Source organism: Phascolarctos cinereus, unplaced genomic scaffold (assembly GCF_003287225.1).
Source record: "Phascolarctos cinereus isolate Bilbo 61053 unplaced genomic scaffold, phaCin_HiC Scaffold_726;HRSCAF=1367, whole genome shotgun sequence".
NCBI lineage: Eukaryota > Metazoa > Chordata > Mammalia > Diprotodontia > Phascolarctidae > Phascolarctos > Phascolarctos cinereus.
In genome coordinates, this window is record NW_027556098.1 from 242,660,932 (window position 1) to 242,733,020 (window position 72,089).

The window sequence follows — 72,089 nt, forward strand, 5'->3', positions numbered from 1 at the left end:
AAACACTTTGAAATCACTCTCTGGCACGCCAATGGATTGGTGATATCATCAAAATGGACATTCCCTCCAAGTATGCAGACAGCAATCCATCCATGCCTGCTCGTCCTTTGTGATTTTCATTCATGTCTTTCCCTAAGTTGGAGTCCAGCCAATGCACTCAGGGTCTTCCTTCATTTGATCCTTAGTAGGGGAGCAAAAACAGGTGGCTTTGGTAATATTCCAAGTTTTCATTTTTAGGATCTAAGAACTGCAGGTAGCTTCAGCAGAGATGTGTATTTCCTTTTAGAAGTCATTATGGCATTTTGAACAGGACGGTAATAGAAACTCACTTCTTAAACACCAAAAAAACTCAAAGAACTTTTGAGTAGTTGTGCTAATATTAAATTTTGACCACAGTAAAAGTTTAAAACAAAGAGCTTCTACTAAGACAACACTATCCCAAGGAATCAGAGAACAAGGGTTCAGAACTCACCTTTCATGCTTGTTTACTATCTGTGTGACTTTGGACAAGTCAATTTGCCTCTCTGAGTCTCAGTTTCCTTCTCTGTAAAGTGAGGGAGTATGACTAGTTGCTCTCTGAGATCTTTAATTTTAGACCCATGAGCCTAGGAGAGTGACTTTCAGATCTAATTACTTGTTATTTTTCAGTTGCTATGATAAATTCTCTTCACACTTAAAATTCCACTGGAAAACATAAGAGGAAAAACAAAAGGTTTATGAAAGGAAATGTTTTATTACTTTTCCGTGTTGTCAAGAATTGTAATGAAGTAAAAAACAAAACAGGAAAGATACATGCACAGAAGAAAACTATTTATCTGTGTCCTCTGAAGATAAACCGAAGATCTGTTTGTTCTCTGTCTAGCATCCAAGCTAGATCCTGTATTAGGAGGCAGCATGGGCCCATGTTAGGAGATGGCTTACACAGCTCCAAAAAGCAATCATATGTTGAGAAAGTTGAGATTGTTTATTTCCATATTTATAAGCACCTGGCTTGGCCTTGAAGATTATGGATATGGCAAATATGTCCATTGCTAAGAAATATATGAGGCACACTTAATCTACAAGAAAAATTCCCTAATTGTGTTTCTATGGGGTCATGAAAGGTGCAGCAGAGTCCTGCTAAGTCAAGAGCTTTAGGGATTGGTATCAGTAATATAAAAATCCATCAATACAAACATAAGGGTCACACAAAAGAAAGAAAGTAGAAAGTAGCATGGCTTTGCTAGGAGGAGGAAAAGCTATAAGTCAAAGGATATGGAATTATAATTACAAAATACTCTGATTAAATCTCCCATAAAATAAGATGTATGGTAAAGGTCACCAAACCTTAACCAGGGCTATAATTTAGAACTGTCAAAACACCTGGAATTATTCCTAGGGGAAATTAGAGTTTTCCAGGTACTTAGCAAGCCTGGCTGTCTGTGCAGCAGAATAGGATTTCAAGAACTACAGTGGGGAAGAAATTTTATTTTGTGGGTAACTTCAAATGCTTCCTCTGATCAAAAAAGTCTTCTTCAATGGCTAATGTTAATTATCCTCTTTGCTCTTCTCTCAAGAACCTCCCTTGTATTCCAGGATGAAGTTGAAATGCTAGCCCCTGACCTTAAAAGTTTCCACCCTTTCCCCTTAGCTTCCTCTTTTTTTCATGTCCTTCATTATCTTCTCAGAGAATAGTTAAGGAAGCTGGTTTTTTTTTCCCCCTCCTGGAGTCAGAGTACTCTAAATCCTCTCTACCACTGATTTCCTGAACAACTTTTAAGTATCTTGGGTGGGAAGAGATTGGAGATTGGTGGCAGTAGGGAGCAGGGAGAAAATGGGATGGTTTACCAACAGAAGGGAAACTTTCTGTGGCAAATCTGATAGTGAGGGACTCAAGGTGCAGAATTAGATATATATTGTTGGATATGATTAATGTGGGAATTCATTTTCTTTGACAATGCATAGTTGTTATAATGGTTAGGTAATTCTTTCTTCCCCCCCCCCCCAGTAGGGATGAGGGTGGTTGTTCTTGTTCAGTCGTTTCAGTTATATCTGATTCTTTGAGACTATTTGGGGTTTTCTCGGCAAAGATACTGTAGTGGTTTGCCATTTCCTTCTCTAGCTCATTTTACAGATGAGAAACTGAGGCAAATAGGGTTAAGTTACTTATCTAGGGCCACACAGCTGGTAAGCTGGATTTGAACTCAAGAAGATGAGTCTTCTTCACTCTAGGCTGGGTGCTCTGTCTGCTGCACCACCTAGCCGCCCAAAAATAAATATTTGCTAATTGCATGTGTGTGTGTCTATCTATAGATAGTTATCTGTGTATATTTGTACTTATATTTGTGTCTGTCTGCCTATCTATCTTTTCCTCTTTCTCTATCATTTTTTTAAGTAGTGAGAGAGTTCCAGACTCTTCCCAGGAAGTATAGTCAAAATCTCTCTTGCTTTGATTTTGATATCTCTTCGCAAACCTGGAGACCTTTGTCAATCATGACTTGCTGCTTCTTCTATCCTGATTAGCCTGATCCTTTCCTTTGAAACTAGGTGGGAGAAGAGTAGTCCTACAGCACTCAATTTAGATGAGAAGGTCCGATTAGGCATGATTTCCTTTTATCAAAAGAGGTGTCTTATTAGTATGCTCCAGTTTTGAATGTTTAATGTCCACTCCAACCATTTCCCAATCCTATAAAAAAAATCTCTCTTGTGTTTTAGTGTGTTTTCTATTTCAGAAGGAAAGAGCACCAAGCCAAATGGAAGCTTCTTTTCTAAACTTAAGCCTTAGGAGGATCTTTTTAAAAATGCAGTCATGAATCTCATGTGACATTTGTTTTGCCTTTCTTTACATGACCTTGACTCATATGCATTCACATTATCCAAATAGTATAAGAAATGAGGAAGGAAGAAAAGTTGAAAGGAAGGAAAGGAGGGAGGAAGGAAGGAAGGAAAGAAGGAAGGAAGGAAGGAAGGAAGGAAGGAAGGAAGGAAGGAAGGAAGGAAGGAAGGAAGGAAGGAAGGAAGGAAGGAAGGAAGGAAGGAAAAAGAAGGGAGGAAGGGAGGAAGGGAGGAAGGAAGGAAATAAGCACTTCATTAAGTACCTATGTGACAGGTACTGTGCTAAGCACTTTAAAATATTTTCTCATTTCACTTACCCAGGGTCACAGATCTGGTAAGAATCCAAAGCCAGATTTGAACTCAGATTTCATAATTCCTAATTCTATTGACTGAATCATTTGGCTGTATAAAGATGGTTAACATGTACACTGTTGTAAAGACAAGAGTCCTGGGTGGAGAGTCAGAAGTAGCTTTGCAACTGACTAGCTACCTGAACCTGGATAAACCACTCAGTTTACTTCCACAGGCTTCACTTTTATTTCTTGTAAAGTGAAGGGTTGGACTGGATGGACTCCAAATTCATTGCAAGTTCTGATTCCCTTATTCTCTGTCCATCCATATGATCTGCTTCCAGAAAAAGTACTCTAAGGACACTCCAAGATTGAGAATTGAATTACCAGGCCTTTATCAATCAGAAATGGATTGTAAATCTATTACTGAACAGAATTAGAAGAGTATGCATCTAAGAATAAGAGTTAAAAATATGCCAGAATTTTCTGCTACCCTAATGTCTACAAATGTACTCCAAGATATGTGGAATATGGAGAGGGCCCCTGGTAGTCCATTTTGGTTTATTGACATACCCTCCCATACTAAATAGCCATCATTGTCAGCAAGGAACATCATCTTAAAACATGTAGGACTGCAGTTTCTATATTCATTCATTCATTCATTCAACAAACACTTATTAAGTGACAATGTACAAGAGATGGGTAGGAGTGGGGATATAAAGACAAAAATGAAAATTTCCATCCTTCAATGAGCTTATTTTCTAAAAGGAAGAAGTCAAAAAGTCTTATTAAGTGCCTACCATGTGATAGACATTGTGCTAAGCACTGTAGTACAGGAGGTACAACATACACAAAAGTAAATACAAATTAATTTATGTGTGTATGTATGTGTGTATGTAAAGTCCTGAGCTTAACAAAGATCAAATGAAATGATCAGATCCACAAACATTGGACATTAATAGGAGAGGACTGCATGCGAAACTGAATTTCTATTATGTAGAACTTGCTTTTCTTTTGAAGTATGTCATAAATTCAACATGACAATTTCAATGCTGAACTGATTATCTGCAATTCCTTCTTGTCTTGCTTCTGTTCTCTTCTTATTTTGGGAGACAGAATTGTGAGGACTGGGCAATTGTTAGGTCCCAGCTATCAGAAGTGACTCCATGTTTGACCACTGATTGACCACCTACGCACTGGAAAGTTTCTATATACCCAATATAATTCATTTAGTTGGCTTCATTTCGGCAAGGAATACAAGACTTTCTTGATCATAATCAGTTCAGCAAACTTTATCTAGCCAAGTATGCACTGTTAGCAATCTTTCCTAATCACGATACCCTTGTGATCAGATAGGGCTTGGGGCAGGGGAACTGGGGGTGAGTGGGAGTTGAGAGAGAGGCTTGAGGGAGCATGTCACAGTCCAGGTCACCTTCTGATTGACTAAGATCTTCTCCCATTGAGACTCTGTGACTCTGCCAGCAATAACAATAAGATATAAGTGCAGAGACCCAGAGCTCTGGACTGTTTATCAGGGTATGCATTTTACTGTACAACTGTGTACTTTCCCATGGGACTGAAGGACTGAGAGAATGTATGCTTGCATCTCTTGGGTAATGAACTGCCTGGATTCTGATCCTTTGAACATTTGTGTTCCTTTTCAGTACCTCTCTTCATAGGAAACTTATCCATAATCCTACTCTGTCTCCCACCTTCCCTCCTTCAAATGACAAACTAATTTTATTTTTTTATTTTTTGGCGAGGCAATGGATTAAGTGACTTGCCCAGGGTCACACAGTTAGTAAATGTTATGTGTCTGAGACCGAACTTGAACTCAGGTCCTCCTGAATCCAGGACTGGTGCTCTATCCATTGCGCCACTTTGCTGCCCTGACAAACTAATTTTAATAGGAGGAGAGTGCTAACAATTGGAGGATCAGGAAAAAGCCTCACAAAGGAGATGGCAGCTGAACTGTGCTTAGAGAAGCAGATTCTATGAGGAGGAGGTAAGGAGAGAGTACATTACAGTCTTGGGGGACCACTTCTATAATCATATGGGGGAAGCTGAAATATGAAATATGGTATACAGGCCAATTTTACTTGAACAGAGTGTGTATGAAGGGGGAAAGATGAAATAAAGAAATAATATGAAAGGCAGTAATATGAAATAAGATGGAAAGGTTGGTGGAAACCAGATTGTGAAGAACTTCAAATGCTAAGCTATAATGGTATATGTAAATATACCTTCTCTGTTGTAGTTCTCTGGGTTATAAATGTCAAACTACTGGTATAAGGCTTAAAGAAATAATTTATTGAAGATGAATTCATTCCCGTCTCATTTTCCTGTCTTAAAAGTCATCTCTTCTATGGTGTTCTACCCAGATATATGAAAAGCAAAGAAAGCTCATGCCATTGTCTGTATTTCAAATTGTTAATAAAGAGTGTTGAATATATTCAAGGGGAAACCTTTGGGATTGGAAAGTGGGAGAGAGTTAGGGAGAAGACACTATCTATGCCACTAAACATTGGTTCCTGAGACTGCTTAACTCTCATTTCCTTAAGGCCGCGATGGTGTCTGGTTGCCATACTTTGGAATTCTCCATTTTCTATTTGAAGATGTTCATTTGTGAGGGGAATTCAGCACTTACCTATCTATATATATTACATTCCACTTCTGGACAACTCTAATTATTAGGAAGTGTTTCCTTATACTAACCTGTGACTGGGCTGGCTACATCTTCCCATTATGGGAGATGTAGCCCCATAGAGGGGAAAAGGCCCAAGGCATCTCCCAGTATAGCACTATCTCTTACCAGACTCTCAGTGAAGGAGTCAAATAAAAAATAGATATCAGCAAAAGCATGAAGAGTATCTCCAAGGATGTGATTGGCTAGTACTTTAAAAAGGCACCCACACATAACCAGTCAAAGAGATTTCTCTTAACCACAGAAACAATTACAGAATGTCTATATATACTCCAATGTCTCTTCAAGGTATTTCCATTACATATCACCTCAATGCCCATGGAATCTCACCCCCCCAACTTCCTCCAAGTGGGAAAATACCATTAGAGGGGCTCCGTGCATCAGCCAGTCCCCTACCCCCTTTCAAAACTTAATTTCTTTTCTACATGACAATCCTTTAAATAGTTGGAAAGCAGTAATCATGTCCATTCTTCCAAGGTACCTTTTTTTTTTCCCAGCAAGATACAAATGACATGAATCTTTCACTTTCTCTCTTTATATAAATTATATGGCAACGTTATCATATACATTATTATTGATTTTTGAATAATTCTAAGAACTCATTTCATCAGGAAATTAGCATGTGAAGATAAAAGAAAATCAGATGTGAATCCTGCTTAGCTTTTCCCAATATAGTTGTGGGAAATTATTTTGAATTAAAAATTACTTATCAGTTGTTTTTTTCTTTTACCAGGACAAGTCAAAATTCTCATTGGCAGTCTTCTTTTATTTTTAGTGTTTTCTCCACCAAGATGACTTTTCCTGTTTTTTGGGTTTTACTAATCCAAATTTTCTTTCCTTGTCAGCAGAAGTTACAGATAAGTGACTTTAAACATCATTCTTACATGTTAGGAAATTTAGACTCTCAGAAGAACAGCCAACAAGCTCACTGTTCTCTTCCTTCAAGTTTTCAGTTAAAACAGCAACAAAAACAAACACCAACATTTTAAATAATGATGCTGCTGTAAACGGCTTTGGAAGAGGAAGCTGACAGCTGCAGCATGGGATTATGGTCAGTTACCCAGACCAACTGTAACTGATGCTTTTCCAAGCTCTTGAGTAGAACTGGGAGTCTAGGGCTCAGGGAATCTGGGGCTCAGTATTTAAGTCCCAGATTTGTCACTCTCTAGCTTTGCTACCTTGGGTAACTCATGCCACTTCTCTGGGTCTCTTTTCCTTGACTTCTGAGGCATACAGGTTAGTTGATTTCTAAAATTCTAACAATCTGTGAAGTCTGTCCATCTTGAAACACCATGCCTATGAAACCACAACTCAACGGTTCAAGGAAATTGCAACTTGTTTATTTAAATTCTTTTGCTACTCTCCCTCATTCTCATCCAAGTGTTATTATGTGGTTTCTCTGGGAAAAAAAAATGTTTTTTACCCAAAAGGATAGTTAAGATGTTTCAAAAAAAACTTCCAGGAAGGGTTTATTATTTTTTCCTGCAACTATCCAGGTATTTATTTCCAAATACATATCCCATAAGCATCTCAAACTTAACATGCCCAAAATAGAACTCATTATCTTTGTCCCAGAACCTACTTCTTTTCTAATTTCCCTTTTTTTTTATCCTGGGGACCAGTTTGTGTATTTTCAGTTGCCCAAGTTTACAGACTGAGTCATTCACGAGTCTTCACTTTCACTCCCTTTCAATATTATTTCTTCCTCCTCGTCTCTCACATCCATTGTCATCACTGCACTCATAGAACCAGCATCTTGGTTCAGGTCCTTAGCACTTCTCTTCTGGACTATTTCAATGGTTTCTCTGACTCAAGTCTCTCCTCTCTTCAATCCATTAACCACTCAGCTGCCATAGTGATATTACTAAGGCACATGTCTGACCATGTCACTTTCCTATTCAAAAAGTTCAGATGGCTCCCTATAAAACACAAACTCTTCTATTTGACGTTTAAAATCCTTTCTAATCTGGCTACATTTTACCTTTTCAAGTTTATCACACATTACTGTGAACTCTACATTCTAGTCAAACTGGCTTGCTTGCTATTTCTTGTACATGACATTCTATTTCTCATTCTTGTTCTTTTCTGCAGGCTCTCCCCTAGGCCTAGAATGCACTCCTCCTCACCTCTGCCTTGGAATGTCTAGCTTCCTTCACATTTCAGTTACTGTGCCATTGTGTAATACCTTTCCTGATCACTTTAGCTGCTCCTGCCCCCACTAACTGCTTTTTATTTACTTTGTGCATATTTTACATTTAATTATGTGTGTACATGTGATTCCCTTATTGGAACCTATGTTCTTTGAGAGCAATAATCACTTTATTTATTTATTCATTCATGCATTGGTACATCTATCTGTCTGTCTATCTATCTGTGTCTATCTGTATCTGTATCTATCTATATCTGTACCTATCTTTTATCTATCTATCTATCTATCTATCTATCTATCTACCTATCTATCTATCTGTCTATCTATCTATTTATGTCTTTGAATTCCCAGGGCTTAGTACAGTGTTTGAAATATAGTAGGCAATTAGTTAATACATGCTTGTTGATTTATTGATGATTGATTATTGGGTATGTTAGAAAGAGGAATGGACTTGGAATCAGAGCTGGGCTCTACTACCTGGGGCAGTCAGTCAATAAACATTTATTAAGCACCCATTACATTTCAGACACTGTGATAAGCAATGAGGATAAAAAGAAAGGTAAAAGATAGTCCCTATTTTGAAGCAGCTCACAATCTAATGGAGGAGACAACATGAAAATAACTGTGTACATACAATCTATCTATCTATATACACTCATATATACATATATATACACACACATGTATATATGTATATATACACAGATATGTATATATGTATACACACATATATGTGTAAATATATGTGTGTGTGTGTGTATATATATATATATATATATGTCTAAAATAATCAAAGAGGGAAAGAAGGCATTAGAATTTAGAAGGATTGGGAAAGTTTTCCTGTAGAAGGTAGGATTTTAGCTGGAACTTGAAGGAAGCCAGGGAATCCAAGTGGTAGGGGTGAGGAGGGAGAGTATTTCATGAATGAAGGACAGCCAGTGAAAATGCCCAAAGTCAGAAGATAGAATGACTTATGCAAGAAACAGCAAGGAGGCCCATGTTACTAGATCAAAGAGTAGCTGGGGCTACTTTGTTTTCAAAGAAGACCTGTGATATCACAGTCTTGACTGGTGTGTGAGTTGGATTTCAGTGAGGCAGAGTTGCACAAAGTCATCAGAGTCTCTTCCAAAGTTATAGAAGTCCAGTGGCAAGACAAAAGTCAAGACAACTGGTGATGGCCCAGGATACAGTGGATGAACTTGCCACCTCTTATGTCTAACTAAGGGCCAAGTGCTCCACTGCCACAGTGCCTTGCTTCAGCTGCCTTCATGGCCATTGGAACAAATTATTCTTATCTGCCCATTCTGTTGGGGGGAAGTCTTCCCACAATTGGGGTAGACAACCTTCTAATTCATCAATGGGTTTGATTACCCTTAATCTAGGTTAGCTGTCTGCCAAGACAGCTTCCTGAAATTGGCCCCTGCACATGCTTCAACTATTTGGAGCCGTAGGTGAGAGCTGAGTTCTAAGTAGACACCAAAAGTGGATGTTATTATTGTGTTCAGTCATTTTCTTCTCTTTGTGACCCCATTTGGGGTTTTCTTGGCAAAGATTCAGGAGTGGCTTGCCATTTCCTTCTCCAGCTCATTTTACAGATCAGGAAATTTAGGCAAACAGGGTTAAGTGATTTGCCCAGCGTCACACAGCAAGCAAGTGTACAACGCCAGATTTGAATTCATGAAGATGAGTCTTTCTGATTCCAAACCCAGTACTCTATACACTCTTCTACGTAAGTGTGAGAAACAAGCAAAGGGGGTAGATATAATGTTTAAGAATCCTGGAAATGTGGAAAGGAGTGGGGTATATGAAGGGCTTTGAAGCCAAACAGAGCATTTTTTATTTTATCTTAGAGGTGATAGATAGCCACTGGAGTTTATTGAGTCGGGGGATGAAGTGATCAGACCTATACTTTAAGAAGATCACTTTGACAATTGAGCGGAGAATAGACTAGAGGGAGGAGACCATCAGTGACCAGCAGCAGGACTTTAAAATAATCCAGGGGTGAGGCGATGAAGCTCTGCACTACAGTTTTGGCAGTGTAAAGAAGAGAAGGGGGCATATGTGACAGATGTTATGAAGATAAAATTGACAAGTCTTGGCAATAGATTGGATATTGGGTATGAGAGAGAGAAAATGAAGAGTTGAATATGACACCTAGGTTGTGAGCCTGGGGAACTGAGAGGAGGGTGATGGATTCAGATGGAATAGAGAAGTTTGGAAGGGGGAGGGTTTGAGGGTGTGAGAAATGAATATTTCTCTCTAATATTTAATTAATTATTGTATCAGGACCAAGGTTTTTCCCCTTTCCTACTTACTCATCCAGAAATCAACCAGTGTGGGAAATCTCTCTTAAAGATTTTACACAGGCCAAGACCTAATCAGACAGTGAAAGAAATTGTAAGTCTTGGACAATGGGTGTATCCTGCTGACTGTGTTTGCTCAGACAGGTCCCTATTATGAAGACAGGTGATATGGACATTGATGTCTCTTTGACCAAGATTTGAGTGACCTAAGTCACTTACCCCAAGATAACCCACCTCCCATTGTGTTAACCTATCAGAATTGAGTGGGTAACCCTTGGGAACACCTCCTCTTTGACCTCCATTAGGAGTCTTTGGTTTAAGAGAGATGGCCAAATGACCATCCTTTTATGAATAACCTGCCGGCCTTATTAATAAAATGATTAAATTACCTAGAAACAACATCTCTTGAACCTTTTTAATCGTCACAAGGGAGAAGATGAATTCAGTTTTGGGCATGTTGAATTTACAATACCTACAAGGCATCCAGTTCAAGATGTCTAATAGATATTTGGAGATGCAAGCCCAGAGGTCAGCAAAGAGATTAGGACTGGGTAAATAGATTTTAAAAAACATCAGCTGGATAAATAGACTTTTTTTAAAAACATCAGCATAGAGATGACAATTGAATCTATGGGAGCAGACGAGATCACTAAACAAAATAGCATAGACTTGAGGAAGAAGAGAAGAGAGCTCAAGACTGAATCCATCAAACATCTACAGTTAGAGAGAGAGACACCTGGATGAAAATCCAGCAAAGAGGACTAAGAAAGAAGGTTGAGATGGGTAGGAGAATTAGGAGAGAGTAGTGTCATAAAATCTGGAGAGAGGAGAGTGTCAGGGAGAAAAGTAATCAACAACGTCAAAGGCTTCAGTAAGATCAAGAAGGAAGAGGAAAAAGCCATTGGATTTGACAATTAAGAGATCATTGATAACTTTGGGGGGGTAGTTTTTGTTGAACGATGAGGTCAGAAGTCAGACTCAAGAGAGTTAACAAGAGAATGAGAGGAAAAGCAGTGGAGGCACCAAATGTAGATGGCCTTTTTAATGAGTTTAACCACAAAAGGGAGGGGAGATATATGGGACGCTAGACCACAGAGATGGATGGATTGAGTGAAGGTTTTTGAGGACAGGGAAGACACAGGCACATTTGTAGGCAACAGGGAACATGAATTTGGAACTGGAATAGATTTTACGTATTTCAACTGCTCATTTTACAGATGAGGAAATTGAGACTCGACAAAGTGAAATGACTTACTTTAAGTGATACAGATAATAAGTGATGATGTTCACTTATTATCAACACAGGTCTTTTGACTTCAAATCGAAGGCTCTTTCCATGGCATTAAATTACTTCATATCCTTTTCTGTGCTGTAGGTTCCTCATCTATAAAAATGGGAGCAATGCCTTCCTTTTGGGATTGTCATGAGGATCAAAGCAAATTTTCACTTGTATACGAATGTCCTTTGTAAATTACTGATTCTACACCATTGTAAGACATTGTTATTCAAAAGTTTCTTGGTTCAACTTTTATATAGAACTATAAAGAAACAAATTAATTTTAGGGAGAATGGATTAAAAAAAAGGACAGAAAACTCAAGGTTCTTTAATGTATATAGGCTACCGGGGGAGGGGGAATGAAAATTATTTTAAAAATTCAATAGTTAAAAGCCATGTTTCAAGGTAATCCTATGATTTGGGGACCTATTTTGTAGTTCATGCCAAAGAGCTGGTAAGTAAAGCACACATGTCCATTCCCAAGTTCCTCTTTCTATAGAGATGTCATGGTTTCCAAATGTTGAAAGGCATCATCAGATGATAGATTCAGAGCTGGAAGAAACCTTAGAGATCATATAGCCCAACTTCCTCATTTTGTAGATGAGGAAACTCATGCCCATAGAGGGGAAGCAACTAGCTAAAGTCTCCCAAGTAGTATCAGGGCCAGGATTTGAACCCAGGTCCACTCACTCTCTTTTTTTTCCTTTTTTCTTTCTTTTTTTTTTTTGGCTAGGCAATGGGGTTAAGTGATTTGCCCAGGGTCACACTGCTAGGAAGTGTTATATGTCTGAGGCCGAATTTGAACTCAGGTCCTCCTGAATCCAGGGCTGGTGCTCTATCCATTATGCCACCTAGCTGCCCCAGGTCCACTCATTCTCAATCCAGTGTTGTATGCACTGTAACCAAGTTGCCTGGAACATTAATAACTGAGCACCATCCCTGACACTCCCTTCCCCCTACCCTGCACCTTCTTTCTAGAAGCTGTACTATATTTATTATATTTAAAAGTGGAAAATTCATCTGAAAAGAGAAAACTACTCCAAGCTGGGGGTAGGAGAGGAATTTAGGGTGGAGAATGAATTTTTTTTTTTTTGGAAATGGTTCTATTCGAGGTCTAATAGTTTCTTTGAGGGACTAAGTTGCTGCATTTTTGTCATTGTGTTCCCATCCGTACTATTTTCTCTGGTAATTTACTTGTCAGAAAGATCACAGGAAACTGGTAATTTACTTTGTGCAAAAGGCATTGTGCAGGCTGCGGCTGCCTTTTCTTATAGGGCTGTAATCTTTCATTTGTCTAAATGGAATGATGGATGAGCAGAAATCATCCCCTGGCATGCCCGGGCTGCTGTTGGCTATGTCCCTTGTGTGGCACATCCCACTAGACTGAAACAACACCCCAGAAAGGGTGCTGTGCCACTGAAATGAGACCCAAAGAAGTGAGGAATTCTGGTACAGGCCCATAACCAATATGGCTTGAGAGGAACTCAAGAAAAAAAAAATGCAAACATTCCCTTGTGTCTCAGTTTCACTCCACTAAAAAAAGGAGAGAGAAAGAAATGAAATGTAACCCCCTCACTCCCTGGCCCCAGACCCCCTACACATGTGTGCACAGGCACATGCATGCACACACACGCACTTAGCCCACATAAAAAGGTAACAGACACGTCGGGCTTTTAAAAGTCATTCCCCACAGATAATAAACTACACACATATACTCTAGATGTATACATACACATATACCAATATATGTGTATATATATATATATATATATATATATATATATATATATACACACACACAGACATGCACATATACATGCACACATACTTAACACTCATAAAAAGGTTAATAGACACATCAGGTCCTTTAAAGTCATTCTTCACAAGATAATAATATGCACATGCGCATGTGTATAAATATACATACACACATATATGTACACACATTTATGCAAATGTATATATACATATGTGCACACAGTTATGCAAATGTATATACACATGCATACATACATATGTATATGTATTTATCCTCTCATATATAATGTATGTATGTATGCACATATGCACACACGTGTGTGAGTTTTGAAAGCGGTTTAGAAAAATCAACAGATAAATAAATGTGAGTGCATGTTACCTTTTCTAAACCACTACCTTAGCTCCTAATAAAAATAAAACAAACCTCAGTGCAGTATGGTTAGGAGCTTGTTAATGACTATCTGATCTAGTTCCCAAAGATGCCCCAACCTCTTTTCTAAAGTCATGAACTTTGTGAAGGGGAACAGGATCAACAACTTCATGGTTTTCCCAGGCTTCCCTCCCATCCATCCAGTCATTTCATGTAAATGACAATAACCCAAATCAAATGAGTTTCAAATTTAATAAGATGGTTTCACTGAGATAATTATAGAGTTTTCATGGAGTTTCAGGAACCAATTTTCCTTTCCTCACACAGTTGTGAGTTTTTGACGTTGCTTTTGCCTATATGATTTGCAGTATTCCTCCACTGCAACCCTACTCTGATTCCTCCTCATGACAAGGTGACCCTAGAATATCCAAAGGCTAGGCTAGCAGAGCCCGGGTTTTAGAAGGCTTTCCCTATGGAACTGGAAAGATACGGAGTAATTCTGGGCAGAGAAAAAAGAGCTCTGGCTTTGAAGTCAAGAAGATTTGGATTTAAATCTCTGCTATATGCCAAATATACGACTATAAGCAAGTGACTTTACCTCTCATGGCCTAATTTTTTATTCTCAGTGCCCAGTACAGTGCCTTTCATACAGTAAGCACTTAATAAATGCAGGTTAAATTGGGTTTTATTGTGTTCTATTGGCTGGATTAAAGGGTCAAGGAAGATTGCTTCTACTTCTAAGATGGCAAAGGTTTCGCTTTCTCCTTCACAGTGAATAAAGCAGAGAGGAGACTTTTGGATAAGTCAATCATGTCTTTTGTGGGTATGTTTATCATAGTCACTTGATGAGGGACCAGGTAACCCAGTATTCTTAGGAGACCCCTGGCATTTAAGAATATTTCCTGGTTCCATTAGGACAGCTAAGTGGTGCAGTGGATAGAATGTTGGCCTTGAGTCAAAAAGACTCATCTTTGTGAGTTCAGTTCTGGCCTCTGACACTTACTAGCTGTGTGACCCTACACAAGTCATCAACCCTGTTTGCCTCAGTTTCCTCATCTGTAAAATGAGCTGGAGAAGGAAATGGCAAACCACTCCAGCATCTTTGCCAAGAAAACCCCAAATGGGGTCACAAAGAGTCAGACACGACTGAAATGACTCAACAACAATAACAACTGTTTCTCTTACTCTGTCTGGATTACAAAAGTGTTGCTGTTCCTTCCAGCTCTAAACCTGTGATCTTAGATTGCTGGACCTGAGGTCAGGAAGACCTGGATCCAAACCCATTCTTAGATAATTAACCAGCTGTGTGATCCTGCACAAGTCACTTGCCCTTTTTCCACCTCAGTTTCCTCAACTGTAAGATGAGGATAATAACTGCTCTTACCTCATGAGGTAAGACCTACTATGCCATTCTGTATTAGTTAGTTGGAAATATGGTGTCTTTATGCATAAAACATAATCATTGCCAGCCCAGATGCATAGGGAAGATTAATACATACCTAGGCTTTGGAGTCAAATGAGTTAACAATCCCGCTTGGGTTTAAGTCCCAACTCTTCCATTTAATAGCTATGTGATCTTGGACTGGTCACTTTTCACTCACTGGATCATCATCATAAAAACTCACATCTATATAGCTCCTACCATGTAGCAGGCACTGTACTAAATGCTTTACAAATATGATTTCATTTGATCCTCACAGCAACCTCATGAGGTAAGAGCAGTTATTATCCTTATCTTACAGTTGAGGAAACTGAGGTGGAAAAAGGGCAAGTGACTTGTGCAGGATCACACAGCTGGTTAATTATCTAAGAATGGGTTTGGACCCAGGTCTTCCTGACCTCAGGTCCAGCAATCTAATATCACAGGTTTAGAGCTGGAAGGAACAGCAACACTTTTGTAATCCAACCTGCTCATTTAAAAAGTAAAGCAGCCAATGCCAGTGGTGGCAGGGTGACTTTCCCAAAGACACAGAGATAATAAATAAGAGGCAGGATGGCCTCATGGTCAGGGAATTGGTCTTGGAGTCAGAGAGATCTGGTTTTGAAACACACCTCAGATATTTCCCAGCTGTGATGATCTTGGACAAGTCACTTAACATTTTCCTCATCTATAAAATAAGGAAGATTTTTCTGCATCTCATTTTCCTCATCTGTAAACTAAGGGGGATTTCTCCATATTTCCCTTTTATCATCTGGAAAATAAGGCAGGTGTTTTTTTTTCTGCATCTTACTTTCCTCATCTGTAAAATAAGTGAGGTTTGTGTGTACCTCCCTTTTCTCATCGGTAAAATAAGGGGGATTTATCTATATGTCACTTTCCTCATGTATAAGTTAAAGGTTTCTCTGTGCCTCATTTTCCTCACTGCAAAATAAAAGGGTTAGATCTGATGACCAAAAAGGTGTCTTCTAGCTCTAAGCCTGTGATAGTGTCAACCTATGAATCCAGATCTTCTGACTCAAATTCAGTGGTCTTCCTACCATAACAAACAACCTTGGTATCTCAGTTTCCATATATGTAAAACTAGGGTATTGGACTAGTTGACCTCTTAGATCCCTCCCAGCTTTCATATTCTGCGACTGCATGAACATTCTGAAATCTCTTCATGATGAATACTACATGCCAAATATTAGCTGTGTTATTAGCTGGTTCATATACCACACCACCTTAATTGTTTGCAGTAAGGGTAACCCCTTAATACTTCCTAAAGTAGAAGAACTGGAAAGCTCATTTAAAGAAAAATAAGTTACTCTGAAAATGTCCTGTAGCACTGAAAATCTTTTCTGAAGAGGTTAGCTTTTTAACTATCAGTGCATTTTGGACTGGGCTCAAGCTCTTTCCTTATCTCTGGCCCCCCATGGGCTGGTCCAGGCATTGCCACCAATCTTTTGTCAGAATGGACACCCTGGATAAGTGGAATCATTTCTCATTGATCTCGTCCTCTGACAATGTCTTTTGTCACTTTTAGAGTTGTGGGGGGAAAGGTGGTGCTGAGGTTTGCGGATTGTGAAGAAATGAAGGATTATAACTGATAGGGGCCCTTCGCCACACCACAATGCTAAACAAGGGAAATGCTGTCTAGAAGTCATTGAATTCCTCTCTTTCATTTGAATTAGTGCACTTGGTGGGAAGGAACATGATGTGATGCTGTAATTCAAGCTGGGTTGCTCAATCGACTTTGTTGGTTTGATTTGGAGGATCTAGGGGGTACTAGGGCACATACCACAGCCCTGCTGTTCAAATTGACAAGACAGAAATTTTGTTTCCCTCAGAAGGGCTTTTGTTCCAGTTCTGCTTTTTACTGCCTGAGTGATATCAGGAAAGTAACTTTTCAGGATCTCAATTCTGTCATATGAAAAATGAGGAAGTTTGGTTAGATGAGAGGCAATGTGGGATAATAACTAAAAAGCTTCCCTCCAAGCCACAAAGGCCCTGTGTTCAGGTTCTTTCTCTGACGCTTACTGGTTCTGTGGCCCTGGGTAGATCATTTAACTTCTCAGTGTTGGTGGGTGGGATTGGGTGGCAGAAAGTGGGAACTCTCTAATTGTAGAAAAAGGTCCCAACCTGCGTGGTTGGAGGGAGCTTCCTCACCTGGACATTCCTTATAAAAATGAAATCACTTTTCCAGACCTTATCTCTAGATCTCCAAGTTCCCTTTCAGCTTCCTATTTGGTAATGAACTAAACATAACTTATTTAAACCCAGAACACGATGCATGCTGTCAGAATCTGGTGCTGCTGGTTACTTTTGCTGGACTGATTTTTTTCCCTCTTTTTAAAAAAATTTCTTCTTTGTTACAAGGCATGGCCAGCTGGGTGAGGGAGAGGGGGTTGAAATATATTTGCAAATGAAGGCAATGTAAAAACAAAAGACATCAATGAATTTAAAAATAATTTTAAACCGACAATAGAATCATGAAGCATAGATTTTGAACTGAAAGAAATAGGAGAGACCACGTGGTTTATCCTCTTTACTTTACTCATAAGAAAACCAAGGTCCAGACTGGCTAAGTAAAATGCATAAAAGTCATACAGGCATTAGCTGGTAGAGTCAGGATTTGAATCCAGGTCCTCTGTCTCCAAATCCAGTTCTCTTTCCACTGAACCAAATTGCTGTCATGTGGAATGACACAATTCCTCATTGGTACCTAGAATGTGGAAAGAAAAGCTCCCCCACCAAAAAAAAAAAGAAAAGAAAAGAAAAGAAAAGAAAAGAAAAGAAAAGAAACTCATTTCTGTGGACATCCAGAGGCTGACCTTTATGGAATCCCAGTCATCACCAAGGCAGCTGAATGTCAAAAGGTACATTCCACACCATCTGATCTTCGCACTTACTCTGAGGGGGGTATATTTAGGGCCCAGAAGGCCCAGGTTTCATCAAGCTGCAGAGAATGTGCCTGCCTTGATGTACAGGTGGCTCCTGCTTTTTAAATATGCAGAACTTCAATTTGTTTATGCAGATTTGGTAATTGTCTATTTAATCACCTATTTGCATGCACGATTACTCAGTCTGGGCACCCAGTGCTTATTTGCATATATAAATCCCAGTTTAGGCTCCTGTGAAATAACTGCACCTGCAGGTGCAGTGGGCCCAGTTTAGAAGCTCCCAGAGAAACTGGCCCAGGCTCTTAGACATCATGCAGAGATTCCAGGGAAAATATTGTCAAATGACTTAGAAATAAAAAATATTGGCCATTAATTTTATTTGTAGCTGAGCTGATTGATTTTATTCATTGAAAGCCCAAGAGAGAAAGAGGTTAGAAAGTGCATCCATTACTTCCTGACAGGGAAGGGCATTAAGATTGAGAGGTTTAATTGGGAAATAAGAAGGAAAGGAAAAGAAGGTATGGAAGAAAGGCAAGCTAATATCGGGGTAAAATACCCCTAGACAGTTCACTCTATATCAACAAAAGCCCCTTTGTACTTTCAGTGAAAAGAGAAAAACATAGTAAAGGAGAAAGAAGAGACTGGACAGTGGAAATGATGATAGAAATATCATCTCTTCTTCAATAGAAGATGGAGCAGGAGACACAAATACATCAGAGTTTTATCAAGCATCCTCAAAGGCTGCTTTCTTCCCGCTAATTACAGCCTTCAGGGACATAGCAGCTAATCTTATTTTTTTTTTCCTGCCCCTAGGTCCATATCTTCCCTACCTCCTTCCCTATTTCATACAAATGCATTCACACAGAGAGATCCTACTTAAAACCAGGAATCCAGCATCCTTAGAAAGGCTTCTTTTTTTTTCTGTTGCTGAATGGCAAACATAAATTATCCATGGAAGTCAGTGATAGGCAGTCAGTCCATCAACCAACCAGCTGAGCCCCAATATTGTTACCACTGAAGTGCTCTAAGGTTGACTAGCAGGATCATGAGTGAGAGTGCCACCGACATAGATTGAGGATGGGGCCAGGATGGTGAAAAGACAAAGGGTCTGAGGAGCCAATGTTTATTTAGGTCTAGTGGAGAACAGTTACTTCCATAGCAATCCTGAAAGGCTGAATCCAAGGTATTTGTAGGTGGTCAAAGCCCCAATTAAGCGCGAGGCATTATGTGGTTTGCTCAAATTTTTTTTTCTTAACTTAATATGAGACAGCAGTACAACTAAATAAGCATGATTTGTAATGATTCACATTCAGATAAATTAACTTGAATTCATAAAGGGTCAAAACAACTTTTTAGTTCCCTTCCTGTAAGTTTTCATTAGGATTTTTTGTTCATATAGTCTTTACCTACCCCACCCCCACAATTGTTAGTATATACTCTGTTCTGATTTTTTTCTTTCTCCCTTGCTTTCCTTCCTTCCTTCCTTTATTTTTCTTTCTTCTTTTTGTTCCTTCCTTCTTTTTTCTTTCTTTCTTTCCTTCTTTCTTTCGTTCCATCCTCCCTCCCTCTCTCTCTTCTTTCTTTCTTTATTTCCTTCCTTCTTTCCTTCCTTCCTCCCTTCCTTCTCAGTTTCTTTCCTTTCCTTCTCTCTTTCTTTCTCTTTGCATTTATAAAGCTCTTTCCAGATTTCTTCATTCCTCCTACTTGTCAATCTTAACTGCACTACAGTATTCCATTACAAGAACATTCTCCAATTCATTCAGCCTTTCCTTAATTACCAGACATTTTGAATGCTTTCCTTTTGTTCCCCACCTCACCTCCAAAGACAAATAATGATGCCATGAAAATTCTTGAAAAGACAGCTCTTTATTTTCTTTTTTGATAATACCTTCAGTATAGATTCCTGATAATTAAATGATTAGATCAAAGGGTATGATTATTTTTGTAATTTTTACTGCATTTTTGCAGATATTCCCCCCCCAAAATGATTCTATCAATTTTCAATTCCACCAGCAAAAACAAGTGTACCTCTTTTTCTCTACAATCCTTTTAGTGTTGAATTTTGTTGCTGTTAATCATTTTTCACCAAATTGGTAGGCATGAGGATACATCAAAGTTGTTTTAATTTGCATCACTTTGATTAGCGTGGTTAAATATTTTTCAGATGTTTATCAACAATTTGTAGTTCCTCTTTTGTAAATGGTTTATTCATATCCTTTGACCTTTTGGTATAGATTTCTTGGTAATGATTTTCTTTGCCAAAGTGCACTTAATATATCTGGCTTTTTAAATGTCTGCTAAATACAGTTATTTTGAAATGTTAGAGTAACTAATAGTAACCATAAACTAACAAATCCCACAATTACTTATTCAAAGTCATAAACAAAGACAATTCTTTTATATAAAATACTGGGCCTGAGGGACACATCTGGTGCCCACTGTCAATTGGTCATTTGGTCTAAGATCATAGAAGCTCAGAGTTGAAAGAGAGACTTCAACCCATGCATGAACACTCACATTTGCTCTGTTACTTCTAAGCATATTGGTCATACAAGCTGTGCTTGAAGACTTCCAGAGAGAAGGAAAATCTATTTACCTTCCAAGGTAGCATACTCTACTTTTATTAGGAGATTTGTGCTGACTTAAATTCTAAAACTGTTTCTTATTCATTTGGATTCTTTGCTCTTCTGAGTTCTGTCCTAAAAGCTGAAGCAGAAAAAGTCTTAATTTCCCACTAAAATCCTTCAGATATTTGAAGAAAGCGATAATGTCCAACTAAGTGTTCCTTTCTCCTTGTTAAACACCATTAGTTTTTTTGACTTATTCACAAGTGGCAAAATTTCCAGTGCTCCTCACCACAGTGGTCATCTTCCTTCGAGCCTGGTCCAATTTGTAGAAGCTAAGATTCCACTGGGTAAGTAGGAAAAGCACAACATACTGCATCATGGTGGGGTTTTTTTTTCACTTTCAACCAGATTTAAAAATGGATATCTTCCTTATCATTACTGGTTGTTCTTTGCCATTTTCCCTTCCTATGGCCTTAACCTTTCTCCCTAAGGAAAGGCTTCAGTTCCCTTTTCTCAAACCATCCTTGACAACCATCCATTTCTTCCATGTACAGTAATTGGTGAGATAAAAGGGGTGAAGCCAGCTGCCTCCCTTGAGTTGTTTTAGTTCAACCTCATAAAGGCCAGATTTGTACAATAGAAGCTGTTATCTGCCTCTTCCTTCCTCTTATCTCTCTACACAGATCCCAAGAGCAAGATTCTTGTTACCAGCTGCTATCCCCAGTGAGCAAAAGTACTTGCAAAAATTCAAGCATTAAAAACAAGAGTATATGCAATAATTCGGAGGTCTACTATGAGCTGAATTTTTTTCCTCCTCTTCCCTTTCATGAACCTAAGGAAAATACCCTAAAAGGGGATCTAACAGGGTGCTCTTGATCTAGCAGGTTAACTAAGCTGCTAGACAAAAGTAAGAAAAGAACGAATGGGTTGACATTGGCCAAACCAGGGAGGTGGTGATCAAATCAATATTTAAACATGAATTAAAATATAAATTTAAGGAATTGGGGAAGTCGTCTCCTTCTACTGTTGTTCAGTTGTGTCTGACTCTTCATGATCCCATTTGGGATTTTTTTTTTTGCCTTTTGGTGAGGCAATTGGGGTCAAGTGACTTGGCCAGGGTCACACAGCTAGTAAGTGTCATGTATCTGAGGTCAGATTTGAATTCTGGTCCTCCTGACTCCAAGGCTGGAGCTCTATCCACTGTACCATCTAGCTGCCCCCCAGTTTGGGATTTTCTTGGCAAAGAGACTAGAGTGGTTTACTGTTTCCTTCCCCAGCTCATTTTACAGATGAGGAAACTGAGGTACACAGGGTGAAGTGACTTCCCCAGGGTCACTCAGCTAGTAAGTGACTGAGGTCAGAATTGAACTCAGGTCTTCCTGACTCTGGCTCAGCACTTCTATCCATCCGCTGCACCAAATAGCTGTCCATTTCCCTCTATATGCCTTAGTTTTTTTCTTTGTAAAATGTGGAATTGGACTAGAAGCTGTTTAAGCTCTCTTTTAGTTCTAAATTGATAATCCTATAAACCAATATTTAGATTGGAAGAAAAAATTCCCAGGAAGGGCAGGATAGTTAGTTTTCAGGTATTCAATTTTTTCCCTCTTATTTTAAAAGGGCCAGGCCACCTATTATCAAGACAAAAATGTTCTCTTCCTCTCTACAGAAGACAGCAGTTTTATCTTAAGGAAAGGCCCAGATCTGGTACTGATGCTATTTACCATTTTTTCCAATTTAAAAAATATTTTTTAAAGAGGCAATCAAGGTTAAATGACTTGCCCAGGGTCACACAGCTAGTAAGTATCTGAGGCCAGACTTGAATTCAGGTCCTCCTGACTCCAGGGCCAGTTCTCTATCCCCTATGCCACCTAGCTCCCCTTATATTTATGTTTCACTATCCAGAGCGAAGGGAAAGAAGATAACCCTCCTCACTGGCCAATGAGCATTGAATGTACCAGACACAAGCCTAACATAATGTTAGCTTGGGGCATGCAACTAAGTAAAGGCATTTTTTCAAGACTGACCAATTATCATAGTAATAAGTGATACAGACTAGTTAAGGCTGCCTTTTGGGACACTTCTTTCTCCAGGAAACTGTGAGATATGAGCAATGAAGGGAAGGGGCAGGGTTAGGAGGGACAGCATCTTATATGTCTCCATAAACATGATCTCACTGGAGCCCAATTGCATACATTAATGTATAGGAAGCTAAAAGCCAAGACCAGCCGTGCTGAACAGGACAAGCACTTCAGAGCTAGTGGAATTGGACTTGATCATGCATGTACTTAAATATCTCAAGCCTTGTAATTAGAAAACTTTCTCATGTAGTCATTTCTAGCACCTTATAATTTGAAACAGGAGCAGCTAGGTGGCACAGCGCATAGAGCATTGGGCTTAGAATCAGGAAGACTCATGTTCATGAATTCAGATCTTGCCTCAGACACTCATTAGCCATGTGATGCTGGGCAAGTCACTTAACCTGTTTGCCTCAGGTTCCTCATCTGTAAAAATGATCTGGAGAAGGAAATGGCAAATCACTCCATTATCTTTGCCAAGAAAACCCTAGATGGGGTCACAAATATTTGGACATCACTGAAATGACTGAACAGCATTAAACCTGAAGACTGATTGGCTGGGCATGAGAATAAGACAAATTTCAACCAAATTCTTTGAAACTGGGGCTAGCTAGCCATGTTGACACATTTTTAAATATTGTGATTGTGCAGAAATGATGGTCATATGCTTGAGTGGGAGATAGATTCTTTATCAGGGTCAGACAACCCCAATATAATGAAGAGACTTCATGGCCTTAAGGAGGTAGGATTAAATCCAGGATCTCTTTTTTGATAGATTAAAACCTGAAAAATTCCTCTCTGTAAGGAGACCATTCTGTAATGAATTGAAGGGAATGTAACCTAGGTCCCACCCAAGTGAAATGGGGGCAGGGCAGCTCTGCACTGCACACTGTATGCAGAAGCAAACAACTCTGTATTAGCAAAGAAAACGTTGTGCGGTGTGATGCTATGTACCTTAGTAAGGGATGTATGGAGCTGAGGACAGAGCTTCTTGGGGGAGAAACACACATGGTTCCAGAGAACCTTCAGGAGACAAATGGAGAAAAAAAAACTGCAGACATATAGGTGAAGCTGGCTCTTCAACATGTCCCTGATTTCTAGTCTGTCTCCCTAGAGGTTGCTAGAATGGACCTCCTTGGGTGAGATTAGGCCCTGCTACTCTACTGTTGGACGAGGAGTCCAAGGACTAGTGTCTTTGCACTACATCAAAATGTAAGATTTTTATTAGACAAATTGTAGTGCAACCATACTTCCTCTGTCTTGTACTTGTAAAACAGATTTTTTTGAATCTAAATGTAAGACTTAACATTTATCCCTATTTAATTTTATCTTATTAAATTTGGCCCAGGGGTCTACCTTTTCAAGATCCTTTTTGATCCTAACTCCGTCATTCAATGTATTATTAGCTTATTTCCCTTTCAGCTTTGTGACATTTGCAGATTGGATATGCATGCAATCTATGCTTTTATCCAAGTCATTATTTAAAAATATCCAACCTAACAGGGCCCAATACATTTGCCAAGGGCATTCTACTAGAGACCTTTCAGAGTGCCAATGAACTATCAATGACTACTCTTTGGACCTGACCATTCATCCAATTTTGAATCCACCTAATTATATACAATTGCTTAACTTTCATCTTTCCATTTCCCCCCCCCCAAAGAATAGCATAAAAAAACTTTGGTAAGCATTTTGCTAAAATCTAGATAAGCTTTACCATTAGCATCAACTTGATCTACTAGTTTAGCAACCATGTTAAAAATTAAGGAAATAAGGTTTGTCTGGTATTGCATGTTTTTTCTTCCTGTTCACTAACCACCTCTTTAATAATATGTTTTAGAATTTTGTCAGAAATCAGTTTTGCAGAGTCCTTTTCCTGATTTTTATTTTTAATTCAGAACTTTGGCATTTCTATAATCCTGTGCTCTCACTCCCCATACTCCACCACTGAACTCTAGTCCATTAGATTCTATTTGTTCCATCTCTGAACTCTCATAAATCTACTTTCAAAACCATAGGAACATCCAAATCGTTCCTTCCCTTTACACTTAGATTTTGTCATTCAAAGCTCTTTCCTTCAAGGGACAGGCATGGAGGAATGCTCCCCCAAGGCATGCTGGCTCACTCTGGCCAGACTCTAGTTCTGAGCAGTTTATGGGTTTATGTGTGAATGCTCACTCTGCTTGCTGCCCCTTATCTATCACAGATTTTAGTAGGAAAGACTTCGCTTAATCATTTCAGTCACATCTAACTCTTTGTGACCCCATTTGGGGTTTTCTTGCAAAGATACTAGAGTGGTTTGCTATTTCTTTCTTCAGTTCATTTGACAGATGAGGAAACTGAGGCAAACAGTATTAAGTGACTTACCCAGGGTTACACAACTAGTAAGTGTCTGAAGCCAGATTTGAACTCAGGAAGAGGAGTCTCCCTGACTCCAGGCCCCTCACTTTATCTACTGTGCCACACAGCTGCTAGGAAATGCTTACTTTCTCTGAAAAGTTCTCACTATTTTCATCCCAGCAACCAATATTTTCTTGTTGGTGAGAATTAGATTCAGAATATTATTTCCCCTTGTTGGTTCTTCCACCTATTAAAGGATGAATTTATTATTAAGGTAATACATTATGATCTGTGTTCTGCTTTTGGCAAAGATAATTTCAAAAGCTGTCTAATTAAATGAAGTTCTCTAGTGCTACACTATATCATACTTCTGTGACAAGCTTGTGATCAACATATTTCCTGAGCTCTTCATCTATTGTTTCTTTCTGACTAAGTGGTCTGTAGTATATAACAATGACAAAGTCACTTATATTTCTGTTTCCATTGCTTTCTCACTTAATACCTCTTTACAATGGTTACAATACATGGATTTCTTCACAGAAGTTTATCTTTTTAATATGCAATGGTACCTTCTAAACCTCTTTTTACCTCTCTTTTAAAAAAATAATATATTCCTATCCAGAACCTTATTCTAGTCATCAGTTTCATTCCCCCAAGTCTCAGTGATGCCTACAAATTCAATAACACCTGTGAATTAGGGCTTCCTGTACAATTTTCTTGTGGTTTTGACTTAGTGAATTTGTATGTAGTCATTTACGGCTGTAGTCTTTACAATTCGCTTCTTACTGGACTGTGTCTCCATGAGTTTCTCAGTGTTTCAAGTGCCATTTTTTTTCCACATTGTGACTACTCTCTATTACATTTTACTTGATATAAAGAGATAATTTTCTCTTCCCCCCTTCCTTTTCAGTTTAAATGCAAAATGTCAAACATATATTCTTATTGTCCCTTATTAGATTCACCATACCTGTCCATTGATTGTCATTCCCTTATTTTAAGCCATGGTCTAGAAATTCACATCTCATCTTCTTACCCAGCTGTTCATGTCCCAGATAAACTTTTCTCCTCCAAATTCCTTACTTTCCATGGGTAACAGTGACAAAAAACATAGCTTGTGCCTCTGTGGTGTTTAGTTTCTTTCCCAAGACTTCACAATCTTTATCAGGGCCTTTCGAATCTGTTCTACAAGTACCATTTGTACCCACATAAGCCAACAGATATATTAGTAGTCATACTTTTGAGAAGACTGGGGAACTTCTCTGTCCTGGCTTAAACACAAGCTGTCGGATGACAAACAACCTTCTCTGTGGTTGTTATTAGGTTAACAAAGTGGCTGCCTCAGTACCCCTCGCAAGAAAGTCATCAGACAATGTCATTCTCCTATGCTTACTCTGACCCCTATTGAATGACATATGCCTAAATGTGGACTAGCAACTTTCAAACACTTACTAGCTGCGTGCCCCTTGGCAAGTCATTTAACCTGTTTCCTTAGCCTCAGTTTCCCCATCTGTAAAATGGGTATAATAATAACACCTACCTCTCAGGGTTGCTGTGAGGATTAAATGAGATAATGTTTGTAAAATTCTTTGCAAATTAGGCAATGCTATATAAATGCTACTTATTATTAAATGTAAAAACCCTTACATAAAGTACTTCTTGGTCCAAGTCTCAATCTAGCCCTGTTTTCTAAAATATAATCCTAGAAATGACTTCTTTTTACTTTGAGCCTCTTACCCCTCAGTCAGTGTTGCAGAGGCCTGCTTTATTGGATCTCAATGAAACTTGTAAATAACTACCACCACTGCCACCACAGCCAAAGAAACCAAAAACACTCTCATTGAAACAGTCTTCCATTCAAAGGCCTGCAGAGGCTCTGGATGGCTGCTGTAATCAATAACACTATCAGTACCTCATCGATTGCTGCTAAGTGAGTGTCAGAAAAGTGGAAAATGGAAGATACCTTAGATACATCTAAATTCCATGCCCCTTAGCTCTATGACTCTGTGCTCCCAGTGGGCATTGCTTAAGTGAAATTGGAAACAAAGTGTTAGACTAATAAGGATCAAGCAAGCAGCTGTGAACACTGCCTAATATTCATCAATCAGTCTAGCAATCATGATAATATATTTTTTGCCCAGAGGAGCAGAATAAAATGGGTTTTTAATAACTGTGTAGCATGTTATTACAAAGCAAATCCAGATGTATCATTTCTGATGATCCTTTTAGGGGTAATATATAATGCCATGAAACTCAAATAACAAGAAAAATATCATGCCAACTAAAATGATGCTGCCGTATGTTTGTGCATTCTTGCTCCTCACACTTCACTGTTTAATTGTCTATGCTTCATAAATGGTTTGTTAGGCTCTTTTCTTAGCTTGCATATCACCTCCAATCCCCTTATTAAGTACTGACCACTCCCTGTTTTGCTCACGTTTAATATTTGACTGGTCTTATCAAGATGACAATCTGCACAGTGACCCAATAGTCATGGCCCACATGGTATCTTTGTGATTACATATTTCAGTCAGTAGAAGTTGATCAGGTCAAAATTAGACATGCAGAATATAAACCAAATAGTAAATAAGCATTCCTAGACCATTGCCTTTTAAGAGACTGATGCTATCATCTTCCTAGACCATACCCTTATTAAAGAGAGAGAGAGAGAGAGAGAGAGAGAGAGAGAGAGAGAGAGAGAGAGAGAGAGAGAGAGAGAGAGAGAGAGAGAGATCCCTTGGAGGCAAGTGACGATTATAAAATTTCAAGGATTCATAATAATAGTAATAATAATAATAATTCATAACAATAACTAGTAATTATATAGTTCCTACTATTTGCTAGTCACTGTGCCTGCTAATGGCTCAAGAATTATTATCTCATTTGAACCCTCACAACAACCCTGAGAGGCAGGTGCTATTATTTTCCTTATTTTACAGATGAGGAAACTGAGGCAAACAGATTACATGGCTTTCCCAGGGTCACATAGTTAGTGAGTGTTTGAGGCCAAATTTGAACTCAGGAAGTTGTGTCTTCTTGACTCCAGGCCCAGCACTCTATCCATTGTACCACCTAGTCGCTCTTTGTTGCCAAGGATGAAGAATCATCATAAATTTAAAGGAAATCTTTTTTTTTTGATTGTTTGTTTTGTTTTAGATTTTCTCTTGTCTCTAATAGAGGCAACATTGTGTGGCGGATAGAGAACTGGTTTCAGAGCCAGTAAGTTCTGAGTTCAAATTCTGCCTCTGACACATACTGGTTGTGTAAATCCTTGGAAAGTCACTTAACCTCAGTGCTCTAGGTGTTTTAAGACTATAAATGCAAGAGAGATGCCAACTAGGATAAGTAAGGTAAGTATTTTTATGAGAAGTTCTCTATGCCAATGAAACAATCCCTATCCCTATCTACTTTGGTATGCCTAATCAATGGGAAAACAGGTTTGATGAATTGTGGTCTTGATAGACACTTTCCATTCCAGCCTTCATACAATTCTGGTGCTATGAGAGACCTAAAAAGTTAACGTTGTAAGGCTATACACACTGCAGAAAAGATGTCATCACTTACAGGTAGAATATAGATTTCCTCATCGACTTTTGTCTTGACTACAGCAATAGCCTTTGATTGTTATCCCTGCCTCAAGGCTTTCCTTACTCCAAATCATTTTCTACTCATTTGCTAAAGTGAGTTTACTACATTTCTCACTCAATAAATGTCAGTGACTCTCTGTCACATCTAGGATCAAATTTTTTTAAAAAATCCTCAGTTCGATATTTAAAGCCCTTCATAACCTGGCTCCTTCCTACCTTGTCTGCTCTCTCCCACTTTATTTCCTTCCTTATATTCCGTCCTAAGTGAGTGATTATAAACAGTGAAGGCGAGGCATAAATCTGTTCGATTTATCTCTTTTAAGAAGTAGTTTAGAGTTCTTTGGTAAAAAGAAGGGGAAGAAATTAGAAATAGATATTTGGGTTTTGTGGGCAGTTGGGTATTGCAGTGGATAGAGTGCGGGACCTGGAGTCAGGAAGACCTGAATTCAAATCTGACCTTAAATACTAACTGTGTGAACCTGTGCAAGTCATTTAACCCTATTTGCCTCGTTTCCTCACCTATAAAGTGAGCTGGAGAAGAAAATGGAAAACTACTACAGTATCTTTGCCAAGAAGATCCCAAATGGGGTCATGAAGAGTTGGACATGACTGAAAAACAATTGAACAACAACAAATTTGGGCTTCAGGTGACAGGGGACATGGTTTAGGCCAACATAAGCTCAAAAGCAAAGAAGATATTAAGTGTTCAAACAATATAGCAAGCAAGAGTTGATTCATTAATGTGTATTCTATATAGAAGCACAGTATGAACTGAAACCATGAAAAGGGCTGGGAATAATTCATATATGGGAGATATTTTTTTCTAACTATTTTGAAATATTTAGAAGTAGAGATTATACAGTGAAATTCATAAAGATATTTTACAGGTACTTCTAAAAATGTCAATTTTCTCAGCTTATAAGAAGAAATAACCAATTAATGTGCTATAATCTAAACTTTTTTTTTCTCTCACATATTTGCGTGTATGTACAAAGCAAAAAAGACTTAGTGAGATATCTATTAGAGGCCTGGGTTAAAGTCCTGGCCTGATCCCAGAGGACAAATTGGAGAGGGATTCCTGAATTTCAGGTACTTGCTGACCAGAAGTAGGAGTGAGGGGAGGACTAATAGAGCTAAAACCCCAGTGTAGTAACTCCTATTCTCTCCTGATAAACCAGCTCCTCAAGATTAGGACAGGCTGTTCCAAAGGAGAACTCTCTGCGATGCTTGGAGCTCTGTCATGAAAACACAGCATTTGTTAGCAGCCTTCTGCTGGTACATTTTGTTCCTTTGAGTATAATCACCTCTTATTCTGGCTCCCTCTCACCTTGTTTAACATTTTCGTCATCCTGGTTCAAACTGTGGCCACTCAATGATGCATTTTTTTTTATCTTTTTTCCCGCAAAGGGTAAAATCATTTTCTTTCTGAGGAAGGTCACTCATGCTGCACATTTTCCAGTAGCTGTCACATAGTCTAAAGTAAGAAATTTCTCCTTCCCGCATCCTGAGAACACAGGATTATCAAAAGGAAAAAAAAAATTAAACCATATCTGTAAAGGTTTAGCACCAGCACAAAAATAAAAACAAAAACAACACATTTACTATAATTTCTTTGGTTGGGCTCCATCCCTTTAGAGTTGGTGCCAAAATTTTCTCTTTCAATTCATAATAGCAAAATGGTAAAGCCAGAAAAAACCCACAACTGCTGCTGAAATTGAGGAGACTGTTTCTTTTCTTTCTATTATCTTTTGTGTAGACGTTCCTGGGATCTCAATTTGCTGGTAAGGGTGTTTTGTTTTTTTCATGTTTTTAATGTAAGAATAAAAAAGTTCTGATTTTCTCAAAAATCTTGGCTAGATTATTGGATGTTTCTTTGGTGTTGGAAAAGTGTTTAAGGTTTCATTTGTTTGTTTGTTTTAGTACACCTGTAATGGTAAACGTGCCTACAGAGAGCCAGACCTCACTTAGCACTGCCCTGCTGAGTAGACAGAGCAGGGTTTTCAGTTGCTGCTGCAGCCACCTCTTTGCTATCTTGGGAAGAAGCAATTGGAGGATGTGGTCAGCAACAATAGTTGTATTAGTGCCAGTGACCACATGAGCTGATGGCTGTTGTAGACCATTGACCTGGTACTGGTTCTCCTTGTCTTTTGCCTCTTCAATAGCTGTGATGAGGCATAATCAAGAAAGGCCCCTTCAGCATCATTGACCATTGGTGGGGTTCTGGTGTTCTGATGATGACTGAAGTTGTGTTCCTTCTAAGACTCTATCTTTCATCTCCTCCATCTAAACATTTGGTTTCTATTTGTAGCTTCTGCTTCTTTAGCCTACCTGCTCTAGTCAATACTTCCTATTTAAATTGCTGACCCAGACCATGTGACTAGTCCACAACCCAGGTTTGACCCCAACTATGTGCTCTAGTCCTGGCCCGGTTATCTATTCTAACTACATGTGTCACCTGTATATTACTTAGGATCAAAGATAATGGCCTCAGAAGCAATTAGGGGCCTGAGGAGCCTTCGTGGTTTCCTTGGGCTGAACCAAATGGAAGCTTTATATCCTCTTCTACTCAGCCCAAGAGGAGAGCTCTTGATTGGATTTTGCCTTTCTTTTTCCCTGTCTGAGATTAGTTTAGAGATCAGAGACCCAAGGGTGGATTTTTGAGATGGTTAAAACCAAGGAAAGCCCAGATTATCAAAGAACTCCTTCTGAAGCACCAGAAAAAGGCAGATGAGTGCTTGACCACATTATATCTAAGAAGGGAGTTCATGGACAATATTCCTGAACACCAGTATCCTGTGTTGGTGAGGAGTGGTCTTGATTTCCTAGGCAGCATTACACAAGAATTCAGCGTTTAAGACAAAGAAGAATTTTTTTTTGCACAGTATTAATATAGGGGATTACCTTGAACATAATTCCAAGAGTTTGAGATTTAGTCTTTTGTAGAGACAGAAAGGGAGTTCCTGTGCACCTCTTGGAGAGTGAAGAACATTACATATGTGCTACCCACACCTCAGTCTTTGAGGATGGGAGCCCTTTGGCTGTGATATGTGATTAAAGACACAACATGGGGAAACAGAAAACCTATATTTGTTACTCCATACTTTTTTCAGTGACTTGTTTAAACAGTGCAGGACCATCGTGAAGGGACAGTGCCCTTCTAATTCTGAAGTTTGCTGTTTTTCAGCTATGCAAATTATAATACCTCCATTCCTTCTTACACTACATAATTCTTATCCATATCCTTCTATAGAAGATCTATCTACAAAATGTGCTGGGGTCTTATATCTGGATCTTTTAACTTATCTCAGATAATAATAGCTAGCTTTAATAATTATATATAGTAATAATATAGAGATTTTCATATGTCACAAAAACACTGTGAGATAAATTTTATAAGTGAGGAAACTGAGGTACTAAGAGGTTCAGTGACTTAACCAGGACTGCATAGTTAGTAAGTGTCTGAGGCGGAACTTGAATTTGGGTCTTCTTGACTCCAACCAATAGATATCAATCAATAAACATTTGTTAAGCACCTACTATGTGCCAGGCATTCCCACCCTCCGCAATTTCCCAGCTGCCTGTACCATCCCCAGTTCCATTGCAGGATTCAAAGTGTTCATCTGTTGTCTTTCATTTTTGCTGCTTAACCAGCTTACCTCTCTTCCCAGACATGCATATCTTCTGGTTTTATTTATGATGAGAATGCCAGTATAGAGATGATTCTTTTTCCTCCAGTCTACGCCTTGGTCATTGGGGAAAAGCATGAGGAGTATCAATAATTTAATTAATATTCTAGTAGTTTAAGGACTGTGTGATTCTTAGCACTTTAGCTCCTTTTTCTGCTCCTCATATTGTGGAATTAGGAGGGGGTCACAAAGGATTGATGGCCATTTTGTATTTTTGTCCACTGGACACGATTAACAACAACAACAACCATTACAAATTGTCTGTGGCCAAAAATAATTAATCTCTCGGTTACCAGCCTTCTGGTGACGAGCTTATCTGTACCAACTACACTGAGCTTTCTTTGGACAGAAGACAGAGAGTCAGTCACTGGGGTTTATACAAGAAGCCTCTCTAGTTTGGTGTGCCAAAGTTTCCACTCCATTGATATGACTTTCTGGAACTAAATCCACGATAAAGCTTAGGATAGGATTGTTATAGAGGAGGTAGAGAGTAACAGATTCACAGATCTAGAGCTAGATGGGACCTAAGAAGTTATATGGGCTCATTTTGCAGGTAAGGAAACTGAGGCCCAGAGAGTTTGAGAGGCTTATCCAAGGTAATACAGGAAATTAGGGGAAGACAATGGGATTTAAATTCAGATCCATTGTTTCCAAGGACTCTTTCAGTGCACCTTCCTGCCCCAGTCTCCGCCCAAATGAAAAACAAACAGGTAAATAATGTTTTGAACTAGTAGTAGACAAAAGATACAGGTATTTTAGGTACTTAGAAATGTGTTCTTATCTTCCAATCAGCACTCTTGTTTTAATGCTTTGGGGTGTAATATAAACAATAGCAATGGACAATTTTATAGTGCTCTAAGATTTGCAAAACAATATGTACAAATTATTTCACTTGATAGCAAGATATTATTAGTACAAGTGCCAGAGAAAAATAATTTGACTTTACTGGGCATCAAAAAATCACACTTAAAAAACAAGCACTTTTTCTTGAAGAACTACTTTCTAGATACAACATAAGATATTTATTTCATCTCAGAGACTGAAAATTACATGTTGAATCTGGAAGGCTTATTCTCTGAGGCATACCATACTTTCCAAAGGGAAATTGTGACTAGAAATGTGCATCATGAATGCCTATGGATATGGGGTAAAGCCTGTTTCTATATGTTAGTAGCAACACTAAGCTCAAAGGAGATCAAAGCTCCATGAGCAAGAATATATTTTCCAGTTATATAAAAAGAGAAAAGTTGATAAACAAAAGCATTCGGACTCATGTCACATAGTGAGAAATGGAGCCGTAAACCCTGGCTCTAAAAAGTCTACTAGTGATTTCCCCATAACAGTAGACTTTCAACTATGTAAAAAAGTGTCACAAAACTGCCAGTGCAAAAGTCCAAGAATAAAATAAAGATATGTTGTATGCCACTTCCCCTCCTGGATCACTGCCTGTCATGGCAGAGGGGTTGCATAGCTCATTGAGACTATGAACTATGCCATGCAGGATTATCCAAGACAGACTGGTGGAGATTTCTGACAAGAGGTGATCCACTAAGGTAGGAAATGGTAAGCCTCTCCAATATGTTTGCTAAGAAAATCCCATGGGAAGTATTAAAATGATAAAAAACAAACATGACACTGGAAGATGAGCCCCTCAGGTCAGAAGGTCTCTAACACATCACTAGGAAGGAATGTAGGACAACCACAAGTAGCTCCAGTACTAATGAAGTGGCTGGGTCAAAGATAAAAGGAAGCTCAGCTGTGGTTATGTCTGGTGATGAAAGGAAAGTCTGATGTTGTAAAGATCAATGTTGTACAGGATCCTGGAATGTAAGATGTATGAACCAAGTAAGTTGGATGTGGTCAAACAGGAGGTGGGTTAACCATTGACATCTTGGGTATCAGTGAACTTAAACTGATGAGAATGGGTTAATTTAATCCAGGTGATCACTACATATACTACTGTGTGCAAACACATTATATACTGTGCTAAAATAAGACCTGGAGCTGACTATGGCTCAGATCATGAGTTTATTATTGCAAAATTCAAACTTAAATAGAAGAAAGTAGGGAAAGCCATCAGACCATATAGATATGACCTAAATAACATCCCTTATGAATATGAAATGGAAGTGATGAATAGATTTGAGGGATTAGATATGGTAGATAGAACACCTGAAGAACTATGGAGAGAGGTTCACAATATTGTACAGGAGACAACAACAAAACATTTCAAAGAAAAAGAAGAGAAAGAAAGCAAAATAGCTGTCTGATGAAGCCTTACAAATAGGTGAGGAAAGAAGGAAAGTGAAAGAGAAAAGAGGAAGGGAAAGATCTACCCAACTGAATGGAGAATTCCAGAGAATGGCAAGGAGAGATATACAGAGTTTCTTAAATGAGCAATGCAAAGAAATAAAAGAAAACAATAGAATGGGAAAGAGATCTCTTCAAGAAAATTAAAGATGTCAAGGGAGTGTTTCATACAAAGATGGGCATGATAAAAGACAAAGATGGCAGTGACTTAATAGAAGTAGAAGAAATTAAGAAGAGGTGGTAAGAATACATAGAAAAACTATACAAGAAAGATCTTAATGCAACTGACCACCACAGAATGTGTAGTTACTGATCTAGAGCCAGACGTTCTGGAGAATGAAGTCAAGTGGATTTTAGGAAGCATTTCTAACAATAAGGCTAGTGGAGATGATGGAATTCAAGCTGAGCTATTGAAAATCCTCAAAGATGATTAAAGTGCTGCACTCAATATGCCAACAAATTTTGAAAACTCAAGACTGGCCACTGGATTAGTTCTAAAGAAAGGCAATGCCAAAGAATGTTCAAATTGTTCAAGTGTTCAAAGCAAATGTTCCAATGTTTCCCATGCCAGCAAGGTTATGCTTGAGATTCTGCAAGCTAGAATTCAGCAATATGTGAATCTAGAATTACCAGAAGTGCAGGCTGGTTTTGAAGAGGCAGAGGAACTGAAGACCAAATTGCCAACATTCGCTGGATTGTGGAGAAAGCAAGGGAGTTCCAGGGAAAAAAAATCTACTTTTGCTTCATTGACTGCACTAAAGCCTTTGACTGTGAGGATCACAGCAAAATGTGATGAGTCCTCAAAAAGATGGGAGTGCCCAATCATCTTGTCTCCTGAAAAACCTGTATACAGGCCAAGAAGCAACAGTCAGATGGAGATGATTACAGAAAAAGGAAAATAACCTGTATGTTCTAAAATGTTTATAGCAGCTTTCTTTGTGGTAGCAAAGAACTGGAAATTGTGAGCATGCCTATCAATTGGGGAGTGGCTGAAAAGCTGTGGTATATGATTGTGATGGAATACTCTTGTACTGTAAGAAATGATGAGCTCAATGAGCTTAGTGTAACATGGATAGAATTGCATGAAACAATAAAGAGTGAAATGAGCAGAACCAAGAGAACATTGTACACAGTTTTAAGCACAACTTTGAGTTGTTTTAAGAACAACTTTGAATGAGTAAGTAATTTTGACTATTATAAATACTCAAATTAACTATACAGGACATATGAAGGAAGATACTATTTATACCCAGAGAAAGAACTGATAAATAGAAATATGTATAGAATGGTTTTACATACACACATGTATATACAAACATACATATATACATATATACACACATATATATGCACATGCACACACACACATATATTTGTATTTAACGGTAGCCATCTCTAGGGTGGAGGGGGAAGGAAGGAAAAAGGGAAAAAAGTTAAATGATAATTTTATTACATATTTAAAAGGAATAACAAGTTGTACATAATAGATTTGCAAACCCATTTTTTCTATTCTACTATGTTATGTAAACGCTTGTTTTCTTTCTTTTTTTTTTTAAGGGATTAAATATGGTAGATAGAGCACCTGAAGAACTATAGAGAGGGGTTCACAATACTGTACAGGAGTCAGCAACAAAAACATTTCAAAGAAAAAGCACAACTCAAAGTTGTGCTTAAAACTGTGTGCAATGTTCTCTTGGTTCTGCTCATTTCACTCTTCATTGTTTCATGCAATTCTTTCCATGTTACACTAAGCTCATTGAGCTGATCATTTCTTACAGTACAAGAGTATTTCATCACAATCGTATACCACAGCTTGTTCAGACATTCCCCAATTGCTCTTCTTTAGAACTAATCCAGTGGCCACTCTTGAGTTTTCAAAATTTGTTGGCATATTGAGGCATTTGGGATTAAATGACTTGCTGAGAGTCATACAGCTAGTGAGTGTTATGGGCCTGAGACCGGAATTGAACTCAGGTCCTCCTGACTCCACAGCCATTGCTCTATCCACTTCACCACCTAGTTGCCCCTTTGGTTTGTTTTTTAAGTTCAGAATAATATAAATTAAAATTTTAAAAAAGCCTTGGAAAGTAGTATGACAAGGCTGTATCTTGTCACCTTATTTATTTAACTTATATGCAGAGTACATTATGCAAAAAGCCAGGCTGGACAAATCAAAAGCTGGAATTAAGGTTACCTGGAGAAATATCAGCAATCTCACATATTTAGATGATACAATTTTGATGGCAGAAAGTGAAGAAGAATTAAGAAGCCTCTTAATGAGAGTGAAAGAGAGTGTAAAAGCTGCTTTGAAGCTTAACATAAAAATAAAACCTAAGATCATGATAACTGGTCCCATCGCTTCCTGGCAAATAGAGGGAAAAGAAATGAAAGTACTGTCAGATTTCATATTCTTGGGCTCAAAGATCACTGCAGACAGCAACTGCAACCATGAAATTAAAAGATGCTTGCTCCTTGGAAGAAAAGCTATGGCAGATCTGGACAGCATACTACAAAGCAGAGACATCACCTTGCTGACAAAAGTCGGTATGGTCAAAGCTATGATTTTTCCAGTAGCAATATATGGCTGTAAGACCTGGACAGTAAAGAAAGCTGATTGCTGTAGAATTGATGATTTTGAATTATGGTGAACAAGAGTCTTGAGAGACCCTTGGATGGCAAGGGGGTCAAATCCATTAATACTTATAAAAATTAATTCAGACTTTTCACTGGTAGGTCAAATACTGAAGTTAAGGCTTAAATACTTTGGCCACTTGTCTCTAATGAGACAGGGCTCATTGGAAAAGACCGGACATTGGGAAAGATTGAAGGCAAAAGGAAAAGAGGATGGCAGAGGATGAGATGAATAGATAGTGTCATGGAAGCAATGAACATGAGCTTGGACAGACTTCAGGAGATAGTAGAGGACAGGAGAGCCTGGAGTGTTATGTTCGTGGGGTCACAGAGAGTCAGACGTGATTGAACAACTGAACAACAACAACAACAACAAAGCACTTTGCAAATATTATCTCATTTAACCCTTTGAGGTGGGTGCTATTATTATCTCTATTTTTATAGATGAAGAAACTGAGGCAGATAGAGGTTAAGTCACTTGCTCAGGGTCACACAGCATGTAAGTGTGTCTGAGGCAGAATCTGAATTTGCATATTCCTGAACTCATGTCCATTGCTTTATCCCCTATGCCTCCTGGCTGCTGAGACACTGTGATTAGCACTGGGAATATAATGAAAAGCAAAAATTGAAAACAAAACAAAAAAAAAAACAGCCCCTGCCTCCAAGGACCTCACATTCTATTGGAGGAAAGAGCATTTTAATAAGCAGGTATGTTGAAAATAGGTATAAAGTAATAAAGTTAATCTATCAGAGGAAGGCATTAGCAGCTAAGGGGACTGGGAAAGTCTTCCTACAGAAAGTGAATTTGGGCTTCATCTTGAAGGAATCCAAGGAAGCTAGGTGGCAGAAGTAAGGGGGCAGAGTATTCTGGGAATGGGAAGTAGCCAGTGGAAAGGCATGAAAATGGGAGGTAGAACGTCCTGTTGAAGTAACTACAACTAAGTTGGATAGTAGAAAGTACGGGAAAGAGTAAAGCTTAAGAATGTTGGAAGGGCAGAAAGGCGGCAGGGTATGGAGAGCTTCAAATGCCAATCAGGGGACTTTATATTTGATCCTGGGGGAACTGGGAGCCACTGGTGTTCATTCAATAGTGGGTAACATGGCCAGATTTATGCTTTTGAAAAAAACACCTTGGTAGCTTAGTGATTGATGGATTATTGTGGAGAGAAACTTGGGGCAGGAAGAAACACAGATGTAAAGATCATAGGGAGCCACTGGAATTCAGAGGGATAAAAAAAGCAATGACATGGTCAGACCTGTGCTTTAGGAAAATCACTTTGGCAGCTCTGTGGAGAATGGATTGGAGTGGGGAGAGACTTGAAGAAGGGATACCCATTTTCAGGCTGTGACAATAGTCTAAGAAAATGTGTGTAGTACCTATAGTACCTACCTTTCCTTTAAATGCAAAGGAGTTATGTTTGAGTGAAGACAGCTAGAGCCTCTGAGGACTACAACACACACACACACATACACAAACACACATACATGCACAAACACTTTTTTCTGTTTTTGTTTTTGTCAGGATTTAAACCCAAATTATTCTAATTTCAAGTCCAATGTTTATTCCTCACATCACTGCAATGTCACCATTCAGGGAAGGTTTTGTAGAGTAAATAATTAGTGCTTAATACATCTGTATTTCCTCCTTTGACTTCACTTAACGTTGGCATATTTCCAATCCAATCCAATCCAATTCAATCAACATTCTCTAAGGGCCTAGAAGGTCCTGGAGCCACGATGATAAAATGATGGCCTCTGTCCTTAAGAAGCTGACCTTTTATTGAGACAGAATCACAGAGTGTTAGAATTAGACAAGCCCTGGATTTTAAAAGTGAGGAATTCTGGCTCAAAGCAAGGAGATGCCTCTCTTGCCCAAGACCACCCAGCAATTAAGTGAAAGACTTAATCGTGAAGTATATTTTTTCCCTACTCTGTACCTACCTCAGGATTTTTAAGGAGTTGACCCATTGCTATCAACAAAACACAATCCCTAAGCCCGAGAGAGCCCTATTTAGCAGGAGTCAAGAAGTCTGGGAAAGATATTGCCAGTTTTATGTAGCAACTTTCTTTGTCAAGAAAGGGTAGATGCTACAGACATGCCAAGTGTTTTCCTCTCTTCTTATTGAATGTTCTTGTGCTTCTTGAATTCCTGATGGGAACATTCCAGCGTTTTAGTGCCAGTGCACTGGCGTGAGAATCAGGGTTCTTTGATCCTCTTTGTGGATCTGTTGTTGATTTGGGTTCTTTTTATCTATTCTCTGTACTTGAATTATATGCTAATGTGATTATTGATATTCTTATCACTTAGCTACTATTAACAAGGAAAAATTTTGCTCCATGTGGGGCATGCAAAAAAAAAAAAAAGGCAAAACCTGCAAAGACTCTTGGCAATTGCCTTGAACTGAGGGGCTCTGAGGATCTCCCTCCTTCCTGCTTCCAACAGACTCTAAATTGCCATTTAAATGAATCCTTTCCCCAAAATTGTAATATGCAATATCTTCTTTTGATGAAATTGGAGTGCTCACAGCAGAATATCGTGCAGGGAACCCAGTGAAGTCAAGGTAATTGTGCATTTTTCTCATCAACTCCCCCCCAAAAAAAAAAAAAGTTGTTCTCATAAAAGTGGATTTGGGAGAACAATTTTGCAATTTTGCTTTTCTTGGCTCCTTTTGTAGCCAGCTAAGGGCTGATTCAAACTGTCACCCATGACTTGGAAAACTTTTCCTAAGAAGGCAATAAGAGCATTGTAAAATGAAGCTTGTGCATTGTGAGATTCCAAGTGCTTTTATAGGTTTCTTATTAATTGATCACTAGCTGTGAGATTTTCATCTAGAGGTAGTTTTCTAAGTGCTCTATCATAGCTCATACAAAGTACTTACGTAGGTCAGTCACAGGGCTTCATCTTAGAACAAATGAATTATTTTCATATGAATAAATCGAGTTCATTAAATAATAGCTTATTCTTAATAAATACATATTGTACAATAATAATTTCAATGTCATTTTTAGAATCCATAGTGAGAAGAAAGGATTTAAAAATTTAAAAACATTTATATTTATACTCTTTGTTCATTTCTGCATGTATCCTTCCCCCACGTTTCTATTCAGTGAGGTATCCTTTGTAATAATGGAGAAAGAGAAAGAAAGAAAGAAAGAAAGAAAGAAAGAAAGAAAGAAAGAAAGAAAGAAAGAAAGAAAGAAAGAAAGAAAGAAAGAAAGAAAGAAAGAAAGAAAAAGAGGGAAGGAAGGAAAAAGAAAGAAAGAAAGAAAGAAAGAAAAGAGGGAAGGAAGGAAAGAAAGAAAGAAAAAGAGGGAAGGAAGGAAAGAAAGAAAGAAAGAAAGAAAGAAAGAAAGAAAGAAAGAAAGAAAAAGAAAGAAAGAAAGAAAGAAAGAAAGAAAGAAAGAAAGAAAGAAAGAAAGAAAGAAAAAGAGTTAACATATCAGCAGAACTAACCAACACTTCCACCAAGTCTGAGAGTACTACCCTGTGAAGGAAATGGACTGGATGCTCTCTGAAATCCTTTCCATCTTTGAAATTCAGTAAAGCATACATTTTTTGCATATTGGTGGGAACAGGTTTAAGTCATTTTTCAGTCATGTTTGACACTTTGTAACCCCATTTGGGGTTTGCTTGCAAATGGAATGGTTTGCCATTTCCTTCTCCAGCTCATTTTATGAAGAGGAACTGAGGCAAACAGAGATAAATGACTTGCCCAGGGTCACATAGCTCGTGTCTGAGGCTGGATTTGAATCCCAGAAGATGAAGCTTCCCGACTTCAAGCCTAGTGCTCTGTCCACTGTGCTATCTAGCTGTCCTTGGGAACTACTAATGCACCTCCTTGTCCAGAGACCTATATTCTTGGAGAGGTGATGTAAATACATTAGCAGTGGGAATAGGTTACATCACTTCTCCAAGAATATAGGTCTCATGATAAAGAGGGTCAAACTGCCAAATTTGTTTTTCAAGCTCATGTATACAGGAAGCCCCTAGATAACAGATATCTTCTCAGATGTGGCAGAAACCAGAGATTTTTAGGAGTTATCATAATCTTTCAAGAGAGGTTTCAAAATTAAGTTGGAACCAAGCAGACTTAAAAAGGTCATCCATGTTGGCTAATGAAATCTCCTGATATCTTTTTTCATGTGGACAAAGCAGCCTGTGCACGTCGGGCTTGAAAACCACACCATGTAGATAATTGTGTCCTCCTTCTCTGAGACCTTCAAGGCATGGGACACTTTCTTCCACAGAGGTCCTTGTCCTCCATTTAAAGAGACTTATGAAGTTCCTCATCAGACAGGAAAATAAGGCCTTTGAATTGAATGAAAGAGTGTGGCAGGCTATTGATCTGACAGAATTTCATTTTACACAGCATAATGATGATAATATAGCATATTAATGTTTGTAAAGCACTTTACATATGTTATCTCATTTGATCCTTGTAACAATCCTATGAAATATGTGCTATTATTATCCCTACTTTGTGGATGAGAAAACTGAGGCTGAAAGAGATTAAGTGACTTGCCCAAGGTTACAAACATAAAAAGTATCTGAGGTAGTATTCAAACTCGGGTCTTCCTGACTCTAAGTTCAGTAGTCTACCCACTATACCACCTGTGAAGCAAGGGATGTTTTTAATTATGTACACACAGCATCATCCCTTAAATTGCCTATGCATAAAAAGCCTCCATATGGATCTCTAGCCACTGTTAAAACCATGACATTTTAAAGGAGTCTCTGATGAGCAAAACATACATGCTCCTAGGGCTGGGCTCAAAGCTTTTTTCTTTAGTCTGAAGTATAATTTTCTTGAGTGCCCACTGAAGTGATAGCTGCACTGTGTGAGATTTCTATTGCCTTGCAGAATGTCATAATGGCAAAGGTTACTGCAGTGTACAAAAAAGGAACAAGGAACAGGTAGAAAGTGTGTTGTAGTGGAAGTCAGATCTGGGTTTGAATTGCAGATTTACTGCTTGTTACCTGTATAAATGCAGGCAAGTCATTTCAACTGGTCAGTCAAATCAAGTATTTATAACATGCCTACTATGTGCCAGGCACTGTGGTAAGCACCAGAGATGCAAAGAAAGGGGAAAAAAAACCAGTTGCTGTGCTCAAGTAATGCACAGTCTAATGGTGAAGGCCACATGCAAATATCTAGGTACATGCAAGACATATACAAAGGAAATGGAAGGGAATATGAGAGGGGAACACATTAGAAAGCTGGGGATGCTGCAGAAAGTTTCTTGCTGACAGTAGCATTGGAGTTGAGTCTTGAAGGGAGTCAAGGCAGAAGCAAGGGGACAGAGCATTTCAGGTACAACAGATGGCCAGTACAAAGGAACAGAGATGGAGTGTTTTGTGCAAGGAGCTACAAGGAGGTCGGCATGATGAGATCACAGAGTCCATAAAATGATGAGGTCAGAGCAGATGACCTTGGAGGTCTCTTCCAGCTCCTTTGATCATTATGAATATGAATCAATTCTATGCCTGCCAATACCTTCACTGCCTAAACAGGTGCACAGAGCTTTAGTGAACATCTTCTTGTTCTCAGAGGGGATCGTGATATGTATGCCCCATTCTAATCCATCTCAAGCTCCCCACTCAGGGTATTGGGATGACATCAGTATTCCAGAACGAGAGAAAAGTTTAAGAGAGACATAAGATAATTATTTTAAAATATTATAAGAGATATCAAAAGGAAGTAGGATTAAAATTATTCTATTTGACTAAAGATGGAAGAATTAGGGTCATTGGTCAGTGCAGGGAAGATCGAAGAACACTGGTTTGGGGCCATCTTTGAATCATGGCTCTGATGCTTATGTGACCTGAGACAAATCAATAAATCCCCTCGCACCTCAGTTTCCACACCATAAAGTGAGGGAGCCCAGATGCTTCAGTTTCTACAACTATAAAGTGAGAGAATTAAGGTTCTTTCTAATCTTAGAGAACAAGGATATAGAGGGAGATCTGCAGTACTCTGCATTAGAAGTAAGGTAGCAAGCTGATTTCATTACCACTAAGATGATTAACAGGGTTGGTTCCAGCTCTAAATTCTATGATCTTAAAATAAAGGGAGGGAATTTTTAGCTCAACATAAGGAAAGGGGGAAAAAAACCCCAATCCTTAATACTTTAAGCTGTCCAAAAATAGAATGTGTTACCTCATGACACCCTCATTATTGATATAGAAGAGATTCTTGCTTCAGGGTATGGTTGGATTAGATGACCTCAGGGGTCCTGTTCAATGCTTTAAGAATTTAAGTGACTTCAGGGAAAGAAGGAGACACTAGCTAAGTGCAGTTATATCTCCACCCCACATCACTACATCATAGAAAGTATCTGTTGCCCTGGGCTATGGGATGACTCCTATCGACATCGAGCCCCATAGCAACAGCTTCCCGTGCCCTGAGCCATGTTAGAATGGAGGCGGCATGGGATAGTGGACAGAATTCTTGACTTAAAAGCAGTATTTGAACCCATGTCTTCTGACTCTGACACTTACTAGGTGTGTTACCACACACAAGGCACTTAGCCTTTCTGATCCACAGTTACCTCATCTGTAAAAATGGAGATTTGAAGCATCTATTTGCCAAGGCTTTTTTGAGGCTCAAATAATAAGATACTATAGCATATTATATGTAGAGAGAGATATATAATATACATATATTATATATAAGCTGTTGTTATTATTGCAAACATATTCTGGTCTTTTATAGCAAATGTTAGTTATGCCCATTGCCTTCTACATTACCTCTCCTTCTAACCCTGGAGAAGAGGGAGAGAGAGGGAGGGAAGGGGAGAAAAAGAGAGAGAGACAGAGAGACAGAGAGAAAGAGAAGAAGGAGGAGAGGAAAGAAGACAGACAGGGACAGAGAGAGACACAGAGAGAAAGAGACAGAGGGATCAGTAGTATCCTGTATTAGAAATAAAGTATAATCTGACTTCGTAACTATTAACAATACATTTTGTATATGGAGATGATGTTATTGACCCATTCGTAGTAGGCATGATTTTGAGTCATTTTTCTACTTGTAGAGATGAATTTTTAATCCCACTATTTCAGACTGCTGAGGTTAAGAGTAAAGGCTGTGGCTGGACAACAGAATAAAACAGAAGGATCCCTTTGGAGACTGAATTCTGAACCTTGGCCTTGTTAGCGCTGCACCTTAACCAGCTGAGCTTACCAGACAGAATTCTCAAAGACAAGAAATTTATCCCAACTCCCAGGTGTTTGAGCTACTTTTCAACTCTACATTTGCCTCTAAGGCAGACTTTGGCCAAGCAGTCATCTGTCAGTTGGAAGAATCTGAAGGATCATCTATTCAGGAAGGCTCTAATGTGCTATTTCTAGGCTATCTTGGGCAAACCCTTTAGCCTCTCTGTTGTGCTTCCATTTCATGAACTACGACAAATACTTCTTCCAGGTATGTTGCATGGATTTAGTTTATTCCTGAAAAGCATGCTGGCAAAAGTCAAAACTTATAAATGTCTCAGCCAGTGTCTCAGTCATATGAATGGATGAATGAATGAGTGAATGAATTCACAGTGCCTGGCACATAGTAGGTGCTTAATGAATATTTCTTGATTAAATGAATAAATGAAAATTTCAACATTAATTAAGTGTTCCTGCCACTGTGCTAAACAATGGGGGTACAAAGAAAGGCAAAAGTAGCCCCTGTCTTCAAGGAACTCCTAGTCTAATGGGGAGATGAAAGGGGGAAGAAACCCTTAAAAATGGTTCCAGGTCTACTCAGCGCCCTTGGGTACTGTCTTTCCTTTAGAAGCAGCCAGACCAAAAATTGTTACTCCTGAACCCTGTGTAGCACTTCACTCAGAACAGTCTAGCAGACTCTTGTGAGATCCTCCAGGAAATCCTCCCCTCTCCTCCAGCTTCTCCACTTAACTCTGATGCCTCTGGTAGGGAAGACTCCTGTTCACCAATCTCACTGAACTGTACTGATTAAAGATCTGTAATCACTAAAAGAGCTGTGTTGCTCTGATGCCTGTCTCATGTGGGAACAAGTCCTAGGCTGAAGACACATGCAAACAAATAAGTATAGGGAGTATGTACAGGACAAGTTGAAGATAATCTGAAGAGAAAGACACTAGCACTAAGGGACTTTGGAAAAGGCTTCACTTACCAGCTGGATTTTTAGTTTATCTTTGAAGGATTCCAGAGAAGTCAACAGGTAGGATGAGAGGTGAAGAGAGAGAGAATTCCAGGCACGGAGGCCAACCGGCCAACCAATCAGTAAGCATGTACACTGTGCCAGGCACAGTGCTAAGCACAGGATACAAAAAGAGGCAAAAGACAGTCTGATCCTCAAAGAGCTCACAATCTAAGGGGGAGGAAAACAAATAAGGAAACATTTACAGAGAAGCTATATAGAGGATAAATAGGAAATAATTAACAGAGGGAAATACTAGAATTAAGAGGAGCTGGGGAAGGCCTCTTGTAGAAGACGGGATTTTAATTGGGACTTAAAGGAAGCTAAAGAAAATAGTAGGAAGTGAGGAGGAGGAGAGCATTCCAGGCACGGGGGACAACCAAAGAAAATTCTGGGAGAAGAGAGATTCAGGGTCTTGTCCCTGCAACAGCAAAAAGTCCAGTGTCACTGCATCAAAGTGAACCTGGAGGTGAGTAAGGTGTAAAGAGATGGAAAGGTAGGAAAGAGCTAGGTTATGAAGGGCCATGAATGTCAAGCAGAGGCTTTTGAGTTTGATGCTGGAGGCAACAGGGAGACACTGGAGTTTACTAAGTGGGAGAGAGGGAAAGACATAACTGGACCTCAATTTAGAAAAATAACTTTAGTGGCTGGATGGAGGATGGATCGAAGTGGTGAGGGACTTGACTTAGGCAGATCCACCAGCAGGCTCTTGCAATAGTTGCAGTGAAAACAAGCATCTTATGCAAGTAAAAGCAAGATTGTTGTAGAATATTTTCAGTTGTGTCTGACTTTTCATGACCCCCATTTGGGGTTTTCTTATTAAAGATACTGGAGTTGTTTGCCATTTCTTTCTCCAGCTCATTTGACAGGCGAGGAAACTGAGGCAAACAGGGTTAAGTGACTTGTCCAGGGTCACACACCTAGTAAGAGTCTGAGGTATGATTTGAATTTAGGTCTTCCTGATGCCAGGCCTGGTGTGCTATCCACTGGGCTACCTAGCTGCCCAACAGCAAGGAGGCCAGTGCTTACATATGCCAGGTACTTACTAAATGTTTGGATTGCAAATATATAAAAAAATCCAAATTTTACTAGCATTCGAAGCAGATGTTTTTCGATAGCCAGATGTTCACAAATTATCATGTATTTAGCAGTACATAGGCAAAGCCAGAGCATACCTATACCCTTAACAAACATGAGACAAAAATAAAATGACTGTGTTCTTAGGGATATTAAACTTAATCTTTAAATGCAATAGAATAAATTTGCTGGAAAAGTTCCAATATTTTTCATCCTCTCTTGCTTTGAGTTATTTGTATAGCATTCACCCATCATTTATCATATATACCATCCAATGTGATGCTTTTATTGTAGTCATTCCTCACTCCTCTGGCCTTGGCTCCCCTACTAACTTTTCAGTTCATTGGGGTCAGTCCAGTTCTGCCACTAATTGTGTGACCTTGGGCAAGTCACTTCAATCTGGATTTCAGTTTTCTCAACTGTGAAATTAAAAGGTTGGACTAGATAATCTCTAGGGTCCCTTCTGTCTCTGAACTTCTGTCATTGATGACAATAACAATAATTCTTTGTTGCTGACTGTGCCTTTCATATTCATATTCCCAACAGTTCCTATGTAATGTTTTACATACAAGAAGTGCTGAGCTAGTAATTATTGAATAGAGGCCATGGAAAAGAATCATTGAGGGATTGTAAGTTGCATTTGACTTTAACATATTTTGAAAAAAGTGCTTTCCATAGAAATATTTATTAAAAACCTCTACCATCCCAAATTTGTGAAACATATTTTTCTTCTCTGTGAATTACTAGGCAAGTTCTTGCTGAATGCCAAGGGTATACTCAAATTTCTTTGACTCTACCCAAAATAGGCACTTAGGGGTGGCTGGACTTGCTATCATGTTAGCCATGGCCCTGCACTGGTTTATGCAGATAATATCCTCAGCCCATCTTTTAAGTCTTTGAAGCCCCTTTCATTTATCCGCCTTTAATAACCAAGTTCTATTATTGCTCTGACTTGCTTTTTAACTGCCTCTGAGTTGGACAATGCTACTGATCTGGAGAACAAGATTGGTGTGGGAAGAAAATGAAAATCCATTCATGCTGTCAGAAAGTTCAAGCTTGTCAACTGATTTCTTATGAAGAAACACAAGTCCCCCCCCTTACACCAGACTGACATGACAGCAGGAAAGGGTACACAGTCCATGCTAGCTTCCTAAAACCTTTTGCATAAATTTCAGGTAAATCCCACCAATCACCAGAGTGGGTTAAAATAATTGTGATGTGACATGAGATCACAAGTTTTAATTCGTTACCAAAGCAGCTTGTTATCTTTAAAAGCTGCCTTAGAAGAATCAAAAAGAAGAAAGTTTGAAGTTTTCGGGAATGCATGTTTTTGCAACCAGGCTACTTACTTCATTCAGTTCCTCAAACATGTTAACATTTCTCTGTGACTAATATCTACACAGTGCAAGCATGTCATACTCTTTAGCTGAGATTTCTCTTTTTCACTGTTTCAATCATCTCCACAGCATGCAAGTGAACAGAGCACAGACCTAGACATATCTGGTAACATGGGTGTAATTGTGCTACTGCCCAGTTTCACAGATATCTGTCCACAACACATTCATTAATCCTCACCCCTGCCTGATGCCAGCACCTATGCCATTGTTGTTGGATTTCCAAAGTTTCCGTGGGTTATGTAAGGGAAAGATGGTAGGGGCCAACAACTGTCCCCATTTAAAGCACATTAGACTGGAGCTTTTATCTATGTTTTCTGAGTAGTCTAGATGGATATAGATATAGATGGACATAGATACATATAGAGATGTAGCTAGATATAGATATAGGATAGATAGACATAGATAATAGATATAGCTAGATATAGAGATATAGATGTAGATATAGATAGATAGATAGATAGATAGATAGATAGATAGATAGACAGATAGATAGATAGATAGAGGATAGATAGAGATATAGACACAGAGATATAGAAATGATTCAATTACATATGACACATTGGTAGTTCATAACTACATTATCTTTAACAGCAAATTTTGGAAACTAACACACTAAAGAGATTTTATTGATCATCTAATCCAGCTAATTGATTGTACAGATGAGGATATGAAGTCAAAGAAAGGGTGAGTGATTTGCCCCCAAGTCACATTATGATGGAACTCAGCCTCAAATCTAGGCCTTCTGGCTCCAAGTTCACTTCTTTGTCCACTACATCATAATAACTCCTGTTTATTGAGAACCTCCTATATTTAGATAGAACCTTCATATCAAGAAGACCTGGGTCCAATTCCTACCAAAGAGACACCAGCTGTGTTTTTATGGGCAAGCCACATTAACTTTAAGCAAGTCTCTAAGACTATAGTCATAGACCTGTTGTTGATCTGCATCTGCGGAGGGAGTTTCTACAATGAGAATTCCTTATATGGGTAAAATTACAGTGCTGGTCCAAAACAAAAGTATTCAGAACACTGAACTAGGTATTGGTGATAGAAAGAAGCAAAAAAAAAGTGGTTCCCACTTTCTCTTGGTTTACGTTCTCACTGGGGCACAGTGAGAATGAGCCACATTAAAAAGTTTAACAACAGAAAAAAAGTGTGCCCAAAAAGTAATAAAGGAAATGAAGACCATTTTGATCTAGAGGCAGACTTTGTGTCTATGCAGGAGAGCAAAGAAGTACCAAGATGTCCTCCAAATGATCACCTTGGTTGTTCTCATAACCTCCAAATGAACCATTTGAACCAAAAAGTTTTTCATTAGAACTCACCTGAGCAGATCAAATAGCACATTTTAGCTGACATACCTTCATAGGACATAGTCCAATTTCCTCATGAATGAGTCCAATGACAATAGGAATCCTTTTGTTCTTTCTCCCACTCCCAAAGATCCCAATCTCTGTAGATAAATGGTCTGTGAGTCATTTCATGAAAGATCAAATATCTTCATCAAGAATGTAAAGCTCAAAGATAAACAAGTGTGTAGAAACATGACCCATGAACAGTTCCAGCCCAAGGCATTCTATCATGGTATCTTGTAGGAGACAAACAGTGGAGCGGGGGGTGGGGGGAGAACAGGGACTGATCAGAGATTGCCTACCATAGGGATTATGGAATATCGCATTTCCTATCTAGCCCAAAGATTACTTGAAGGGGAAGTTTGAAGCTGGCTTGAGGCATGAGAGTAGGAGATGGGTTGAAGGAGGGATTGGAGATTTCTTGGAAGCTGATTCCTGCTGGGCCTTCTGAGAATGAATGAAGTATTTATTAATCATTTATTAGTCATTGTGCTAAGTGATAGAGACACAATTAGAAAGATGGTTCCTATTCTCAAGGAGCTTACATTCTAATGAGAGAGAAAATACATATGGAAGGTTTGAGCTGCAAGTCAAATAGAAAAATCCATAGGGTACAATGGCATATCTGATGATAATGCCTCTTTTTTAATGTAATTTCAACTCAAAAAATCATATCAGTTTCTAGTATTGAACCATTTGATGGTACCAAGGACTTGGGTGGTAAAAATTCCCACTCCTGCATCTTCAGTAGCTATGGCTGTAGCCCCATCAGGAACAGTTGAAAGGCAGCATCTCTATAGGGGTTGCTTCCTAGGATGATGCCTGAGGGAAGTAGGCTAGAAGTATTTCTATTCCCAAGGCTCTTAGGTTCAGGGACCTGACATATTTCCAGCAGGATTAGAGGGGAGATGGTGGTTGAGGTGCTGGTGATGGCTTCTCTTGCTTTGTACACACATGCTGTCTGTCTTCAAAGGTTCCTTGCTGCTTTAGGTAAGCTACCTGGCCTACCCTATAGATAGTAGTTGCTTGATAGTGGTGGAGATGGCTGCCCCCTTCATATTCAGAAAGCAAAGCTTATGGCAAAGAGTACTCTGAATGCATCATAGCAATCTAATAGTTCTACATTGGGCTGATCACAAATGATTAATCTCAGATCCTCAGTTCTGTAGCTCTGCTCAAAAGAGCCTTTGGATTGAATTGGTAAGTTTAAGCCTCTGAGGGCCTTGAATCTGACAACTCCTTATTTCTTTTTTGCCTCAATGAAAATATAAAACAAAACTACTCAGTAAAATTTTCTGTCCTTCCCTCCTCTTTTTCTTTCCTTCTTCCTCCATTTTCCATGCTTCCCTCTCTCTCCCTGTTCCCCCTACCCCCAACCTCCACCACCATTTTATCATTCTTGGACTTCTTTCAGATTTCAGAGACTTTTTCATTTCCCTAAAGAACAGGGACTTATTTAATTCCCTACACCTGTACTGAATTCTAACTTCTATTTAAAATAAATGCCAGGTTGAGTAGGCAAGTACAGTTTTCTTCTAAAGCAATAAAGAGAATCCAAACACCTTTCCCATAAGCAATTAGGCAAGTAAGGTTTGTTTGATTAAAAGGAAAGAGCAATGCCAGGTATGGTTGTTTTTATGGACCTAGCATATTTTAATAAAGTCTAACCCAACCAGAAGCTTGGCTGCTTCCTCAAGCCATTCACTTAATTAAATGGCTTCACTCATTTTACAAACAGTAACTTGATATCTGTTCTTTTGCTAAGTCCTGGGCTGTGACCCCAATTTCAAAAATTAATCGTGGGCAGTCTGAAGAAGGGATGAGCACAGTAAGTACATAACTCTTTGTTGTGTCTCGTCTGTAACATTTTTTTTCCTTTAGGACAAATATGGAATGTGCCTGAACAAGTGTCTTTTGAACATGAACATCCTGAGGCAAAAATATGCTGAAACAATTTTCCTTGTCCCATTCATCTTCCCCGTGGCCATTCTAAAGTGAAGGATCACTGTACAATCCAAATTAATCAGAGGATCCCAGAGTTGGAAGAAACCTCTCAGACTAGCCAGTCCAACCTATACCTGTATAAGACTCCCCCTAAAATATACTCAAAAAATATGCATCAAGCTTTTGCTTGAAAACATCTAGGGAAATGGGAATCCATTACCTGCTAAAAAAGAGCCCAATCCCCTTTGAAAGGGCTCTCATGTTGAAGAAAGGAGCATGGCCCTTCTGAGAAGCTGTGTCTCTAGGGACTTGAATGTATGAATGAACAGAAACTAACTTTAGACCCACCTTCTCTTGTGGCTGTTAAATGCAACACAGAAAAACATGAAGAAAATGCTCTCCTTATAAAAGTGGACCTTGCTCATTCAGAAATTTAACCTTAAGAAAAAGAAAACATTTGAACTTTTTCCTTAGAAAGCCCTTCTTTATATGAATCCTAATTTTCCTCTTTTGCAAATAGCACCATCACTCCTTGTTCAGTTTCCTGAGACTAAACAGAAAAAATAAATGCTTTTCTCTTCTCTCTCTCCATGCCCATGACTGCCCTTCAAATATCTGAAGACACATGGCATGTTCCCTTCTAAATCTCCTTTTTACTATCACCAGTTGCTTCAGTTGATCCCTATATGGCATGAACTTGAAGGCCTTTCACCATTCTTCCTTTGGATGTTTTCCAACCATTTTCCTTCCTAAAAGAAGGCACCTAGAGTTAATCACAGCACTTTAGATGTAGTCTGAACAGAGCAGAATATTAACAATATTAAGAGGAACAAGAAGAATGAGTATGTGTATAATCCTATAAGGGTGCAAAGTATTTTACCAATATTATATTATTTGATCCTTACAACAACTTTGGGAAATTGGTGCTATTATTATTATGACAGTTTTATAGATGAAGAAATTGAAACAAACAGAGGTCATGATTTGCCCAAGTTCCCAGAGCTAATCAATATCTAAGGTCAGATTCAAAGTCTGAACTTCTTGACTTCAGACCCAAAACTTATTGAACCACCAGATGCCTCTGTGTAGTAGAGTACAGGACTCAGGTACAGCAAGATTTAGGTTGGAATCTGACTTATGAAATCTATACTCTGTGTGACTATGTCACTTTCATCTGTAAAATGGGAATGACAATACTCCTTGTGACTACCTTAGAGGGTTGTTGCTAGGTTCACATGGGGTAATGTGTGTAAAGCTTAAAGGCTAATATCAATGTAAATTGTTTATAGCATTGTAGATTTAGAGCTGGAAGAGACCTTGGAGGCCATTTAGTTTGGACTCTTCATTTACAGTCGAGGAAAGTGAGGCCCAGAGAAGTTAAGGGTCTTGGCCAAGGTCATACAGGTAGTAAGCATCAGAAATAGAATTTGACCTCAAGGTTTGTTGACTCTAGAACCAATGTTCTTCCCATTCTAACATGCTACCTTGTTGCTGTTATTCCCAGCCACAGCTCCTCCAGACCCTCCACTAGAGTATACTTATAAATTGATGAAGAGTCATCAAATGACTACTCTTTGGATCTGGCCATTCATAATACTGATAAAAACAAACTACCACTTTTCAAAATGTAGCTAAGTCATACTTCTACTCAGGACTCAACAAACTGTGGATGTGGTAACTATCTGTCCTCTCCTTTTCATTGCTGCAATTAAAATAGACTAGGCCATCATTATTTATTGTCATAGCTCCCTAATTGGTCTCCCTGCCTCTATGTTGCCCCCTCAGGAATTCATATTTTACATAGACACCAAAGTCAACTTCCCAATACGTTGGTCAGATGATAGAAATCTGCCACTTAAAAACCTTCAGAGGTCCCCATTGCTTTTAATCAAATACCAAATCTTGAACCTGACATTTGAGGTTCTACTTGGCTTCAACTTACCTTTCCAACATTATCATCCTCTTCTCTTCTCTACTCATTGTCTTTTCCAGCCAAACTGGACTTCTCCCTATTCCCCAATTTTCTCTTGCCTTTGCCTTCCTGCATGTACTTTGGGTCTAAGAATGGATTCACAGCACATCTACAATCTGCTGAAATTCTTCCTTGCTTGAAGGCAGGAAGTTTCTTGTGGTTCTTTGACCTTTCTTATGCACTAATCACATTCTAACTAAAGTTATAACTTTAGGTTATAGTTATATAGTATATAACTGTAGCTATCTTATTCCCCTGCCAGATTTTAAGCACATTGATTATAATGACCGTTTCATTCCTATATTTATAATCTTAGCACCACATAGTAACTTGTACATGGAAAGTGTTTTTTAAGTATTTGTTGAATTAGATTTGAGCATTATAGATGGCAGCAATAGCCCAAATGGGTTTCATATTTATAATCATATTTTGTTTAGCCAAATCCAGTAACAACACTATCTAGAAAATTACCAACATTCTCATTCTTTTTGCACTGTGTGGATGCTACCATTTTCCCCCCATTAAGTAAAAACTGCTGTACTAATCACAAAATGAACTAAAAATGCTTTACAAAATAATGAAAGAATGAAACAAATTCTTTGGAAGACCTGAGCTGGGATATTTCCATACAATCCAATTACAAAAAATGTGCATAGTTCTTTCAGAAAGTATGTTTGTTTAACTTGGTCTAGAGAGTAGGTGGCTAGCAGATGGAGACTATAAGGCAGTTGGCTGACATGCTTATTGAGACTAGCATAAAAAGTAAACTGAGATTTGGTGATGAGGGTGGAAAGCGAAGTTCAGGGCTGAGCAAGAAGGCAAAATATTCCAAACAGAGCAGCTGTTTTCTTGTACTCTTTCATTCTCATTAAGTATTGGAATTTGGCATGAGAAATTTAAATCCAAACAATGTTGGTTTTTATCTATTAGTCAAGAAGGAAAGCAGAGGCCAAACGTAGATTTATTAGCCATGCTCATTTCAAGCAAAGGTATTTGGGAATAAGGTTTCTTAAAATTATTTATTTAAATTATTTAATAAGTAATATGTCCCCCATAGCCTCTTCCTCAAGACAGACACTTATGAAAACTTGTATAAAACATCAAATCTATTATGGTTTTTTCTATAATTATTTGATATTTTCACTTTAATTCTCAGCATTTAGGCTGAGTAATAAGCATTATATAGTTATAACTTCTTTTGAAATTTAATGGATACTCACATTTTCCCCATTCCACATGCCAGTGTATCTTCATGTTCAAATGGTATCCATAAATTTGGTTAATAGACTTCAAATAATAAATAGTCTGTGGGGAAAATTTCCTGAAATTCTAAACCTCATAAATTCCTTTCTGCTTAGAAATGGATTCAAATTTGGAAATAGACCAAGTATTCAATGGTTGTGGCTTTTATCAAGTATGCCACTTGCTGTACTTGTAGAATCTTAATATATCAGAGGCAGAAAAGACTTCATAGATTGTCTGTCTAATTCAACCACCTCCTTTTAGATATTAAGAAACTGAAACCTAATAAAGTAAAGGATTTGCTCAAGGACACGTGGCTAACTTGTCTCTTGACTCTCAAATGAGAGAATAGAGATCTCTTGATTCCTAGTCTAGTGATTTCCCAGAAAACCATGCTGTAAAGTCATATTGATGGACCATGCAAGTCACAGCAGCAATCTTCCTGTGATATTGATTCTTCTGAGGGAACAGCAACACAATCTCACAGTTTTCTGAAATGTGTTTTTATAAATGCATTCAAGCCAGTGAAGTTAAATTCAGTTTAATAGGATATTTAATTCATTCAAACTATTAAGTCTTTTGTTCTAGGTGATATAAAGGGCTGCACTTAATTTTTCACTGTGCCACTCTTGTTTTATTATTGTGTAGACACAGCTACCTATCTTTGAAAATATGTGTTTGTTACCCAAACATAACACTAAAGTTCATATCTCATTAGTTGGTTCAGTGCCCAACAGAGGGATGCTCAGTGTCGTCCTGCCCATTGCATCAAGAGAAGAATCCTGGACTCTACTGCTTCAAGACTGTCCCTATAAAAGCAATTCCTGTTCTCTCAATGACATGCTTCTCAATCTAGTGCATAATAAAGATTTTAAAAAGCTTCCCCATTTGTTTGATATCCTAGCTCAGGGTAAGGGGGAAAATCAGTTGAGTGTTACAAGTAAAAAAATAAAATTAATTAAGAGATTTTTAAGAGAATAGTTGCTCTCTTTGGAATGTCGCTTTTGAGGAAATTTAAAATTCAGATACCTCATTGAGAAATAGAGATGACCTGGATTGTTGAAGACTTTGGTAGTGAAACACAAGCTCTAGTAAGTCTTAGCAACCTGGTAACAGGAAAAAAAAATGAAGAAAAAAAGAGAAAAAAACCAAAACCCTTGTATACAAATATATTTACAGCAGCTTTTTTTTTTTTACAAAGAATGGAATCAAAGTCAGTGTCTATCTATTGGGGAAAAACTGAGCAAATTATGTCATGGGTATAATGGAACATTACCATCCCATATGAAATGGCAAAAAGGATGGTTTTGGAGAAACCTGGGAAAAACTATATAAACTGACACAGAGATCAATGAGAAGAGCCAGGAGAACAATGAATACTATAATAACAGTGTAAATATAACCAACTTTGAAAAACTTAAGAACTTTAGTCAGTGCAATGACCAACCATGATTCCAGAGGGCTGATGATGAAGATTGTCAGAACCTTCTGACAAAGAGGTGATAGACTCAATATACAGGATGAGATGTATATTTTTTGGATTAGATGGAGTAGAAGTCTGTTTTGCTTAATTATACATATTTCTTACAAGGTTTTTGTTTTTGTTATTTTCAATTACTGATGGGAGATAAAAGTAAAAATAAATGTCTTTAAAATAATTAAAAAATAGGGGGGCAGCTAGGTGGTGCAGTGGATAGAGCACCGGCCCTGGAGTCAGGAGGACCTGAGTTCAAATCCGGCCTCAGACCAAACACTTGACACTTACTAGCTGTATGACCCTGGGCAAGTCACTTAACCCCAATTGCCTTGTCAAAAACAAAACAAAACAAAAATAAAATAAAATAATTAAAAAATAAAGATTTCAATGCAAACTCCATTGACTACAGCGACTCAAGAAAACTGCTCTTGGTGGGTCATAGAGGTATTACAATCTGGATTAGTTGAGTAAACACCAAACACCATGCATGCTTGTCTATCGTCTTACCAGGGGAATCTCCTCTCCAGACTTGTTATACCAGACTATCACTATTCATTTCTCATGATTCATGTGGTGACAGTTTTGGGAGAAGAGGGGATTTTGGTAGAGGTAACAACTAAGTTTCATTATGAAAGAAGGGAAGGATTTCAAAACCTGGAGATGCATAGAATTCATTTCAGCCATAGGGAATAGGACAATAGAAACATATTTTAGTATATATACACATGTACGTATGCATATATATAAATGCATGTATAAGCCCATGCAGGTATGTATGCACACGTGCTCATGCTATGCAGTATGTGTGTATGTGCATGTAGATATGCTCAGTTATAATAAATAAAACACACATGTATGATTATGTATATGTAGGCATGTGTGTAGGTATACATGAATTATGCATGTTTATATATGTATATCTATTTACCCACCTTCAGTCCCATATTATAGTCATTTATTGTAATATGACTCTACTAAGAGAGAGAGAGAGAAATATACAATAGAATTATACAGAGAGGGGAGGAGAAAGGGAAAAGTCAACAAATACTGTATTTATTGACTGACCTACTTTGAGATATGATATACAAAGGTATATGATAAAATCTGGAGGCAAAGGGAGAAAGGAAGAGGGGAAGAGACAGAGAAGCAGCAGGAGAGGGGTCAGTAAATTCTAATAAATGCTAGTCTAGGATGACACCCTGATCTTCATGTGGGGTGTAGAGTTCAGAATAAGGTACTCCCTGTTATTGCTGTTCTTTGAAAAGTTGATTAGCTGATTTACTCTTGCTTGCATTTGATATGCAAAACTCTGGCTACATAACCACAACAAATCATTAGGGGCAAATTAATCCCTGGGCTGTAGTGGCTATGGCCAGAGAAACCTCATCAGACTGGGTATTTGCTACAAACTGGATGAAATAAAGCCAGGATTAGAGATTCACCAGCTTTGAGACAAAGGAAGGAAAATGCATTCACTTTCAGAAAGGATTGCCCATTAATTGCATGGTCAAAGTCACTGCAGCAATTGGGATAATATTTAGTTAGTCAAGTGACTTTCAAAGAGAACATTTAAAAGGAAACATTTTTAATTTTGATAATTTATAGGGAATTTTTGTGGCTAATAGTAGGTAAAGAGGACCTATTTTGCAATCCAAATCTTTTCAGAAAGTTTCTGAGGCAAATGTAAAGTCCTTGTGTGAGAAATATCTCCTAGATTCCTGACATTCCTTAAAGGACCAAAGTGTTATCATATTACTGATGGAATACACTGCACTATTTGTAGTCTTTTCATCATAAAACGTTCTATTGACTCTGAATTATTGCATTTTCCACAATCTCTTCAGAATCTTGTATGACAATGTTCTTCCAAATTCAAATTATTTATGAAATATATTGATGCAAATATATGCAACAGTGAGACTATATATTACTCATGAAATTTACTAGATGTTACTTTTAAGCATGGATGCAGTCAGGGGAAAGAAGGAAGGAAATAAAGCATTTATTCATCACCTACTATATGCTAAGCACTTTACTCATATTATCTCACGTGATCCTCACAACAGCTCTGGGAGGTAGGTACTATTATTATTCCCATTTTGTATTTGAGGTTACTAAGACAGAAGTTAAATGACTTGCCCAGAGTCACACAGATAATAAGTTTTCCTGATAGGAGGAATGGGAAACAAGGAGAAAGGAAGGAGTTAAAAAATAATAGTGAAGGTAGAAGAAGGAGGGAAAAGGAGAAAGAAAACAAAAAGAAAAGAAAGAGTGAATACAATGGAGAATGGCACAGTAGACTTGATGGCCACATCATAGACCACTATCTATCTATCTATCTATCTATCTATCTATCTATCTATCTATCTACCATCTATCTATTTTATCAATCTAATTTCATTTGTGTTGAAACAGGAAAAAATTGATGACCGTGGATTGTAAAATGAAATATGTTTTCCTAATAAAGATTACAAATTCTGTAAGGCCATAAACTATGTTTTAATTATCTTTGTATCATAGGAATTCAATGCAGTAATCATTCAATAAATTGAATGAACATTGAGAAAGTCACTGCAACCTACCATAGTAAAGGCAAATTTTCAACCAAACTGATTGGTTAGTTCTTATTAAATAATACTTCATTGTTCTTATTATTAATTTGGTAGGAATCATACTTTATTTACTTAGCTTCTCTATTCCCCTTGGGCAAGGGTTCTTAATTTTTGTTTCATGGACCATACTGACAGTCTAGTGAAGCCTCTGGACCCCTTCTCAGAATAGTACTTTAAATGCACAAAATAAAATACATGGAATTCCAAAGGTAACAATTATATTGAAATGTGGTTATCAAAATATAAAAAACAAAAAACAAAAAAGATATTCATATACTTCAGGTTAAGAACTCCTGCCCTAGAGGAATGTAAGCTCTTTGAGGGAAAGGATTGTATTACTTTTGTGTTTATATCCCCAGAATTCATTAAAATTCATAGTAATTACACAGTAAATATTTGCTAAGGTGAAGAATTAAGAAAGAGAATGTAGTGGCGATTTAGATATAATGAAGTATGTTATACATTACAAAGATTTCAGTGTAGACAGGAAAAAAAAAGTGGTCAAGCTAACCATAGCACCTAGCATAGCAGGATTTGCAGGATTGAATTACAGTTACAACTAGTGAACTAATAGTAATCCCAAAGTCCAATGATTTTTTTTTTATCACTCTATCAAATAGTGAAATTGCCTCTTTGGAATTCTTCATTCCATATAATTGACATTTTTTTGGGTTTCTAATCTTACCTTGAAATACATACTTCACTGTTTTCAGTCTTAATTTCTACCAGTTTCTTTGTGAATGCCACGTCCTCCCAAATTTTATATCAATTGCTGACTTTGACAGGACATAATAGAGAGACCAATTTGGTCTCCTTTTTTGGCAGGCTTCTGTTTTATGATGAATCTCTTCCTTTGTTCTATGTTATAGAGTTCAATTTAAGGGGAAACATGCAATATTTATCAAATGTACCATTGCCCGATTTAATTCTGCTCTGGCAACTGACAATTCAATGTTTTTTTTGAAACACTCAAATGGATCTGTGATCTCATTGAATTGGATATTCCCACCAATAACGCATAACATAATTCATCCATGCCTGCACATCCTCTAAACTCTTAATTCATATCTTCTTCTAAATTCACCAAGGGTGGGGGAGGGGAGTGAGTCCACCCAGTGTATCATAGGATTTCCTAAAAAAATAAAACAAAAGCAAACAAAAAACCCCTATGCTTTTATTCGTAACGATATGGTGGCAGTCAAGAGCTCCATTCATTTTAAGTCATCTGATACCTTGAAATGGATCAAGGACATTTTAGAAATGAGTGAAATATTTACATAAAGTCAAACATGATTGTCAGAGAAAAGAAATTAAGGATTTCATGGGCGTGTAAGAAGTGGAATCAGGAAGAGAATAGCTAAAATGATGAGTTTATAAAAATGTTGGCAGCTGGAGAAGAATGCACTTTAGATTTAAATAAAGATTAAAACAATTATCTAAACTTAGGGAAGACATTTTTTCCCCATTGTATATTTTATTTCTAAGAGTTTTTGGTGCTGTTCATTGGAGGAACAGTAACAGTTTAGCAAATGGAAAAGAGATATATATTTTGGTATAAATAATAATATACATCTCTCGTTGTTTTATTTTCATACTTCTTGAATGAGTAGTCTACAACTGTTGTCATTACTATCTCACCACCTTTCCTGATAGAATTTTAAACTGGAAGTCATCCATGAAAACATCAATCCTATACCCCCATTTTATGAATAATACAACTGAGTTCCTAAGAGGTCAGGCAATTTGTTTAAGGTCACAGAATTAATTAATGACAGAGCTTGGAAAAGAAACCAAATCTCCTGATGGGTAGTCTGCTATTGTTTCTGCTTTACCATGAGGTAGCTGGTGGTTCAGTGGGGAACACTGAGCCTGGAGTCAGGAAGATCTGAATTCAAACATAGTTTCAGACACTTCCTAGCTGTGTGACCCTGGGTAAGTCACAACCTCTGATTGCCTGACAAAATGGAATCACTGTAGAAGGAAATGTTATCTTTCTCCTTACCTCCATTCCTAACCCCTGACAATGTGGTAATATGGTTTCCAGCTCATTCTTTTGAAATTGCTCTCCAAGAATACCTTATAATCAAATCTAATATCATTTTATTCTTATTGACTTCTCAGCAATGTTTAACAGCAAACATTTAGTAAGCGCTTGCTATTTTTTAGGCATTGTGCTAGGCAACAGGGATATAAAAACAAAGTATGACACAATCCCTGATCTCACACCCTCTAACTTCCTTCTTGAAACTTTTTCTTCCCTTAAATTAAATGCTATTTCACTACCTTGATTATTATCCTTGTTTCTCTAGTTGTTCCTTCTCTACCTTTGCTGACTTTTATTTTTCCCCTTGAAAGTGGGAATTCCCTAAAGTTTAGTTCTCAGCCCCCTACTTTTCTCTATATACTCACAGAGATACCTTCTATATTCTTATGGATACCAACTGTATATGGATGGCCCCCAAATGTTAAACTTTATTTCTGGCCTCTTTCAAAACCTTAGCCCACATTTATAATAGCCTGATAGATGTTTCCACTTCTGGTATCATCCTCAAAATCAAATTTTCTAAAGCTGTACTAATCTTTTCTTGAAAATTGGCTCTTTTTCCTGACTTACTGATTTGGGCTAAAACAGCTATCATTCTATCTCCTCAGCTTTAAACATTAGTGTCGTGTTTGACCCCTCAATTTCCTTCACCCCTCATGCTACTTCCAGCCAGTAATCAAGTCCTATTGATTCTTCCTTAATAATATGTCTTATATTGTTCCCTTCTGTCATTACCTTAGCTCAGGCCATTTTGCACCTGGACGCTTGCAATGTTTTCCCGCCTAGTTTCCCTACCTTTAATGTCCCAGCTCCAATCATAATCCATTTAGCATGCCACTCTGAAAATAATCTTTCTAAAACACTCTTTGCATTTCCCAGTTCAAAAATACTCACACAAAGCTCAACAAAATCCTTATACTGGCATTCAAAGGTGCTCATCGTCTGGCCCAAGGTACTTTCTAACTATATTTCCAAACACTCACCTTCCTGAAACCTAAGCATATTTTGTACATCATAACCTCACCTACCCTACATACATGGTGTTTCTTCCTCTTCCTCTGCTTCCTTTACCTCTTCCTCCTCTTTTCCTCCCTCGTTTCCCTCCTTTTTCTCTTCTTGCTCCTCCTTCTCTTTCTCTCTCCTTTTTCACCTATACAGATTCTAACTATGCTTCAAGACCCAGTTTGGATCTTAACTCCTCAATAAAGACCTACATGACAAAGACAGGTGAATTTCTCTCAAATCAACTCCTATAGCAATTATTTTTATCCTCTTTATCTGATGATTGTATCCTGTTTTGTGCCATCTCTTTTCGTGTCATCTTGAATTACATAAATCTTACAATTTTTCTTTTCAAGTGCCTTATCCCTTTAGCTAAATTGTAAGCAAGTTCTTTAAGGTCTGAAACTATGACTTAGACCTCTTTGCATTCCTGACACGGTCTGGGATGTGCTTGATACAAAGTAAGCACCAAACATCTATTTGCTTTGAGCATTTGTATACGAAAACACTTTGGAAAGTGCAAACTGTTACCTATTCTCTTATTTCACTCTCAAAACAATCCTATGAATTAGATGATTTAGATTTTCATCTTCTTTTATGGATGAGAGGTTGAAGGCCACAAAAAAGTTGTAGATTTGTTCATATTCACTCAGCTAGTTGGAAGCTGAGTTGAGGTTGGAATGTAAATCTTTTGCCTCGCCTCACCTCTTTTTCTAATATACCATTCTGTCTCTCAACATACTGATTAACACAGAATCATGCAGAGTCACACTTGGAACAAGTATTTTTAATGAGTACAATGCCTTTTAAAAAGGAAAAGGGAACAAATGGCTAGCCATGTCCATCCCATGTAAAAAGCGCTGGTTGATTCAATAATATTTTTTAAAAATGTGATGCCATGTAGACAAAATATCTTAATACTAACTGATCTTTTGACTAAAGTGATTAAATTTGGTGTTGTGAAGATGTGGGCTTAAATTGATTTTCAAAACCAAGCCAAATGAATTAGTTATTTTCACAAGGAAAGCTTTCAATAATAGTATTGACCTTTACCCATGAAAGTAATGTTTCTGTAGAATAGTTGTCTGGAAATGAAGTGTGTGGAATAGAAAAATAAACCATTGAATACCTGAGTGTATATGTATTTTTGACTGCCATGGTATTCAATGGCTCTAATTATTCTAATTAATCCTTAATATGGCTATCCAGACAAAAGAACCAATAAAAATTCTTGGGTTATTCCATCAAAAGTTGCTATGGAGCTTATGAGGCTGTATTTCTCCTAAATACACCAAGAACAAGTATAATCAGAATGGTAATTGCTTCTTAACAACATTCCCATTTTTAGCAATATAGTAAAGCTGAAACTAGAAATTTTCACCTGGGGCAAAAACAGTTGAGCAAAGTAAGGTGTGTGAGAGGGTGTCAGTGTAGAAATGCAGAGAGGAGTCTGACAGCAGGTGCATTCATTCTGGGAGAAGAGGCTTCAGGGTCTTCTTGAATAAGGGACAGCATGCAGGAGAAGAGTGCCTCAGTGTTGGGACCCTCAAGATGTCAGCTGCACTGTCCAAAAATACAGGCCGATGAAGGACTAAAATGAGCTAAGTTGTAGTGGCACTGGTTGTCTCAGAAAGGAAGCGCTCCCCACCCCTACCCCCAAGCTGGTAAGGAAACAGCCCCTTTCCAAAGGGCAAAGTCCTATCCTCCTCATGCTGGTTATGTTTGCAACAATGGCATTTTGTGTTATCCAAGACTAGGAATGCAGTTTTATAACAACTGACAATTTTAGAAAAGAATGGCAATTAGGTGGGGTGTGTATCTGAAGGAGGCTTTAAAAGACAGTACAAACCTGATTGACAATCCAAGGGCAATGTTGACCACTTCCTGAAACACAAGCCAACTTATTAGAAAGAAGAAGAAAGGGAGAAAAATGTACAAACATTCAAATTGCTAAATGTAAAAGAAAGAATATATCAGGACAGTCAGTTGCCTTTTCCATCATCTAGACTCACCCAGGAAGACAAAGCTTTATGTTAGATAGAATATTTCTTCCTTTCATTCATTTCCTGCCCTTCTTCTAGACATGCTGTCCTGGCTGTATAGTAATCATCTTAGTCCTAAAAATATGTAACCATAGAATCTTGCAAGTCCGTATAAATCTGTGCCAAATTAAAAAAAAAATCATCTTTGCATTCCAATCAAGTAGGAAAGAAATTACAGAGTGGCTGATCAACTTTAGACAGCAAAGAAGCAGCTGGTTTGAACTTGTAACTTGAACTTCCTGATTTTCTATCTTTGCCTCTCTACTTTAGTACAGACTGACTAATCACAGATATTGAGAATAGGAAATCAGAACTTTGGCTGCTGCCACTCAGATCTCTGTCCCCTACCCGCCTTTGGCCGTTGGGAGCTGTTGAATTACCCAAGTATTGAACAGCTTTAACACTGGACAGATTTACATAAAGATCCCTTAAAAACCAAGCTGATCATAAGCAAAAAGTATATTCTAAATTCAGAATGAAGGTACTTTAGTAGAGGAGAGTAAAAATGTCTTAAGTAGGGTAGCGGTTCATTTGCATTAGGGCATCAAAATAGGAAGAAAATGTTCACAAATTTGAGAGATTATATGTTATAATGGAATTTAAATTTTGGGTCAGGAGACCGGAGTTTGGATCCCCTCTCTGTCACTTCCTGAGTTCTTTGGGAAAGTCATTCACTACATTCACTACCTACCTAACTGAGTTACCACAAGGACCAAAAACTCTTTTGAATCTTAATGCACTAAAGATATATGAGCTGTTATTATTATTCTCATTTGGGCCAACCAGTTTTACATGATGATTGCTCTATGAGAGGTGATGTGGTATATACTGTATAGAGTTCTGGGCTTGGAGTCAAGAAGACCTGAGATCAAAACCTACTTCTGGCACTTACTGGCTGGGTATCCATGTCATTTAACTTCTCAGAATCCTCAAGCAACTTCATAGGACTTATATAGTAATTCACAGACTGGCTGCCTTGGTGCAAGGTGTTTCCACATTGAAGCCCCTATAATGCTCATCACAGGTCTTGGAGTATTTGCACTTTTTCCCTGATCCTAAATAACTCTAATTGTCTTACATATATTTCCATTTAGTCATAAGGAGAATTAACACGACCATATAGATGGTTATGTATAAGCCATCACCACCACTAGAAAATCTCAAAGACTGTTGCATAGTGACATCTTTTTATATGAAGGTTATCACATGGTTACCAATGTGGAAACCATAGCGCAATGTGTGATTCTTCTGTGTAGAGGTGAATCTCCTGCCACAGCCCGTACGGTCTCCCCCCCCCCATTCCTAAAATTCTTGTCGGCAATAAAACTCCTAAATGCTTTAGTCAAACTGGGATAAGAACCATAGGAAAATGAGTAGGCACAATTTAAAATCTGTCACAACATGTGTGTCAGCTTTTACAGGGTGTAAAAGGGGCCATTTTGAGGGAGCAAAACACTATTTTTACCCTATTTTGTTGGGCCTTAATTAAGATTTTTGTGTGAGTTTCTTTTTTTTTTTTAATACTCCTGTTGTTAGATTGCAGACTTTCACGGCTTAGAGCATCCTTTCCTTGGTCCAGTGGCTAATTAGGATGGGCTCACACTGTTCCCCACCTCATAAAGAGGAAGAACAAAGGCAGCTGCTGGGAAATTGCAGTTACGCTGCGATTGGAGAGGCACTGGGGTAAAAGAAAAGGAGAAAGCTTTTGACGAGAAAGCCTTTTGATGTAGTGAAAGAAATTAAGAATGAAAACAGAGGCCTAGTCTCTGTTGCACGCATATTCATTGTCCTTAAAGCAACAGGGTCAACAAAAAGCCTCAGTCGGCTGCCCAATACTTTAGGCTGTTAAGACAAGAGGATGCAAGAAAACTATTTGCAGCTGTTTGTTCTTCCAAACGGTCCATAAAGAACCCTAGATGTAGCCTCAGTATTCTTATGTTTCCCCTCAGGCGATTTCCCTAGGCAGGTCTTACAGCTGAGAGTCATGGTCATTATGACTAATGACCTCCCATAATGATAACTTGCATGAAGTTCTCATCAGAAAGATTTAAAATCTTACAAAATGCATGATTTCATTGGTAATTTGAGTAATTTAGAATCTCTTAAAATTCTTCTTACTTGCAGATATTTTCTTAGTAATTTTTTTAGGAAGGATCCAAGACAAACAAATTGGTATGTGGAGGCAGATGGTAGGGGAATTAGTTCAGTTGTGATTAGCATCTAATAATCCAGCAAAATTTGATCATACTCCACTTTCCATTTTTAAGAAATTCTAGTTTCCTTAAATAAACTGGAAATGATTACAAACCAAGCTTTACATGGAAGACTTGAATAACAGGTTAATGGGCAATAGGACTCCTTAGTCATACCTAACTGGAAATACACACATTCATTCATTGTACAGATTCTTTGAAGCTTTCAGTCTTTACTGTTATATATGTTTTAGGAGTTTCCAGGGCCTTACCACTGGAAGTCAAGCATCCTGCTCGGAGATACACTCCTGGGATTGAAAAGGGAATTAGGCAATGACTAAGTTGTTGTGTGATTGTCTTCTGAGAAGGTCATTTGATATTTATGTGGGATGACATGGATGTGAGATGGCATGGATTAGGCAGAGGAAGAGGTTAGATGAAATTTCTACTTTCCGTTTCACAGAGCAGAGCTCTGTGTTTGTGTGAGCAAAGATCAAGCACCCGAAGGTGTCTTCTACCAAGACCTTTAGGAGAAAAAATTCAGGACTATGGATTCAGTTCAGTCATTTTTCAGTCATGTTCCATTCTTCATGATCCCATTTGAAGTTTTCTTGGCAAAGATACTGGAGTGATTTGTCCTTTCTCCAGCTCATTTTACAGATGAGAATCTGAGGCAAATAGGGTTGAGTGACTTGTCTAGAAGCAAACAACTAGTAAGTGTCTGAGGCCAAATTTAAAATTGGGAAGATTAATCTTCTTGACCCCAGGGCCAGCATGCTATTCATTGTGCCACCTAACTACCCTGAGATTATGGATAGCAGCAAAGAAATGGGAAAAGAGAAATATTTTTTCCCCCTTCTATTCCCCTTTCCTGCACATAACTGAAAGGGTGAGGTTGGGAAGTGTGAAGCACTTAGAATCACAGAATCTCATACTCGGAAGATACCTCATATGTTTCTGTTCAACCAGTACATGAATAGGAATTCAGCAAAACAATAATAAAATTCAATTCAATTAATATTTCCCACGAGGCAATCATGACATGCTCAATAGAAAACCAGTCTTGGATATAAGAAGGGCTGGGTTCAGGTCCCACATATTGACACTATGACTCCGAGAAAGTTATAGGCTTCGTATTCCTAGAAAACTCTCTAACGCCATAAATTACAGAGAAGTTGGTAGAAGTGAGTTCCTGGTTGGGATTCTTTTTCACCAATAAAAATCACAGATCCAGTTCAAATATAAACATATATACACACATATAGCTACAGATATGTACCTATGTATCTCACATACAGGCACATTTATTTATCCTATAATTCTATCCTGGCTAATGGTCAAAGATGTATGTATGATAATGGGAAACTCAAGGCAGCTAGGGGGTACAGAGGATAGAGCACTGAGTTTGGAATCAGGAAGACTCAGCTTCAAATACAACCTCAGACACTTAGTAGCTATGTGATTCTGGACAAGTCACTTAACTCTGCCTCAGTTTCTCATATGTAAAATGAGCTAGAGAAGGAAAGGGCAAACCATTCCACTATCTTTGCCCAAAAAAACCCAAATGGTCACAAAGACTTGGACGTAACTAAAAAAGGACTGAACTGAATCCATAGTCGTGAAATTCTATCTAACCTATTCCTCTGTCTAATCCATGCCATCTCATATCCTTGTCATCCCATACAAATGTCAAAAGACCTCCTGCTTGCCTCAGTTCCTCATCTGTAAAATGAGCTGGAGGAGAAAATAGCAAACCACTCCCATATCCTTGCCGAGAAAACCCCAAATGGGGTCGTGAAGTATTGGGCATGACTGAAATGACTAAACAAAAGCAATGACAACAATGGGGAACTCCCCACCTTTTCCTTCCAAATGAAATCATGGCACAGTTGTATGTAACAGTGTTTTTGCCTGCTGTGGTTCTCTAGGTAACCCAGTTGCTATGGTAGTATGAGAACCCCAGAAGTACTAGTGGAATGAACAAGGCTATCCAGCATCAACATCCCACTAGTATAGCAGCACTTCTTATCCTAGAAACATTCAGATTCAATACCTGATAAGAAACTGGTAGCCTCTAGTTGGACATCCCTGGGGGGGGAAAAAGGATGATGTGTCTGGGAGGCATCCTTTACAGAGCCTCAGATGAAAATTGATGAATGTGACTACAATTCAGCACAAACATAAAAAATGAATGTTTAATTCTATTGCTGGAACCATGGCAACAGGCAAAATGAAGAATATCAAACCAACATTTAAGGGAATTTGTTGGGCTTTCTCGGTAAACAAATGCTAGGACAGTGACATCCAGGTTTAGCAATCACTGGCTATGCAGTAGTATCTTGCTTGCCCCTGGAAGCAAAACAGCCTGGGTTGGACCTAAGTCTTTCTCCTTCTAAACAGCCAGGAATCCTTAGATTTTATATCTAGTTCTTAGGGATTGCCTAGTTCATCTTTTGCACTCTCTCCATTTCTGAGGATCAATATTTTGTGGTAGAGGGAAACCTAGTGAGAGTTAAGAGAATGGGTTCTAGTCAGCCCTGACTCACCATATGACCTTGCACAACTTTCTTCCTTTCCTTAGCACTCAGCTAACTCATCTAAATAATATTGGAAAAGGATCTGACTCAGTGGGTCTCTCAGGTCCATTTTGCGTCAAATATTCTGTCAACATTGGGTTGTTCCTCAATATCTCCTAGATATTTGGTTGATTATAAGCAGTTAGGGTGATCTATAAATAAGCTGTAATGGAACATAATTAGGGGAGACATAATAATTTTCAAATATTTGAGGATTTTCTCTGTAGAGGGAAGAATAGCTTCATTGAATGCTGGGATCTGGAAGGATGGAAGTTAGACTTCTGTGTATCATTTCAAGAGGTCAAAGTTAGGGAGAATAGATGGAAATAAGAGGGAAACAGGCATCAGCTCAATATTAGAGAAAACAGAAAACAAAAAAAATCTTTCTAATAAGTAAAGTCATCCAAACCAGTTGTGTCAAACTCAAATAGAAACTGGGGTCATTAAAATATATACAGTCAGGACACATATTGACTTAGAAAACCACATATTAATATTATCTATCTCTTACTGTATTTTCATTTATGTTGTTGAATATTTCCCAATTACATATTAATTTGATTCAGGCCACACACAGGATTCTTGTGGGCTGTGTGTAGCCTGCAGGACATGTGTTTGCCACCTCTGGTCCAAACCAAGGCCAAGCAAGAATCATTCACTAAACATTTGCTGTGTGCAAGGCACTGTGCTAGACACTGAGGATTCACAAATGAAAAATGATATATTTCCTTCCTTTGAAGGGGTCTGTAATATGGTAGGGAAGCTACAGATAAAGTATAATGCATGACAACATGATAGAGATCAGACAAGGTATTCTCTCTCTCCTCAAATTCTCATAGAATAATTTCAGCTGCTTAGAAGAAGGGGAAAGGTAAGAATCAGATGAGGGAAGGTTTCACAGAGGGTCAGAGGATCAAGGATTTAGGGTTAAAAGGGAATGAAGAGGCTACCTACTATAACCTTCTCACTTAAAAGTCAATGCCCAGAGAGATTAGGTGATTTGCTAAATTGGCATCTGGGCTGAACTGTGAAGAAACATAGGTGTTCTGAAAGGCAAGGGTAGATTTTACACATGGCAAATGACTTGGGAAAAGATTCAGAAGTGGGAGATTCCATTCCAAATTCAAGGAAGAACCAACAGACTATTTTGATTAGATGATAGAATGTAGAATGTCTAAAGGGATAAAAATAGGAAATGTCTGGAAAGTCTATTATGAAAGCTTTAAATGCTACACTGAAAAGTTTGTAGTTTATCCCTGAACTAATAGAAAACCACAGAAAAAATTTGCTCCAGGAAGTGATATGATTATATTGGTACATTAGAACAAACAAAAACTATGTTCTATTACCGAAGTATTACACAAGACACTGCTCTTGAACTGGAAGTAACCTCAAAGGCCCATCATTTTATTCATTTTAAAAAATAACTTTTATTTATGTGTTTTAAATAACAAAAAATTGCATATAATTCCCCATTTTTGCCTCCCTGAAAGATCTTTTGTAACAACATAAATCAATTAAATAAAACTAATAACACAGTGATTGCACCTGAAAGTTCATGCAACATTCTGTATCCACTACCTCTTTATTTTCAATTTTTAGAAATTTAATAGAAATTTATTTTCTCTTCTCACAGCCCCCCTGCTCCAATGGGGGAGGGAAAAAAGAGAAGGAAGAGGAGAAGGAACAAGAGGAGAAAAAGGAGAAGAGAGAGACAGAGAGAGAGAGAAATTCCTTCTGACAAATACGCATAATCAACCAAAAAGAAATTCCCTCATAGGCTATATATAAAACTATGTTGCATCTTGTACCTTAAATCTATCACTCCTCTGACAGGAGGTGGATAGTATGCTTTATCATCATTCCTCTTGGATCATTTTACACATGAAGAAACTGACCCAGAGATGATCGCATCTTGTCCAAGGTTACACAGTTAGTAAGAATTAGAGAAAAGATTTAAACCCAGGTCCTCTGATTTCAGTCAGTGTTCTTTTCATTGTAGTGCTCTCAGGATTTGTATTTGAGCTATATATGTGTGTGTGTATATGTATATGTGTGTGTGTGTATATGTATGTATGTATGTATGTGTATATATATATATATATATATATATATACACACACACTCATGCACATATATATACCCATATGAATATAGGTACATACACACATACATATCTATGTGTGTTTAATGCATATATACATATATGATATATATTTCTCTCTCTGTAAAGCTATATATACTATCCTGCTGTGTATGTACTATAACTATATACACAGAGACACTGACACACACATTATATATGTATATATGTATGTATTTACACATATCTATGTTATGTGTATATATTTATAATCTCCACATATACATACATACATACATACATACATACATACATACACACATACATACATACATACATACAAACAAACAAACATACATACAGGGATACATATATACATACATACACATACCAGTACTGGGATAGAATTTGCTTAGTCATAGATCAAACCTCTGTCATAAGAACTTTTTGAGTTTATATGAATATATAAATGTGCACATACATACACACATGTCTCTACCTAGAAGTGTGTCTCCTTTCTCCTCCTACTCTTATGTCTCCCTGTGGCATGGAGGTAACCCAGAACTCTCAAAGGTTGCTAGTGGAGAACAACCTCTGGTAGGTCCTTCCTGTTCAAAAGTCTTAGAATTCTGTGCCCAGAGACAGATGGTGTGCTTGAATGGGAATTGGAACAGCTCAGTGTGGAGAGGTCCATTACTAGAGTTTGGTCCAATCCTATCTGATCCAATCCAACAAACATTTATTAAGCACCTTCTATATGCAAAGTATTGTAGTCATTTCTGAGAATACAAAGCCCCCACCCCAAATAGTTCTTTGTCTCAAAGGATCTTTTTAGACCTCAACACATCATTAAACTGTCCACTCAGGTATGGAGGGACTGTGATTTGAGTCAGCAAAAGGGCCACACTGATGGAATTACCACTCTTTAGATAAAGATGTGTGAATATGTCTGTCTCAGTCTCTTTCTCTCTCTGTCTCTGTCTCTGTCTCTGTCTCTCTCTCTGTGTATACACACACACACACACACACACACACACACAGAGACACATACACACACACATCCATCTACAATTCAGAATCTAATGAGATTTTCAATTTTCCTCTGTTACTTTCATTTTTAGCTCAGCAGAAAAGCCCTCTGATAAGACTTAATCCTTCTTGTGGAACCAGAGGAAAGGCAGTGTGGCATAGTAGAAAAAAAAATTGGACTAGAATTTTAGTCTGGACTCAGTCAAAAACTAACCATGCTACCTTAAGTCATGTAACTTTCCAGAACCTCAGTTTCCTCATCTGGGCAATGTTTGGGTTGAACCACATAATCCCTGAGGTCCCTTCCCACTGCAATATTCCAGATCTGCTGACTCTCTGTCAAATACAAACCATAGGTCTAGAGCTAGAAGGAAACTCAGAAGCCCTGCCCTCCCTCCATTTTACTGATAAGGACACTGTAGCTCAGGGAGGTGCCCAGATTTCCTAACTCCCCATCACGTATGTATCATAGATCTAAAGTGGGAAGGGCCCTCAGATACCATCTACTCCGACCCTCTCCCTTTTCAGATGAGCAAACAGAGACTCTGGGAGGTTAAGAGACTTGCCCAATATCACACAGGTAGTAAGAGTCAGAGGAAGGATTTGAACGGATATCATTTTTTTTTGAGAGGCAATTGGGGTGACTTGCCCAGGGACACACAGCTACTGTCAAGTATCTGAGGCCGGATTTGAACTCAGGTCC